Source organism: Camelus bactrianus, chromosome X (genome assembly GCF_048773025.1).
Source record: "Camelus bactrianus isolate YW-2024 breed Bactrian camel chromosome X, ASM4877302v1, whole genome shotgun sequence".
NCBI classification, from domain to species: Eukaryota; Metazoa; Chordata; class Mammalia; order Artiodactyla; family Camelidae; genus Camelus; species Camelus bactrianus.
This window is the reverse complement of record NC_133575.1, coordinates 28,723,119-28,795,207: the sequence shown is the minus strand read 5'-3', so window position 1 is coordinate 28,795,207 and position 72,089 is coordinate 28,723,119. Positions and strand designations below refer to the sequence as shown.

The window sequence follows — 72,089 nt, the reverse complement described above, 5'->3', positions numbered from 1 at the left end:
CCACATCAGTCCCACCTGTGCACCGAGAGGCCAGTGATCACCCTCTTTCCCCGTTCACACTTCCAGTCCAGCTGCCCCACTGCACCAAGTGTGTGGGGCTCTTTTTGTTTGCCATGGTCACACTCCTGCCCAGGTAATCATGGTACTCACGAGTGGTACCTCATCCTCTTTGTCCTGTTCACATCCTCTGTCCACTGATGCTATTACAATTATGGAGCAGGGTTACTATTCTTTGCACAGATTTCATCTCCTGGTCCAGTGATACCAGCACATGGATGGAGCAGGGCTCCTTCACTTTGCCCCCACTGAATATTCAGTTCGTTGTCATCACTACACTGATGCTGCTGGAATGCATCACATCCTCTGTCCAGTTACCCCTCTTCACTGATGGTTGGGTCTTCTGCCCCGTTAACATCCCTGGCCAAGACACACCACTGGTTACTGCTCAGGGCACTTCCCCTATGCCCTGCTCGCACCCCTGGTCCCACCCTCCTCTACTGAGAGATCGTGCTGGGTGCTCCTCTTTGCCTGGTTCACATCATCTGCACACTTGTACCACTATCCTGACAGTGCAGGGTGTATTCAATTTGCCCCCATCCCGTACCCTGTCCAGTTACACCCCTGCACTGATGCAGTGATGTAGGGCTCTTCCTCGCAGCCCTGCCAGCATGCCCTGCACTGAATTTTGTACTGATGGGAGAGGGAGGTTCATTCTCCTTCTGTCCTTCACATCCCTTGTCAGCCACACCACCACGCTGATGCTGCAGGGCAACTTTCCTTTGCCAGGATTACATTTCCTATTCAGAGTCACCACTAGAGTGACAGGGTGAGCCTGGGTCTCACTTCCTGTATACATCTTCCATCCAGGAATTGATGGTGCAGGTTTCCCCCTTGCCATACTTATAACATGTGGGGTTTCTCATCGCCTCCCTGCTCAGAAAGCTTCTCATGCTACACCACTGCTCTAACCGGCTGGGGATCCTCCTCTATGCCTAACCACTATCGCTGTCCAGCTACTCCACCGCCCTGATAGAGGAGGGCTCTTCCTCATTGCCTGTCTACACCCCCTGGCCAGCCACTCCACTGCACTGATGGAGTAGGGGTCCTACTGACTGGCCTGCTCACTTCTCCTCCTGCCCAGCTGCACTAGTTCTCTACAGGTGCAGGGAAGCACCTCTTTGCATTTTCACATCACCTGTCCAGTTACCCCACTGCATCTGGTGTAGGACTTTTTCTCTGCCCCAACCACATACACGCTGCCCTGTCCAGAGACCCAGTGCATCCATGGGACAGAACTCTTACTATTTGCCACATTCATATCTTCTGTCCAGTTGCTCTCATGAACTGATCGTGGGAGGCCCTCTTCCTCTGCCCTTTTTACATCCCCTGGCCAAGTACATCACTGCAATACCGCAGTGCCTGGCCTTCACTGCCTTGTTCATTTCCCCTGTTTAATTTCTCTTCGCCTTGTTCACTTCTGTCATCAATGCACTGATGGTGCAGGGGTCCTCCTCATTAACCTGGTCACGTATCCTTCTTAGTTACACCACCGGACTGAACGGATGGGCCTTCATTTTCCCCATCCACATCCTTTGTCCAGGTCTGGCACTCCACTCCCGGGACAGGCCTCCTCCTCTTTGCCTTGTTCACATGCCCTCTCCCTTACAACACTACGTGCACTGGGCAGAGCCCCTCTCTGCTCCATTCACACACTCTGTCCAATTACATGAGTTCACTGACTATGCAAGCTCCAGTATTTTCCTAGTCACATCTATCAAGATAGCCCAGGGCACTGATAGCACATGACTTCTCCTCTTTGCCCTGTTCATATGTATTCCCTTCTTTGTTACTCCGCTGCACCCATGGGACAGATATCCTCATTCATATTCACTGGCCGGATAAACCAATGCACTGATGGATGGCCATTCATCCTCCTGGCCCTGTTTTCACCGTGTCCAGTTACTCCACTGCACTGAGGGGGCAGGGTTCTTCTTTGCCCCCTTCACACTGCTCATCCAGTTCCTCCACTCCAATGATAAACCAGCCTTCCTCTCTGCCGTGCAGAGAAATCACCACGTGCAGTGTGCATGTCATTAATAACCTCAGTAACGTTAGGAAATGGTGCCTTGATGGACAGGACAACTGCACTGAGATGGAGATCATCTGCAGCTAGCTGTAATTTACACCCTTGTTTGTCTGCCTTTAGCTCTGGCCAGACAGGGCTATTAAAAGGACAGATGGTAGGAACCACAACATCAGCTTTAAAAAGACCTAAAGATCTGAAATAATGGGCCTGTATCCAGCTGCGCCTTGCTGGAACTTGTATGGAGACATACTGACAATCTTAATGGGAGGTAGAAGGTCCATGGGCTCTCATTAAGCAAGCCCTCTAGGAAATGCTACCAATTTCGGCTTGTTTCAATTTAAGAGATTTCCCCAAATGGTGTCCATGCCTATGATTAGTTAGACCAGAGACAGAGGGGCTATCAGCACTGGGAATTTAGTTAATTTGATAAATCTGATCATAACATCAAGCGGGACCTATATGCCCTGAGTGTGGCAACCTGATATGCCCTGAAATTGAACTGAGTTACTGTATTTCTTGAAAAGGGAAGTTACTCAGAATAACTGTGACTTGTGCCCCAGTATCTAAAAAGGGATGCCCATGTGTCAAAGTTGCCAACAGACAGGTTTGTCTAGGTTGGTGGGTTAGAGCCCCAAGGGGCTGACTGTGGATTAGGAAAAGGTTCCAAGTTAAAAAAATGCCTCCTTTCTTGAGTTTGAGTTCTTCAAGTGGCATCCCAGCTGTGAGGTCCTGGTGAACTCCCACTACCCACAGTTCCCCAAAGAGGGATTTATATGGGGGGCCCTGAGGGAGAGGCTCACGAAGTAGAGGAGGTTGCCCAGGGGGAGAACCCCAGGGGGTGGAGCCAGTGTTGGCTCTGATCAGCTAAAACCGGTTTATTGTTTGGTGAGTTGCTCTCACGTCAACTGGGATCTCTCTTCCATCTAGGGCTTCCCTGATCTTGTGGGCTGAGCCATAAGACAAAGAAAGGAAGGTTTGTAACTTGGTGAGGGGCCCATTTAGGTAAAGTTCCTTGGATTCTGGATCAAGGCGGGTATACTCTAGGTCTGAAATAGTTTCAATATCTGCAGGGTCAGGGTTTTCCACAAAATAGTAAACCCACCTAACCATGCCAGTTTTATGTAATAATGTTTTAACCTCCTCTACTGTTTGCCATTCATCACTGGCCTCAGCAGTGAGCGTGGCTGTGCTAGGGTGAGCCCATTCCCAGGCCATAAGGACAACCCAGTATAATCACAGAAGGGGCTCACTCCGCAGAGCAACTGTCTAGGGGTCCTCCCATCTGGCTGATCAGTGTCACCTTCACCTGTTTGACAAGTGTGCTGAGTATAGGTGCAAGTCTAGCCAGAGCGGACAGGGAGGAGTCCAACTGTATGTAAAACCTCACCTCAGAGAACCTGAGGGTCCGTGGGTACCGTGTGTACTTAGGGTCTCAGGCTAGTCCCACTACTGGCCTAATTTCTTAGGCGGTGAGCCAGAACGTGGAACCAGTGGCAAAGACCCTTTCAAACTGGTATGTGCCCTTTTCCTGAACTCTCTGTTCAAAGTCCTTTCAGATGATTTGTATCTCTAGCCTTAGGAAATTCCGAGACTCTGTCTCAATTTCCTGTTCACTCCCGACAGCTTTTACCAGTTGGGTGTTGACCAGAAATACCTGCAGCGCTGGTTTGGCATCAGTCTTCCTTTTCTAAGGCACCGCAGCTGACCTCCGTGGGGATGGGGTCCACCTCTGAGGGGGCAATTGTGATTGCCTGATTTGTCCTTATGCTTTGTTTGTAAGATCAAAGCTCCTGGAAGGCTGATACGCTGTGGGGCTGAGGAGCACTCGAGTGTTACTGTGGCATTTCACAAGTATTAATTAAATTGAATACATCAGCAGGAGTTTTCCGAGTTGCAAGGACCAGATGTCCCTTACTCTTTCATTTTTTTCATTAAATATTCTGCCAAAGGCCTCTAAGGATACAAACTCTTATAAGCCACAGGGTCCAGGGACAAAGTCAAAGAGCAGCAAGGCAGACAACAGCAAAGGAGTCTGTGACCGACACAGCCACGTTTGCAGGGAGCCACGGTCTCCGTGGAAAGAATGGACCACATCACTGGTCAACAGGTCCCTTCAGGGTAAGGGTATCTAGTTAGGCAGTTACCTGCTACCCAAAGAGAGGCCAGCGTGCCTCGCATGCATGAGGAAGGCAGGTGCTTTTAGTTGAGTAGCATCTACAGACATCAACCCTAGCAGAGGTTCGGGGGATCAGACTCCACTGTATCAGGAGAGAGGTAACTGCTTCCTGCTCCTTTGGGACGACCTTCACACAGCACAACAGCCAATTACACTGGCTTTCCGGGGAACCTCACCCAGATGAGCTGCATTATAAATACTTAAGGAGCCACTGGAGACCACAGCACCCTAAGCTGGACAGCTGCTCAGGAAGGACTCAGCGTTTTGAGCTCTGCTACAATACAGATCAGAGAGCCAAAGCAACACTGTACAAACACAACACTATGCAATGGCCGCTGAAGCATAAGCCAGCCAATGGCCAGCAGTGCCTTCCCACACAGTATCTGCTGTCTGATGGATTCAGTTAGGACACCAAGAGGTGTGGCATCCCCGTCTGCTACCAAACTTCCCTGCTCGCCGTACCAACAGTTTTAAAATATACCCAAGAGTTGTTCTAATCACATTTGCTAAGGTAACACACACGGAGACAATTGCCTTTCAAAGAAAAGTGTATTATTCACAGTTCCCCAGAGGATGGGAGGTACCACATGCCACAGAGGCCCACATGAGGTCACGTGCAGGGAGAAGCAGAGAGAGAGAGAGGACCTGGGGCTTTTATTACTACAGAAGTGAGAAGTAGCGAGGTGAGGACATCCCTAAGAGCAGGAAGCAAAACAGCCTGAAGCTTGTGGTTGAAGGGTTTGTAGTAAGACTCCCTTGTGCTCACAGAAACACTGGAGTGGTGGAGAAGTAAATGACCTTGGGCTACTGGCACAGCCCACTGATTCCAAAATGTCAAATCGTCAATTACAGAACATCAGAACCAAGTATTAAGCTATTTCAGCCTGCTACCCATGAACCTCCTGCCAAGTATTCCCTGGGTCAGATGCTCCCACCAGCCATGTTTCCCAGCAGATGTCCCTCTAGCCAGTTTGCACACTTCACCTTCACACCTCCTGCTGAATACTGTCTGAATCCCCCACTTACAGTCTTACGTGACCCTGCCCTACAGTAGCTCTTCATTTTACCCAAGCACCTCCTGTCCCATCCTCCCACAGACTGAATGCCACCTCCTTCCATGCACCTCCTTTGGTGTCTTCCCCGGCTCAGTGCTTCACCCACCGATTAGGTCTGACCACAACTTCCCTGTGTGAATACTCTTTCATCTCTAGCACTTCCTGTCAGGCCTTACCCTAGGGTATCAACGCTCTCCACTCAAGAACTTCCTGCAGGCTCATGTCCGAGGTTGGCTACACCCTCTACTACTACACTTGTTGGACACTTCACTAGCCTGGTTTTCCTCCATGCACGCATGGCCAACAAGTCCTCCTGTGGCCTAGATGCCCCCTCCACTCACGCACAGCCTTCTAGGTCTTACCAGAGAATGGGTATTTCCTACACTCATCTAACTCCTGCGAAATCTTCCTCTAGGCTGGCTTCTCCCTTTTCCCTGCCACCTTCTCATCTATCAACCCCTGGAATGGCTACACCTTCCACACAGGCACCATCCGCCGATACCTCCCCTAGAGGGGCTACATCCTCCACCCGTGAACTTCCTGACGAGTCCTCACCTTGGCTGCTTGCTTCTGGAACCCACACACTTTCTGCTAGATCCCAACTATGTTTACTGCATCTCCACCATGGTTCCCTCTGCCAATACTTATATTCAGGTAAGAAGTTCTTGATTTCTAAATGTTAGCAGATAAGTAATTTTCTTTAAAAACGTCAGTATAGGACTAGGAAACCCATCTGCTGTCCAGCTTAGGTCTAGGAGCTGTCATTCTGTAATTTATGCTTCAGGAAATGATTTACTGATGTTCATGGAAGGACCCTTCTTTCTTGAATTCTATTTTGTGGCTCCAAAGTCCCTTTTCAAAGAATCAGGTGATCTCCCTCTGGTTACATCCTGAAGGATATGTCAGATATAGGGACCAGGAGAGCCTGGGCCATCAAAATGCCTCAGTGGGGGCAAGTCTAGCCTCCAGGCCTTGTGTTCATACCAACAGCAAACCAACATTACTCTCCAAGATCTTCCCAGGCTCGACACTTGGGCTCATGTCATCTCACACAGGACGTTTTCACCTGTGTTGACCTGTGTCTGGCATCTGACCCTGGGCTGCCCTGACACTGCTTCTGATCACAGACCTGGTTTGGCAGCCACAGCCTCCCCAGCCTGTCCCTGCTCACTCCCAACAGGGCACGGTCATCAGTGGTGTCCTCCACTTAGGGCCGAGGTTAGAACAAATCCTCCTCAGCTGCCCCCTCCCACCTTTCTGAAATGCACAAAATGCCTAAACTGGTGCGGCTCGTGCTTTCCCAAGGGCAGGGATTCTCCCCCTCTGCCGCCTTCCTCTCCTGAGTGGAGGTTCCTGGGCACATGGAGGAGGGGGGTTGGCAGGGTGTCACATTTACAGTGATGACATGCTGGCCGTGGCCCCGTGTCTCCCATGAAATCCACAGGCACGGCTGAAGTCTGATCCGTAAAGGGATGGCGGTATAGCTCTGCCTGGTTCTCCCACGTCCCTGTGACTCCGCCATCACAAGGTCAGGAAGCTCAACCTCCAAACCCGGACGTCAGACAGAGTCTGGAAGAGGTGTCACAGGGACCAGGAGTGCTGACTACGGCATGGACGGTAAGGTGACCACCCGAGCACACAGACCTGCTCACCAGACACGGTCCATCCACCTACTATGACTTCCCTGGCCTTTAATGAATTCCTCTGGTGTGACTTCTGGTGAGGTATCCAGGAGGCGATGTTTTGTGCTAAAACAAGCCACAGCCATCAGCCAAAACAAACAGCTTTCAGTAATCAGACAGCTGTTGAACCCACACGTCAGGGTCTGAGTGTCACAACTAATTCCCTGGCACCGCCCCCTGGGGGCACGCCCTGGGGCTGAAGGACACTGGAAGACAGGAAACCACGGCCTGGGCACACAGATGCTTCACTTCGGGGATGGGGTGGCACTGCTGGTGCCACCATGTGACCAGGTCCAGGCGACTCTCCACCTGCAGTTGCCGGGGACAGGCCTGCCTGCTACTCAGATGCACAGAAGAGGAAGAGCGGAATGTGGCTGAGGCCCGGAGGGCTTCGCGGCTCTTAGAACCAACACAAACGTGTGGGGTGGACATCCTGACAACGAGGTTTCTACAGACATTTGGTGGAATGGGCACTAGGTGTCAAGCAAGGTTTCTTGGATTTATCCAAGCACCTACTCCAACGAGCTCTAAGCACAACCCTGACACTGTTACTCTCAGGACACTCCTGTGAAGCCACCAAAGGCTAAGCCAGCTCCCAGCTTCCATCCGTGGTGGGAGGAGGCAGAGAGAGGCTGTCACCAGGCAGAGGGGAGCAGAGAGGAAACCAGAGTGAGGACTGAACGGTTTGCAGATGTAACCCTGGCTTCTTCCTCTGCATGGCACCCTCTGTCTCCCCAACAAGGTTCAGCAGGCCATGGTTTTCACAGCCAGGGGCCCAGGCACCCAGCAGTCACGTGAGAAGCAGGCCCGGTGGCACTTTGGGTAAGCGCGCCTAAGCATGTGGTACCCGGGCAGGGAGACGTGTGCAGTGTCTGTGAAGGGGGCCCTGTGCCAGGCTCCGTGTTCACAGGCACACGCTGATGGAGTCTCAGGGCAAACCCCAAAGGGGAGAAACTTTTATTATCCTTGTTTTACACGTGAGGAAACCACTGCTCACAGAAATAGATGAACATTCAACTTCTGACCAGTACATGGTCAGAAAGTGGTGAACTGGGATGGCAAACCCAGGACCAGTGATCTCACTGCTGCAGCCGGCTGGGCAGCCTCTGATCAGTCCTTTATGACAGGCCAGGGGGCAGCAGAGAGGGCCCTTGAGTATATGATGAACAGGAGAAAATGTGACATGGTGACACTAACAGGAGGGGACTTAGTTTTTTTTACAACACTTGATGTGACAACTTTTTTTTAACCTTAACACAGCATATCAGAGTGTTTATAAGAGTTGTGTGTGCTTTTGAGTCTATCACTTGGGAAAGAATTTATATAGAATATACTTATATATCTTTTTTTTTTTTTACATCTTAAAACATGTATTCAGCCACTGAAAACCTGTGACTCTATGATATAAATGATCATAGACAGGTTAGGTGTTTCTTCTGAGAATGAGATTTATAATTGTGTTTATAATGGGATACATTCATAAATAAGTTCAGGAACAGTAATCATTGAGAACTACTTGAATTGCATGCCTTAGACCAGAGAGTAGCTTGAGATATTGCTATTTAATTTACCAGTGTGCACAGGAGAGGACAGAAGGATGTATTCCACAGAGAGTACCACAGCACTAGCCAATAATCCCTGCCTCAAGTCCCTTTTTGGGATGAGGCAGGGAATAAATACGAAAACAACAGGGCCATAATCCCCTCTATGTGTATTTCTTTATGGTTTCCCCGTCACTCCTCCATCTTCATGTACAAGCCCTGTCCCACCAGGTCCATGCCAACTGCTCCATCACCCTCTGCACCCACCCCCCGCTGTCATCACCTCCCACTTCTAGACGGTCCCCATCATGAATAAAGCCTTCAGCACCTCGGCGGGTCACAGTTTTCAGCCCCTCCCCCGTTACCACCATCACTCTGGGAAATTCAACGTGCCTGGGAGCCCCCGCCCACCTCCCGGCCCCATAAGCCTGCACTCCCTAAGAGCCAGTGAGGACGTCCTCTCCCCCAACAACCTCGGCCAGTTCCTCCCACCAGGACCACTCCCTGCACCGTCACCATTGGAAACCGCTTCCTGAAATCACGGATTCCAGCATCCCACCCCGACCACACCTTCCATCCCCAACCCCCACGACGCAGCCCCTCCTGGATGTCCCAGACGCCTCAACTGAGAACGATAAGCGGAAAGGAGACAGAAACAGAGCCAATGGTTTAAACGCTTTAATAGCTGTGCTGACAGCAGAAGTCCAGGCCTCCCTCATCTGTGGGTAGTTTGGAGGTGAGTTGAGGCTGCTACTGAGGCCTGGCTGGGCCCTGGGACGTGGGCATCACAACCTGTCCTCGGGCACAGGCATCGCGGAGACACGAGGGAAGGCACCCGGCTGGAAGAGGCGGCTGAGGTACTCGTGGTTGTCCAGCGCCCTCTGCACGTGCTCGGGGGTGATGCGCACATCGTGGCTGCTGCGGGCCTCCACGCCCGCCAGGTCCAGGATGTGGGCCGTCAGGTACTCGAGGATGCCGGCCAGGAAGATTGGGGTGGAAGAGCTCAGGCGCTGGGCATTGGGACCCAGTCTCAGGAGGCGGTCCAGGCGGCTCACGGGGAACTGCAGCTCGGCTCTGGTGGAGCGGGAGAGGGAGTGCCGCCTACGACGGTGGGAGGACCAGGACCAGCGGTTTCTTCCCCGAGACATGATTGTGCTGGGTTCTAACCCGACCCGCCTAGCCCAACTGTCCCACTGGCCTGGCCTCTGGAGATGGCAGTGTACTTCTGCCTGCCACCTCCCTGTGCGCCAGCCTCTTATTGGTCAGGGACCTGCCTTTGTGATGTCATGGGTGCTCACTGGGCCCTGATCAGGACTGGCCTACAAATGTCTGTGATAGGAACCCAGTCTCTCTGTTGAAAGGACCCTTTTGCAGGGAATGTTTAACTTTCTACTAGACTTTAGCGTTCTAGCTAAAATCGTGTTTGGAATGGAAGACCGTTCTTGTCTATAGGACCCAACCCCAGCTTATCTGATTCTAGCCTTTCAGTATCTTTGAGCCCTATTTTACATCCTTTTGTAAGCTGTAGGTCACTGACAGATAAGCACAACCTCCAGTGGAGGCTAAACTGTCCCCCTCACACAGTAACCAAACCAATTTTGCCTCCATTTACATATTCACCTTACTATTTCTGATCAGTATTCCTGTTTCTGTTCTTTGGATTCTCTTGTGAACTAGTTACAATATCTTAAATTTCCTTATGTGATAAATAAAATGTTTTAATATGTGTTCATACCTACACAAGCATCATGATTTTATACTTCCTCAATAACTATCTGTAACTGTTTTGGAAGACACACCCATACATCCAATTGTTTTACCTATCAGAGCTAGGTAACTTCAATGACAGAAGTGTACCACGTGAACATTTAAGGCCCAGGCACGTCTTTTTCTGGCCTTCCAATGTGAATCCAATTCACCAATAACACATTATTGACTCTTTTTATAATTTTTGTTTTCTCTCTACTGATTTAGTGTTTCTGTTTTGTTTCTGGCTCATTTACAGCCAATAAGGTAGCTATCCCCTGCTATTAATAGCCGTGGTGGGGAATTTGGTTTTTGGTTTTGTTTTTCTTTATTAAGGTAAAGGCCACAAAACATAAAATTCACCATTTCAGCCATTTTAAGTGCCTAATTCAGTTGTTTTTTTTTTTTAAATACATCCACAGTGTATCAGTTCAAAGTCCAGAATAGTTTCATCAGCCCCAAAAGAAACTTCATATCCATGAAGCAGTAACACCTTGTTCCTATCTCTCCACCAGCCCCTGGCAAACAATCTACTGTCTGTCTCTATGGGTTTACCTATTCCAGACATTTTACATAAATGGACTAATACAATATGAGGCATTTTGTATATAGTTTCTTTCACTTAGCATGTTTTCAAGGTTCATCCACATTATTGCATGCATCAGTACTTCATTTTTATGGCTGAAAAATAGTCTATTTTATGTATATATCACATTATGTTTATCCATTCATCGGTTGATAGACATCTGGGTCGTTTCTACTTTTGGGCTATTAAAAAGAATGCCGCTATAAACATTTTTGTACAAGTTTTTGTGTTAACATATGGCTTAAATTCTCTTGTATATATACCAAAAAGTGCAACTGCTTGGTCATGTGGTGAGAGTTTGTCTTTATGGTCTGACCATTTGAAGATCTCCCTAGATGGATGGTTTGTAAGGATCTAGTTCCTATTAGGTGAGAAACAATACCGAATCTGGTTCCTAAGTCTCTTTGTCTACTTTTAAGCTCAAATCAGTGAAAAATTTCATGCCCTCTGGAAGGACAGCTATTTGATATCTGTACCAGGGAAGTTCACTGTTTCTATATTTATACTTGACCCCGGGCTGAAATTGTAGAATTGAGGCTATAAGCTGTATTTTTCTGTGCCTATATATCTATGTGCCTGTAATTCAGATTTGACTGCATCTTTTACACATGTAGTACCTGCAGGACCTTCGTGTGGAATGCCTGCTTCCTACGCACATGCAATTCCTACTAGTCGTACCTTGCGCTGAATACCACCCCTTCCCATGAACCTTTTGCTCCCTCCACTGATTCACAGGCTGTCGGATCTTTAAAGAGACTGCAATATTCCCTCACGCCTTCTACTCCCTTCCATGTTTAAACTGCATCCTCCCTCCAGGCACCTCCTGACTAGTCTTCCCTAGGCTTCTTGAACGCTCCATACGTGCACCGGCTGCTGATTGCCCCACATGCCCTCACGCACTTCCTGCTGGGTCTCACAGGCTCACTGCGTGTTTCACACACGTACTTCCTGCAGGTCTTCCCACTAAGCTGGCTTCACCTTCTTAAGAAATGTTGCCATTTCTTCCATTTGGCTAGATTCTCAATCAATGAACAGCCCACTTGATCCTACTAGAGGCTGGATGTTTTCTCAACTCATGTGTTTTTTGCAAAACTCCTTTCCCCTTGGTGTTACCTCTTCCCATGCACTTCCGTAACTGTTGGCCCTTTGGATGGCTGCACTCTTCACCTGTGGATCATCTTCCAATACTTCCCCTAGGATGGTTACAGTGTACACATTTGTGTGCACTGAGATGTCCTATCCCAGCCTGGCTACATCCTCCACTCAAGAACTTCTGGGCCTCCCTCTGGCTACATGCTTCCTCTGCCCATCATCTGCCCACTTGGTCCCAGCATAGGCTGTATGTTCCATCCTGCCTGGCACCTTCTGCCAAGACTTCACTTAGTCTGGATGCTTCCTCTTCTCATGCACATCCTGGTAGATTTTTACCCAGGCTGGTTGCAGTCTCCAACCACACACATCCCACCTGAATCTACAGTGGCCTGGCTACACCTTCTACCAGACACTTTCTGCCATAAGTTTCCCTGTGCTGGTGGAAACCTCACCCCGGCATCTCTAGCTGGTACCCTTTGAGCTGGCTGCATTCTATACCTATTATTTCCATGTGGTGGATGATCTACCCACCATTCACTTCTTGCTGATTCTCCTGGCTGTACCTTGCACAACGGTGACCTGCAACGTGCTGCCCTATGCTGGCTGTACTATACAATAACACGCCTCCTCCTGATTCTTATTCCACGCTTGATGCCCTCTTCACCTGTGCACATCTTACCATGTCTGTCTTTAAGCTGTTTGTAACCTTCAATGAACCTACTCCCAAATCCTGTCCTAGACTGGATGCTCTCTACCTGTGCACTTATTGCCAGAATCTCCTTTGGATGGCTTTCTCTCACTCCCACGAGGCACGAATGCTATCCTAAGTCCTTGCCTACACATAAAGTTCTTTACATCCATGTACTTTCTACCTAGTCATTCCCTAGACTACCTTTACACATCACCTCCTTCCAGATCCTTCACACATCACCCACCCAAAACTCAGGCACCACTGTACAGGCCCTACCTATTCTGTTGCATCCTTGGATGCACCTTCATCAGAATACTCACCTAACCTGGATCCTTCCTCCATCCCACCGCCATCCATCTTCTCCCCTAGATTAGCTACATGATTCACTCATTCACTTCCTGTGGCCTTCCCTAAGCAAGATATAACCTCCATTACTGTACCTGATGTCAGGTTCTCCACCAGGCTAGTTGTTGCCCCCTCCCATGAGCTACATTCCAGTCTACCACTTGGCTGGAGGCTCACGCCACCCATAAACCACTTGCTTGTCCTGCTGTAGGATGAACATTCCCTCCTCCCTGGTACTTACTGCCAAGATCTCACCTAGGCTGAATATTCACTTGTTCCTGCTCCTGCTGGTTTCTGACACAGGCTGTCTGCAACCTCTAATGATGCATAGCTTATCCAGTCTTATGACAGCCTGGTTACACCTTCAACCCATGCATCTCCTAGCCTAATTTCCCCTATACTGTCTGAAACTTCATGCATGCAGCTCCTGCTGGAGGCATTCTCCACCCATGCTCTGCCTGCGATATTCTTCCATATGTCTGATGATCCATCACCTGTTCACTTTTTCCTGCTACCCTTCTAGGTTGGCTGCATCCCCCACAAACGCATCTCCTCTCAAATCTTCCCATAAATCTGATGCCTTCATCCACACACATTCTTCTATGACTCTAACTTGATGGCTCCCTCCACTAAGGTACCTCATCTATAATTTCTCCCTAGCCTAGATTCTCCTTTCATCCAATGACTTTCTGCCAGATTCACCCATTGAATGGCTGCCCCCACTATTCATCAATGGTCTCCCTGTGCTCCCTTGGCATGAAGCTCCCTATAACTCTGTAATTCCTGCCTGGTGTTCCACGAGGCTAGTGTAACCTTGCACCCAACATCTTGCCAAGTCCTCCAGAAGGCTGGCTGCATTCTGCACCAATGCACGATTTACCACGTCCTTCTCTTTCCAGCTCATACTCTCTGATCTGAACCTCCTACAGAGTACTTTTGTAGCCTGGATATTCCTTTCATCCATGTAGCTCCTGCCATGTCCTCTAGGTTGCCTGCACCTCTGTACATACAGCTTCTGTGAGGCCTCATCTAGGATGGATGCACCATTCACCTATGTATTTCCTGTTGGAAACCCCTTAGGCTGACGGCACCATCAATTTATGCATTCCAGCTGAATCCTCCTTTAGGCTGAATACTTCTTCCATCCATTTCCTTCCTGCTGGAACATACACTAGGCTGCCTTGCATCAGGGACACAAACATTCAGACCATAACATCCTCTCCTAGTCTAGGCGTGTTCTACACCCAGGTCCTCCCTGCTGGGTCTTCTTTAAGGTAGGACACTTCCTCTTTGAATGTCTCTATTGTTGTATCTCCTACAGTCCTGAGTGCTCTCTCCATCCAAGTCCTCCTGTCTGGAAATATCCTAGGCAGGCTACATCAACCAAGCACCTTCTTCTGTAGCCTATAAATAGGTTGCGTGTGCTATTCTCTCCTGTACCTCCTGCTGGGTCTTACCTTAATCTGGCTGCACATGCCACTGATTCACCTCCTGCCAAGGCCTTCCCAAGGCTGCATGATCTCTATACCCATAGGCTTCCTGTCATGTCTTTTCCTAGGCTGCTGACACCCTACACCCACGCTCCTTCTGCCAGCTGTTCTCCTGGACGGGCTGCACCCTGCACCAATACACCTCCACCATATGCTTCCCTATGACGGCTGCCCCCTCCATTCACATACCATGTCTTCCCCTGTGCTGGATGCTCCCTCCACTCATACACTTCCCGTTGGAGGCTGCATAAGGCCAGCTGGACCTTCCACATAGGCAACTACTGCAAAGTGATCCTCTAGGCCATATACTTCCTCCAAGCCCTCATCTCCTTTCAAGTCCTATCCAGGCTGGTTGAATCCTACATCCCTGAAACGTCTCAGGTCCCTCCCCTAGGCTGGCTGCATTCTGCACCCATGCACCCTCTGTCATGCCTTCCACAGGCTGGATGGAGCCTACTTCTCCTCAGCCAACTCCTACCATTCCCTCCCCTAGGCTGCCTGAAACTGCTTCCATGCACCTATGGCAGTCATCTCCTAAGCTGGACACTCCCTACACCAATTTACTTCCTGCTGGATTCTGCTTGAAAACGCGTGCAACCTCCATTTATGCACATCCTTCTAGTTTTCCCCTAAGCTGGAAGCTCCCTGAATATGCACTTCCTGCCAGGCTGTCCCCAAAGTTGGCTTCACCTTGCAAAGAAGCACCTTCCTCAAGGTCCTTCTGGACAAGGCTGATCAAACACTGTGCTTGATATAAGTCTAGGCTGGGCTAAGACAGCGAGGCCTTAAACTTTATGCCAATTTTCCAAAATCTGCCTGGTCCAGCTCAGGCCCAGACCTCTGCTTCACATGCCTAAAAATAAACCTTTCCTGTTTCCACAGTGTTTGTCAAGTTTATTAAGGCTCCAGAACCACTCAAGCAGTCGTTAGCATGCCTTTCTTCTTTCCACAGCCACCTATCCCATGGTCTCTGCATACAGCAACTTATTCGCACCTTCTGTGAGATGTTTCTGCCTTAGATTTTGAGCATCTCTTTATCACAATAGTCCTTAATAAAGTCTTTCCTTACTGATTTCTGGACTTACTTTTCTTTCACCTTGACAACATGGTGACGTGACTCTGGTGGAGTGCTGACTGCATCCTGAGACCCCACTGTTATCACCCAATTAGTAATGCTGGCCTTAGGGCCCTCTGTGTCCTCTCCTGCCTAGAGTAATCAGGACCCATGGCGGTGAGTCACAACTCCTTATCCCTTGCTCCAGACAATCATGTTTTAGCCCAGTAAGGACTTGATTTTATTTCTCCCTTACATTCGTACTCTCCTGTTTTTCTGTCTTCCATGTGTGTGTTTCTGAGTGGGGTTAATGACTCCGACTCTTTCATGGGAAATCACATCTTTGATTAAAGTTCTAACAGCTTTTTAAAAAAATTGGATAAATCTGACATGTAACTTTGTATAAATTTAAGGTGTTTATCACATTACTTTGATGCATTTATATATTATAATATAGCTGTGACTGTAATGGTATTTATCGCAGTGCATATTTATAGTACAATATTACTGTCTCTGTTCAATAAACTGTACATTAAATCTCTGTGGCTACTTTAGCACTCATTACAAAATCTGTACCTTTAAACACCATCAATCACATTCCTTGACCCCCAACCCTCTAGTTAACTACTGTTTAATCCTCTTTTTTTAGAAACATGTTTGATGTTTTTAGATTCCGCTTAAAAGTGACGTCTTAGTACTTGTCTTTCTCTGTCTGGCTTAACTCGCTTAGCATAACATGCTCAAGGTCCACCCACACCAATGCCTTTCTGAGGTGGATTAATGTCTGTGAGTCTCTCTTTGGAAACCACACCTTGGGTTTAAGACCAAGGCCTTTAGTACTAATAGGTGTTCATTTCATTATCATGGGAAACCCTCAAACTCACTGATATACCCCAGACTCCTCTCGTACAGAGTACATGTCCCATATTTCCGCTTTTAATTTCATCTAATTTCTCTAAAAATAACACATTTTTGCTAAAGACAACAGAACTTGAATGGCCTCTTTGGGGATCATGGGGATCTCTCCAAACAGGTTCACTTGCTAGGCGCTCCATATCAAGATCTGCTTATTCTGTCTGGTATGAAGAGGCAGAAAAACTCATCTTCTACGAAATCTCTTCAGAAGCCATTACTTCCTCCAAAGACCATCTTCCTTACACAAAGCCTTCTAAGACCACTCTCTTTCCATCAGACGCCTCTTTTCTCCTCTCAGCCTTTCTTAACTGCTTTTGACCTAACGTTAGCACCTCTGAAACCTTTATTCTGTCTTCCTTCAACACTCCAACCACCTCCATCCCTGACAGACCTTTCCCTTCCCACTCTATCCCCAACTCCCTACAGTCACCTGAGTTTGAGGCTCCCCTCCCCGCATGGGGGAGCTCTTTAGAAGCTCAAGGACCCCAAGATTAACCGAGACTGCCATTTTCAAACCCTGCTCTTGTTCCAACATTCACGCCATTGTTAAACATTTTCTGGATCCCTGGACAAACCAAGAGGAATATTTCACCCAGTTGAGACTATTCCTTACAGCCTGCTCACCAAGGCCTCCTGACCTTTACCAACTGGTCAATCTCCATGTAGATCCAAGAGACGGCACCCTTTGGTTTGGGTAGATGGTCATCACAAATGAGGACATTCTGATGAATCAACACAGCATAATTTCCTTCCACAAAGCCAAGGAATTGGTGACAACAACCTTGTTTCTATTCCTTGGCTTTCACTTCCAAATTTGAATGGTCACAAAAACAAGAATGCAGGCAACAATGAGGCAAATCTGTTTCCAATTTTAAACATAGGTTAACAATTTTAGAAGAATTTTTTCAGTCTCTCCCCAAATGACCATACAGTTCTAGCTTTAGTCATCAGTTCTGTTAATGGACTCATGTCCCTAATAGAGAAATCATACCAGCATAACATAAACTGGCACACAGACCTTCTCTCTGGATTGCTCTGGCTCAACATCATGAGAATGCCATGCTTGAAAAATCTGAATCAACAGAACATAAGCTCATGATTCATCAACTCAGACAATTACAAAGAAAGGGATCTAATATATATGGCCTAATTCCTTTCGGAAACCTGGTGGCAAAGATATTTGAAAATATTTTAAAGAAAATAATCAATAATCACTAGACCAGGAACTGTCCAGCCTTAAAAGAGAATGAGGGAACAAGAGACAAGATCTTTTTCCCAATGATATCCCTCTGAGGGACCAAGCCCTCCATGTCCATGAACGCCCTAAACACAGAGAGAGAAATCATAATCTTTATTAATAGATATTCGATCACCTTCCTAGGGGACACAGGGGCTGCTTGCTCCATCATAAATGTCTCAGATTTTCCAACCATCCTCCCTCAGAATAGACAAAAAAAGTTTCTAAGATGGAGTTAGACCACTTGTACAACTTGCCACTATGCCAACCACTAACTGTCTCATTTGGGTGTCTATACTCACCACCCAGCATTCTCCTTAGCTCAACAACACTAGTGAACTTCTTGGAGAGAGACCTTTTCTCCATCTGGAACAGTCACATGATCTCTTCCCCCAAAATAACTCACTTTAGAAATCCCCTATTCCTAACATACTTTGTTTTTTTTAAAAGGCCTGTATCTGTTAGCTGGGCTTTGCCATTTGTGTACTACTCAACATGAGGCCAGAAAACAAACTACTCTCAGGCTCAGCTTCTCCACAGAAAACGAGGGAACTTCTCTCTCTAAATTTTGGTTTGCAGTGAGGACCACGATTCAGTTGGAATTTTAGCATTATTACTATGAGCTGAGCTGAGAGCGAATTACTCATTTTCTGTGAGGATCCATTTCCTCATCTGTATAAATGATGATAATAAATACAGAGCTGTTGTGAGTAGACTGGTGTTGTAGGCTCTCAATCTAAGGTTAAAATAATCATTCCTACCTATCACTAGATGGTTCTTCTCCCCCTCGTCCCCCTCCCCACCACATCACTAACTCACATACGCTCCTCTGGGATCTAACACAACACATGACTCTTTCCTTCCATATATTAAGTGAATTGAAAGAAAAAAAAAGCCAATTTTTTTTTCTGAAACACTAACAGTGAATTCTCAATATCGTATATCTTTGTGATTCTGTCTCTTAAACATAACTCAGTGCGTGCAACAGTGACAGATATATATCTGGCATTTAAAAAACATTTGCTGAATAAATAAATGGTTTAACAAAGATAGTAGTCAAACGGGAGTGAAGTTATTATAGGTAAGTGAATCAAACAAAAATATGATGTCAGTTTTCCTGCCCCCAAAGTTTGTTTGTGTCTGAGGAGTAGACACAGGCCAGAGACCCATGTATTTCCCATGGGTCCCTCTACTGCGTCACCTTCCATGGCCAGTTGATCAACACATCTGTTTCATTCTGCTTTATAGTTCTCTCTCTCTCTCTCTCTCCTTACAGTATAATTGACATATTAGTTTTAGGTGTATAATGTAGTGATTTGATATCTGTATATAATTCCTATAACGGAATATAATCTTCCACAAATTCTGAATTATTATGCTGTATACCTGAAGCTAACACAATATTGTACATCAACTATACTTCAATAACAAAATAAAAATATACACCATACACAAAAATAAACTCAAAATGGATTAAAGACTTAAACATAAGACAAAACACAATAAACCTCCTAGAAGAAAACATAGGTAAAATATTATCTCACGTACATCTCAGCAATGTTCTCCTAGGAGTCTACCCAAGAAAGAAATAAAAGCAAAAATAAACAAATGGGACCTAATTAAACTTATAAGCTTTTGCATAGCAAAGGAAACTATAAGCAAAACAAAACAACTTACAGAATAGGAGAAAATATTTGCCAAAGATGAAACTGACAAAGGCTTGATCTCCAGAATATATAAACAGCTCATATGACTTAATAAGAAAAAAAAAAACCCAATCCAAAAATGGGCAGAAGACCTAAACAAGCAATTCTTCAATGAAGACATGAATGACCAAAGGCACATGAAAAAATGCTCAACAGCACTAATTATCAGAGAAATGCAAATCAAAGCTACAATTAGGTATCACCTAACACCAGTCAGAATGGCCATCATTCAAAAGTCCACAAATGACAAATGCTGGTGAGGCTGTGGAGAAAAGGGAACCCTGCTACACTCCTGGTGGGTATGCAGTTTGGTGCAGCCATTATGGAAGATATTACAGAGATTCCTCAAAAGACTGAAAACAGACTTACCATATGATCCAGCAAACCCACTCCTGGGCATATATCCAGAAGGAACCCTAATTCAAAAAGACGCCTGCAGCCCAATGTTCATAGCAGCACTATTTACAGTAGCTAAGATATGGAAACAACCTAAATGTCCATCAACAGACGACTGGATAAAGAAGTGGTGTTATATTTATAAAATGGAATACTATTCAGCTATAAAAATGACAACATAATGCCATTTGCAGCAACATGAATGTCCCTGGAGAATGTCATTCTAAGTGAAGTTAGCCAGAAAGAGAAAGAAAAATACTATATGATATCACTTATATGTGGAATCTAAAAAAAAAAAAGACAAATGAACTTAAGTATAAAATAGAAACAGACTCACAGACACAGAGTACAAACTTGTGGTTGCCGGGGGGGAGGGAGCTGGGTAGGGACAGACTATGAGTTCAAGATTTATAGACACTGACAGGTATACATAGAATAGATAAACAAGTTTATACTATATAGCATGGGGAAATATATTCAACATCTTGTAGTAGCTCACAGTGAAAAAGAATATGAAAATGAATATATGTATATTCACATCTAACTGAAAAATTGTGCTGTACACCAGAAATTGATACAACATTGTAAAGTGACTATAACTCAATTTTTTAAAAAAATTTAAAAAAATACATTTCTGGGCAAAAATAAAATAAAAGAAAAGAAAATAAAAATAAAAAGACATCCCATGATTATGGATTAGAAGACTTAACATTATTAAAATGTCCATACTACCCAAAGCAATCTACCAATTCAATGCAATCTCTACCAAAATGTCTATGGCATTTTTTGTAGAAATAGAAAACACCATCTTAAAATTCATATGCAATCTCCAAGGTGCCCAAATACCCAAAATAATGTTGAGAAATAAAAACAAAGCTGGAGGCCTCAAAACTTAGTGATTTCAAAATGTATTACAAAGCTACAGTAATCAAACAGTATGGTACTGGCATATAGACAGACATAGAGACAAATGAAACAGAACAGAGAATCCAGAATTAAACCATTGCATATACAGCCAAATTATTTCAACAAGGGTGCCAAGACCATGTAATAGAAAAAAGACCAATTTCTTCAGCAAATGATGCTAGGAAAACTTGATATCTACATGCAAAAGAATAAAGCTAGACCCATACCTTATCCCACATATAAAAATTATTCAAAATGAATTAAAGACTTAAACATAAGACCTAGAAGAAACCTAGGAGAAAACACAGGAGAAAAGTTTCAGAACACTGAATTTGGCAATGATTTCTCGGATATGATATCAAAAGCATAGGCAACAAAAGTAAAAAAAAGACAAATGAGACTACCTCAAAACTGAAAAATTCTGTGCATTAAAGGAACAATCAACAGAGTGAAAAGGCAACCTACAGAATGGGAGAAAAGATAAAGGGTTAATATCCAGGATTTATAAGAAGCTTCTAAAATTCAATAATCTAATTAAATATTGCCCAGAGGACTTGAATATTGACAATTCTCCAAAGATGACAAACGGCCAACAAGTACATGACAAGATGCTCAACATAACTAATCACCAGGCAAATGCAAATCTGAACTACAATGCCCTATCGCCTCACACCCATCAGGGTGGCCACTATCAACAGAACATAAAATAAATGCTGGCAAGGACATGGAGAAACTGGAACCTTTGTACCCTCTTGGTGGGAATGCAAAATTGTGTGGTCACTACAGAAAACAATATGGAAATTTCTCAAAAACATAAACAAAGAATTACCATATTATCCAGCAATCCTACTTCTGGGTATATATACAGAAGAATTCAAAGCAGGATCTCAAAGAGATATTATTTGCACAACCCTATTTTTCACAGCATTATTTACAATAACCAAGAGTTGGAAGCAAATTGCATGTCCACTGATAGATGAATAGATGAAAAAAGTATGGTATATTTATACAGTGAAATTTTATGCAGTCTTAAAAAAGAAGGAAATCCTGCCACATGTTACAATATAGATGAACCTCAAGGCCATTATGCTAAGTGAAATAAGCCAATCACAAAAGGAACAATACTGTATGATTCCACTCATACAAAGTCTAGAAAATACTGCAAACCACAGACACAGAATGTAGAAAGATCATCAACCAAGGATGGGAGGAAGGAGAAAGGGAAGAATAAATGTTTAGCTGGTATGGAGTTTCAGTTTTGAAAGATGAAGATGTGCTAGAGGTCTGTTGCACAACAATGTAAATATATTTAATACTACCAAACTGTACACTTAAAAATGGTAAAGATGGTAAATTTAATGTTACTTGCTTTTTACCACAATAAAAAAAATGGAGAAATTAAGACATTGCCAGATAAAAGCTGAGCAAGTTTCTCACTAGTAGATCTGCCCTAAAAGAAATACTAAATGGACTCCTTCAGGCTGAAATGAAAGGACACTATACAGTAACTTGAAGGTTTATTAAGAAATAAAGAATACTAATAAAGGAAATAGTATAGGTAAATAAAAATGTCAGTATTTTTATGCTTTTAGTGTGTAACTCCTAATTTGTTTCCAATCTGATTTAAAAGACAAATTAATAAAACAATAATTATAACTATGTTAGTGGGCACACAATGCATAAATATGGATTTTTTGGTAGTAACAACATAGAGGCAGAAGCAGATTTTTGTATACCATTGAAACTAAGTTGGTATTAATTCAAACTAATTTTCTTATAAATTTAAGATGTCAATTATAAACCCCAGGATAACCTTTAAGAAATTAAATATATGTATATACAGAAAAGAAAATGAGGATGTAAATATATTATTTAAAAAATCATATAAACAGAAAAGAAGAAAGGAATGGAGGAATTAAGAAACAGAACAAAACAAAAAAGGATGACAGATAAGACAATTAGTAACATGGCAGAAGTGTTTCCTTCTCAGTAATGACTTTAACTGTGAATGGATTAAACTCTACACTTAAAAGGCAGATATCAGTAGAATGCATAATAAAAAAGCATAATCAAACTATACATTGTAAGAAACTCACTTTAGATCCAAAGACAGAAATAGATTGAACATGGAAGGATGGAAAAAATATTCCATGCAAATTTTAACAGAGGTAGTTATCATAGTATCATCAGAAAAATTTTATTTTAATACAAAAAATGCTATAAAAATAAATAAGGATACTACATGTTAATAAAAGGGTAAATTCATCAAGATGATATAACAATTATAAATACATATGGACCCAAAAAGACTTCAAAAATATATGAAGCAAAAATGGGCAGAATTAAAGGGAGAAATAGACAGTTTTATATTAATATTTGGAGACTTCAGCACTCTACTCTAAATAACAGGTAGAATAACTAGCCAGAAGGTCTATTAGGAAACAGGAAACCTGAACAACACTATGAACCAACTAGAATTAACAGAATTATGTACAACACTCCACTCAACAGCAGAATATGCATTCTTCTCAAGTGGGAAACTCTTCAGAATAGATCATATAATACACTTCCAAACAAAAAAATTTAAAATGAATCATACACACTATCTTTAATAACAATGAAATAGAAATCAGTAACAGATAAAAAACACCGGAAAACTTGACAAATACGTGGGAATTAATCAACATACTCTCAGATAACCAATCGGTCAAAGAAGATATCACAGATTAGAAAGGTATTAGAAAACAAAACAAACATGACCATCTTATTGATGCAAGAAACTGGACAAAATCTAACACCTTTTCATCATTAGAAACACTCAATAAACTAGGAATAGAAAAGAACTTCCTCAACATGGTAGATAGCATTTATGAAAACCCTCAGCCTACATCATACTCAATGGGAAAAGAAAGCTTTTCACATTAGATCAAGATCAAGACTACCATGTCCCCTTTGGCTATTTCTATTCAATATTGTACTATAAGTTTTTGCCAGTGTAATGAGGCAAGAAAACAAAATAAAAGACATCTGAACTGGAAAGAGAGCAATAAAATTATTTCTATTTCCAGATGACATGATCTTACATAGAGGAAATTCTAAAGAATCTACCCTCCTAAAAAGAAAAAAACTACAAATAAATATTCTATATTCTAATAAATGAACTCAATAAAGGTACAGGACATACAGTCAACACATAAGAATCTTTTGTATGTCATAGTCCATCACTGAACAATAGTAAAGGAAATTAAGAAAATAATTTTGTTTACAATAGCATCAAAAAGAATAAAATACTTAGGAATAAATTCATTCAAAGATGTAAAAGACTTGTACACTGAAAAATACAAAAACACTGCTTGAAATAATTAAAGAAATCTCAAATAATGGAAAGATAAAGCATGGTTATAGGTTAGAAGATTTTAACATTATTAGGATGGAAATACTCCCAAAGCAACCTACAGGTTCAATGTAATCCTTATCAAAATCCCAATGACCATGTTTAAGAAATGGAAAAGCTGGTCCTAAAATTCACATGGAATTGTGAGAGACTCCATATAGCCAAAAATACCTTGAAAAAAAAGAATAAAGTTGGAGTACTCATACTTCTCAATTTCAAAACTTACTACAAAGCAGCAATGATAAAACAATGTGACACTGTCATAAGGACAGATATATAGATGAGAAGAGTAAAACAGAATAGAACTGAACTGAATCAAATTGAATTTAGAGTCCAGAAATAAACACATTTATCTGCAGTTAAGTGATTTTTGACTAGGGTACCAAAACCATTCAATGGAAAAAGAATACTCTCTTGAACAAATGGCAATGGGACAACTGAACAGACACATAAAAAAGAATGAAGTTAAATCTTTAACTCACATCACATTAAAAAATTAACTCTAAATGGATCAAATATCAAAACTAAAACTAGAAAATCCTTAGACTGAAACTGGATTCTTACACCACACACAAATATGAATTCAAAATGGATTAAAGACTTAAAAGTAAGAAGGTATGAAATGGTAAACTTCTAGAAGAAAACACAGGGGAAAAGCTTCATGACATTGGTCTTGACAGTGACTCTATGGATATGTCAACAAAAGCAAAAACAAGTAAGTGAGGTTACATCAAACTAAAAAGCTTCTGCACAATAAAGGAAATAATCAGTAAAGCGAAAAAGCAGGCTACAGAATGGGAGGAAATATTTGCAAACCATTTATCTGCTAAGTGGTTAATTTCCAAAATGTTTAAGAAATTCTCACAACTCAGTAACAAAAAAGCTAATAACCTGATTTTAAAATGGACTTGAATAGACATTTCTCCAAAGAAGAGATACAGATGGCCAACATGTACATGAGAAGATGCTCAATATCACTAACTGCCAGAAAAATGCAAATCAAAATCACAGTGAAGTATTATTTTACACCTATGAGGGTGGCTATTATTTTAAAAAATAGTAGGTGTTGCCAAAGATGTGGAGCAATTGGAACCCCTGTAAACTGTTGGTGGGAATGCAAAGTGGCGCACCCTCTATGGGAAACTGCATGGAGTTTCCTCTAAAGGATAAAAATAGAACTACCATAGGATCTAGCAATCCTAATTTTTTATATTTATCCAAAAGAACTGAAATTAGGAACCAGAAGAAATATTAGCACTCCCATGTTCATTACAGCACTATTCAGAATCACTAAGATTTAGAAATAACTTAAATGTCCATTGATGGATGAACCGACAAAAATTGTATTGAATACATACCATGGAATACTATCTAGCATTGAAAGAGGAAACTCTACAATATGCAACACCATGGATGAACTTGGAGGACATTATACTAAATGAAAACACTCAGTCACAGAAGGGCATATACTGCATGCTTCCACTTAAATGAGGAAACTTTTAGATTATAGTCAAACTCACAGAAGCAAAGAATAGAATGATAGTTGCCAAGGGCTGTGGGGGACAGGGAAATAAGTAGTTTTTTATCAACAGGTATAAAATTGTAGTTGTGCAAGGTGAATAAGTTCTAGAGATCTGCTGTACAATATTATGTTTATACAATGTTATATTTATCAGTAACAGTACTATATTATACACTTAAAATGTGTTAAATGTACAATCTTAAGTGTTCTTAACACAATAAAATTGTTTTTTATACCATGGAAGAAAATATAACAGTAAATCTTCATGACCTTGGATTTGGCAATGGTTTCTTAGTTATGACACCCAAAGCACAAGCAACAAAAGAAAAAGTAATCCAATTTGACTTCATCAAAATTAAACACTTTTTTACATCAAGGGCATTATTAATAAACTGAAAAGACAACCCACAAAAGGGGATAAATTATTTGCAAATCATATATCTAATAACATTTTTCTATCCAGACTGTATAATGAATGCTTATAATTCAACAACAAAATGATAAAAACCCAATTAAAAAATTGGCAAAGGACTTAAATAGGCATTTCTCCAAACAAGATATTCAAATAGCCAATGAGCATATGAAAAATACCCAAAGCCCTTAGTCACTAGGGAAATGCAAATCAAAACCCAGTTAAGACACCACTTCATACCCACTGGGATGGCTATAAGATAAAAAAAGAAAAAGAAGAAAGTTTAACATGGACGTAGAGAAAATAGAAATCTAAGAACATTTCTTGGGAAAATGGTGCAGTTGCTAAGGAAATAGTTTGGTGGTTTCTCAAGAAGTTAAACATAGAATTGCCATATGACCCAGCTTTTCTAATTCTGGATATATACCCCCCAAAGAACTGAAAACAGGTGTTCAAACAAAAACTTGCAGATGTCTGTTCATAGCAGCTCTATTTGCAATAGCCAAAAGGTCCAAATGTCTAGAAGGTCCAAATGTCCAAACAACCCCAATGTCTGTCCACTGATGAACAAACAAAATGTGGTAGACACTCAATAGAATGTTTTTTAGCCATAAAAAAAAAAAAGAGTTAAGTACTAATTCATGCAACAACTTGGATGAACCTGAAAACAATGCTAAGTGAAAGGAGCTAGACACAAAAGGTCACGTACTATAGGAATCCATTTATATGAAATGTCCAGAATTAGCAAATCCATAGAGACAGAAAGCAGATTAGTGGTTGCCAGGACCTGGAAGAGGGAGGAATGAGGATTGACTGACTAATTGGTATGGGTTTCAGAGCAGTGATGAAAATGCTCTGATATTAAATAGAGCTGATGATTTCACAACATTGTGAATGTACTAACATTCCCCCCATGCCCCAAAATTCAAGTGGATGAGGACAAACCATCAAGACACACATTACCTGCATGGTATCCGTGTCTGTATGTGAGGGGCAAAAAAAGAGGCAATGGCAAAGCATCTGACTAACTTTATAACAGAGAAGAGCAAACTAGTCACTAGATAATCACTGGAAAGAGCAGCTGAAATTGGGAGGGTTTTGGCTTTTCCATAGCAGGCAACTGCAAGGAGCATACCTTAGGAAGACTCAAGAAGGACCAAAGGTACTGGAGCAGAAGAGCCCCTGTCAACTTTCAAAATGATACTTTACAGTTCCCTTCTAGAACAGAACTCCATGATTTGGAGAAACTCTGAGGCTGGAAACAGTTAAGAGGAAACTGACAAGAGAGATGAAGGAAAGGAGAAGGTCCACCATCGTGTTTGTCCACACATGTGGCCACTGAGCACCTGAAATGGGGCTAGTCAGAACTGAGATATGATGTAAGAGTAAAACACACACCAGATTTCAATGATTGAGTAGGAAAGAATGGAAAATAGCTCACTAATAATTTTTCTATTAATTTCATAGGGAAAATATAGTATTTCAGATAGATGGAATTAAAAATAGATTACTAAAGTTAATTTCATGTTTCTTTTTACTTTTTAAATTTTGACTACTAGAAAACTGATAATTACATTGTGTGGTTAGTATATTTCCAATGGACAGCACTCCACATTACTGAACTCTGAGGTGCCTATTAGACATCTCAAGCGCAAAAACCAATTAGGCAGCTGAATACACATGAATGGAAGGCAAAGAAATGAGTAGGAGTGAACACACATATTTAGAATTTGTCACCTTAGAATGACATTTAAAAACACGAGACTAGATAGAATCCCCTAGGAAGTGAATGTGTTTAGGGAAAAAGTTACCAAAAAACTAAAAGCCTTGGAAATTCCAACACATAAAGGTATACAAGACAAGGAAGGTCCATGAGAACACAAGTTGAACATAAAGAGAGAACTTCTAAAGACCAAGAGAGAACATGTATCAAGGAAAAGGCATGATTAATTGTATTAAATGCTGCCCAAAGGTCCAGTAAGATGATGTCTAACATGTTACCACTGGATTCCAGTGTGGAGGTCTGCTATATAATGATATTTGGTACCTTCTTAAGGAGGAAATAAGGGAAGGACTTAAAGGAAGAAAAGCTCGTGGCCAGCTGGGGCTACCCAGACCCTGGTGTGGCAGGCCTGAGTTAAGGACACTGGATTAGGGTCTACACTCAGGCAGATCATATGACCAGGAGACCTATTAAAACACTAGGATGGAGCAGAGCGGTGGGATCTCTGACTCTGCCTGCAATGCTGGCTCACAGAAGGAAGGAACCAGATCTAAGGTCTTAAGTATTGCTTTCCTCAGCCTCTGGGGTAGGAGGGGTTGTTCTGTTGCCAGAGCTACCTCCAGGAATAAAGCTCAGCTTCCTAGATATACACCCCTGGGTGTCTCTAACTCTCTGGGGCTGGGCTACAGAGCTAACGACACATAGACGCCCACCACTAACTTCTGCAGTGCCTGTAGCAAAAGCACAAATGGAAGCCCCCAGCCCATGTCCTGGATCCCTTCTTCCCATGGCTGTCATGTCCTATGCCAGGCAGGGCTCCACACCTCACTCTAAGAGCACCGTGACCCACACCTCCAAGCTCTGTCTACCCCCTGCGCCCACAAACAGTGACCACTAGCGCCCTTTTGTGCCCAGTATGGAGCATATCATAGGCCCAGCTCTTCCCTCCTTAGGAAAGACTGAGAATAGGGCCTTGCTGGCCCTGGAGGTATCCTTAGGGAACTAGGGTATCTGATATATTTTCTACCAAAGTAACAGGGTGTCAGGAGCCTCATCCCCTTTGTCCCTGTGGACTCAGCTCTGGCATGAAATGCAGATGAGGAGGGTCTGAGCAGAGGCCTCCAAAACAGCGCTCAGCAGTATAGTCCTTCCTGACCAGGCCAAATGCCAGTCCTGGCCATGTATCAGAAAAGGAAAAGAAAAGAGAAGAAATATGGGAAAGGAGGGAGAGGGAGCCCATTTTAGAGGGTTTTTTTTTTCACTCCATTCACATCAATGTGGTCTCCTACCATGTTTTCACAACTTTTTGAAAAATAGCTAAGTTTAGTCTAATCACAGAAGTGATGCTATGGTCAAGGTGAGAAAACAACTGAATATAAATTCTGTTCACAGCAATAGCATATGCCCATCCAATTCTATACAACTGTCTACGAACATATACACACTCATCTTCACGTATCTGCTCACAAACTCAGAACTGCTTTTTAAATGTTACCGATTAATATATTTTTTCAGTAAATAGTTGACCATTTTCCCATGTCAATCAATCATGAATAGTTGCAAGACCCCCTTCCTCCCCATCTAGTGTCTAGAAACCTATTAAATGCTGCTTCCCAACACATACACATTTTCCTCCTCTAAAAACCAAGACCTTCCCCCCTCAAGCTTCTGACCTCTGCTGTTTCCTCCTTGATTCTGTCTTCCTCCCAGTGTCCCAATCTCCACCTGAGTATTCCTCCTGCCCTACACATTTGATCATGCACTGCCTCTTCCTGATCCTGGGTACCTCCATCACCCTTTCCTTTCTCTAGACATCTTGGGTTAAACTCTATTCCTATTGTCCAAGATGTAAATCACCTATGCTAAGAGGGTATGAAGTGTCTAAATGGGAATTTTACGGTCATAACTCCATTTCAAATAAAGGCAATACATGATTACTCGTCGCTTCTGAAGAGTCAACTAGGCTGCTGCTTTCTTTTAACCCTCCAAGCATGACATAAAATTAACAATTTCGGAGACCACAATATAAAGAAGTTTACATTAAAAAAATGAAACCAACACTTCAAATTTTATTCATTAAATCTCTTCATTCTATGAAGAGATAATTGCTTAGAACTTTTCAAAACTGACTGAAGATACCAAGCTACAAGATTAAGAACCCCTACAGACCTCAAGTAAGACAGATACAAAGAAAACCACGCCTAGAAACATCAGAGTAAAACTACTGAGAAAAGTATAAAAATGTCAATGAAACACACACACGCAAAATCTCTAGATAAATGGTAAGATACACTATTTTCAAGGACAAGAAAATTCACTATTACAATAATATAGACCTCACAAAATAACTTAGATTCAAAAAATTTTCAAACAAAACCCCAATGGAATACATCATGTGATTTGACAAGCTGGTTCTAAGATGTATATGAAAAATGAAAGGGTCATGAAACATGAGAAGTGTGAAAACACTCTTGAAAAAGAATGAAGTGAGATACTTGCCCTACAACATATTGAGGCTTTATATAACAGTATGGTATAAGCGCAGACATAGACAAATGACCCAGCTGTACAGAGAAGAGTCTAAACTTAGATCCACGCATAAATTAAAACCTATTCCATTTCAGTGCTATCATGGCAGATCATGAGAAAAGGAGGAAATTTTTAAGTGCTACTGGACAACAAATTATACACATGGAAAAGGGGAATAAAATGGGAATCTCTACATTAAATAGTATTTGGAAACAAATTTCAAGTAGATTATATTCTGTGAAAAGTAGGACTTTAAGTATATAGAAAAAAAGACTATCTTATATACACTGGGATTAGGAAAAGATTTTAGTTAAAATATAAAAAGCACAAATTGTAAAAGGCAAATTCAGCTGCATAATAATTTTAAAACTTTCAGTTATTAAAAGAGAGGATTTGAAAGATTCAAGAACAAGACAAAAAACTGGAAGAAGTATTTGCCCCACATTAACCAGAAAAAGGGTTATTCATAACACATATCTTTAAAACAATGAGTATAAACAGGCATTTTACAGAAACATAAATGCCCAAAGACAACAACCAAAAAAGTGTTTACTCATATGTGTAACTATGGAAAAGCCAGGATGAGACACTATTTAAAATTTTTTCCTTCTGTGAAAGGCAACTTGGAAAAGGAGAAATTTCAGCAGCTCAGAAGTAAAGGCAGGCCCTTTTCAGGGCGCAGGGGGCCTAGAATCAAGGGTTACCAGGATGAAGTGCTGAGTCACAGGAAGGAGAGGTTTTAAAATTGCTCAGAATGTTGGTTAGTGGCTAGCAGGACTCTTGGAAACCTCACAGGTAATGACAAGCAGGCAGCCCATTCACTGCAGCGGATGGATGTCTATTCCAACCTTGCCTCTTGGAGGCTGCTTGCAAAGAAAGGGTCACAGCACTGTAGGTATAGGGGAGGGGGTGTGCTTTCATTTTTGGCCCGCTCTCTCGGAGAGGCAGGGCTCCAGGCTCAGGCAGCAAGACTGGCCTAATTCTAGGAGGGCTAGTCTTGGAGTTGGAGCTCAGGCAAAACAAATCATCAACATCATCGCGGTAGGAGGGAAAAGCTCAGGACAGAAAACCCAGTCAGGGAGCAGAGGGGCTCAGGCCAAGAGACCTGAAGGAGGAGATGCTCTCAACACACTGTCCAGCAAAATGAAAGGAGAATGTGCCAAGAGACGAGGATGAGGAGGCGCTAATGCAGATGGCATTACCACCAGGCTGGGAGGCAGGGCACAGGGGAAGACAAGGCTTCCTGAGGTCAATTTGGGGAGGACTCAGGCCAGTAGACCTGGGATAGAAAAAGGTAGCAGCAAAGTGCCCTTCTTACCTATGTGGCGTTTCGGGAAAATCTGGCGTGGTGTGGGGTCGTGGCTGTGAAGAGTAGGGCCTGGCCGGGATGCTGGACTCCCGAAGGAAGTCAGAGAACGGTGTCTGCTGCTGGGCTGAGGCTCTTGAGAAAATGGCAGCAAAAACTCAGACCTGTGAAACCTTGAAGCGCTAGGAAATGGCCCGTTGGATGATTCCGTGTCTGGATAGGCTCCTGCTGGTGGGGCTGCTTTTCGGCATGTTCTTCCCCTGAACCACGGTCTGACCTGGTCCACAGGCCGGGCCAGTGTCCCTGGTAGATTGTCCCGTGCCGGCCTCGCGCCCGGGTGCACGGTTTTGATTCCCGCCCTCCTGGGCCACGTACACCTGAGATGGGAGCGGGAACTCGGGCTGCCTCTTTGGTCAGAGCCTCTTCACCTGCGCGCAGTTTGTAGGGGGCGGGGCAGGGCCCCGGATGATGAAGGAAATGGAGGCTGCAGCGGAGGAAGCTTTCATGCTGCCGGGGAGCTGGATGGTGCCGGCTCACTGGAGACAGGGGTATCTGGGCAACAGGACCTGGTTGCAGTCCTGCCGGTATCGAAAGCATCACAGTCCGCCACACCCATCAGGAATTCACACTGCCGCTTCTTCTCGCCTGTTCCCGGTCTTTAAGGGTGGGAACGCCAGGTCCTCAGGAACACAGGAACTCCGCTGCAAACGCGTCTCCTGCTCAGCTAGGGTGAGCGGCGCTAGGAAGGTGGGCGGGCCCTGGTTGAATCTTCGCTTCTGATTGGTGAGCTGGATATCACATGACTTCCCGCTTCCCAGAGCCATCCAACCAAGATCCTTTCAGCAGCAAACACGAGCTTGCAGCAAACACGGGCTTGCACCACCGCTTTGGGATCTGCCCTGGACTGGTTGATAATATGAGTTTCCTCAGTCTTTAAACATACACCCTAAATGTGTGTATGTGTAGGAGGGTGGGGCCTCTCTATCTTAACAATTTGAGTGACTCCAAATCAACGTGTCAGCATCATCCTGGTGGCTCAAACTCAAGCAGTCATTTGAAGGAAATATCACACAGGTCAGAAAGAGATAATCCCCTAACTAGGTGATCTTCTTGGAAACTAGTCAGAACAATGGGTCCCATGACCCCAGAGGAGACAGTCCTGGGACGATTCCTAGTACCTGGATCACCCCACGCCTAATTGGAGTGGATTTAAGAGCTAGAGGGTGGCTTGCTGAAAGGGGAAAAATGGCATTGGGCCCACAGTGTTCTTGAAATGTTAAGCATTGCTGCCTCTGGTAGTTCCCAGGCACCAGAGGGAGGTTTAGACAATTTCCCAGCTTCGGCCCGCCTGGCTACCCCGAGGCACAAGCAAGGATTGTCTGTATTAAGAGTGGTATTGCCCTGAAACGTACATCAACATTTGTATAGGCTATATAGTAATCTAGTGATAAGTGTATGCTAATTTGTTTGATCTAGTCTTCATTCTTGGCCACAGATGTCTAGTTTCTGTTAATATAAATATGTTGTGATGCACAGACTTCAAGTTTAATACTTGGACATTTTAGTAATTATTACAAAAGGGTTGTGAAAAAAATGTGACAATGAATATATATATGTTCATGTATAACTGAAAAATTGTGCTCTACACTGGAATTTGACACAACATTGTAAAATGATTATAAATCAATAAAAAATGTTTAAAAAAGGGGGGGGGGTTGCATGTTTAGTACCCAAAACAGAAAAGCAAATGTAGGAAAACTTGCACCTAAATTTTCACACACCCATACGTAACTATTGGAAATGTTTAACTATATGTTGGCAGAGTGGCCATTCACATGTTTCATAGTTTTTGTCTTGTTTTATAAAGGTAGAATTATTTATTCATACAAATTATTTTGTAAACTGTGTTCTGGACCCAGAAAACACACTTTCCATGTCAATAAATAAATTTACACAAGGCCATTTTGTAACTAGAAAATATTCTATTTATAGAAGCCCTACATTTTCAAACATTCTTGTATCACCAACATTTGTGTTGTTTTCAACTTTTTGCTAACACATTACTGTGAGACTCATCCTTCTTGCTAAAATTTGTTCACATCCTAAGTTTGTCATTGTTATGGATAAATTCCCAGAACTGGAAATTGTTGGTATATGGCCAGGTACAAATGTAATTCTTTCTTAAAAATATTGGCAAACTGATCTCCTGAAAGTCATTGTTATAACAATTTTGGCAAAATGGAATGGAATGTTAAATGTAATGGATGAGCAACTGAAAACACAGCACAAAACAGAATGGAGTGGTATTTCGTGTGTTAAAAAATATGGAATGGGAAATGGATTTGAAATATAATCCAGAATGGGATGAAATGGAGACTGGTTGCAGAGGAAACTGGAATGGAATGAGGACTAGAATATAGACCTGAACAGGGTATGGGATGGAAAACTGAATAGGATGGAAATTGAATGGAATATAATGGGAAAATGGAATGGAAAGGAGAATGGAAATAAATATCTAATGGCATACAGAATAAAAGATATAATGTCATATGAGAAAAGGAATGGAATGGGAATATAGAATGAAATAAAATTTTAAAGAAAAAGGAAATTGAAATTAAATATGAAGAAATATAGAATGGAAATGAAAATGCAGTGGCATGAAATAAATGGACTGAAATATACACTATAGATTTTTAAATAGATGGAATAGAAAAAATGGAATGGAATTTGGAATGAACTATAGAAACAAGGTTTTGAAGGATGGAATAGAAATGGAATGAAAGTTGGAAAATGAGATACTGGTGAATCAGAGAATGGACTAAAATGAAGAATAAATTAAAAGAATGTGTTTAAATCAGTTATTGCTCCATAACTTGGTGTTGTGAAACGGTAACAATTTTATTATGCTCATAGATTCTGTACATCTGGAATTCAGACAGGGCTTGTCTCCTTTCCACTGTATCTGGACCCTCAGCTGATAAAAATCTGGGTGGCTATAAAGTCATGAGGGAAGAACAGCAATCAGTGATGACTCCTAATTTGGCCAAGGAATCTGGGTGGATGATGGTACCACTTAGTGAAATAGGGAAAACTTGCTCAGTAGAGGAGCCGACTGAGGAGAGAGTGGAAACTGGTGATTCTGTTCTGACCATGTTGACCACTACAACCTGCGTAGTTGTACTAGTCATTTAGAGGAATAAACCTCAACATACCTCATAACATTTCATTCACCTTACAGGTCATCATTTGCCAGTTTCATGGATCCAGTATTCCTCTGAGGTAGGTATCATTTCAATTTACTCTCCAGGATCTAGCCTTTACTCCTTTCTGTAATCTTTCTGGGTCTTAGTTATGATCCTTGACTTACTAACAACTAAAATGCCCCCATTTGTCCTTGCCCTCATTTAAATATATATATATTTCTATATATGAATATATATAAGGAGAAATAGAATGTATATATTTTCCATATTTCTATATACAAATGTATATTTATGTAAAATAAAATTTTCTTCACATATAAAGACAATTTTATTTTAAAAATATATACATTTCTATGTTTTTATTTGTAAATATAGAAATTATATCTATTTCTCCTTTATGAATATATAATTACAATAAATACATACTTGTATATATAATATATAAATATAACTTCCCCATATATATATTTCTCTAAATGAAGGCAAGATACATTTTTTTTTTCTTTCACTTACTGATTTGGCTAACCTCTAAGATCTCAAACTTTCTTCTAAGTAAGATTTTTCTCTTTAAATCTGTTGGTGTACCTTTAATGCCCTCTTTCTCTTTCCCACTGTTCCTGTTTAAATAGTATATATGTATTATGTGCTCAAAGAAGAAGAAAATTCTGGAAGGATGACTTTTTTTCTCTTCATACTTTGTTTTCTGAATGTTTTCAATGAATATACATTACCCTTACATTCAGAAAAAATATAGCTATTTGCATTTTGAAAAAAATTAATTTTTAAATGTTTAATGAGGTTTTAAGCTGTTATAAGAAACCAAACTCTCTCATGTATTACTAAATGGAGTTTCAAATTCTTAACATTGACAGATGGAAATATGACAATATATATTTAAAGTCATAAATATGTAATCCATTTGACACTAGAATTCCTCCTCTAGACATTAATTCTAAAGGAATACTGATATATATACCCTTTGTATGTTCAAAGTTGATTATTATAGTGTCAGTTATTTTTAAAAGTCTGAAATGACCTCATTTCCCAAGAGGACACCAGATGTCCATAGAATAAACTTATGCAGTTTCTACGTGTTTCTGAAGAACTTTTAATACCATGGGGAAAAAACCTATGTTATGTAAGTGAAAAAAAACATGATTACTGTATATACTGATCAATATTTATTTCTATTTATCTATGTATCTATCTACCCGCTTACCCATCTATCCATCCAGCTATCTATCTTTATTTCCTTTGGCTGCTGTAATAAATTACCAGAAGATTGGTGACTTAATACAACAAAAATGTATTTTCTCAAAACCCTGGATGCCAGACATACATATTCAGTATCACTAGGCCAAAATCAAGGTATGGGCAGGCCTGCAATCCCTCTGGAGGCTCTAGGGGAGTATCTGTTCCTTGCTTCTTCTGACTTCTGGTGGCTGCCAACCTTCCTTGGCTCATTGCCATTATCACCCCAATATCCACCTCTGTCTTTACAGAGCCTCCCCTGTATATTTGTATCAAATGTCTCTGCCTCTCTCTTACAAGAACATGTGATTGCATTTAGGGCTCACCTAGATGGTATAGGATAATCTCCCCACCTCAAGATCTGTAAATCACATCTGTAAAGTCCTTTTTTTTTTCCCATATAAGATAACATTAATAGGTCCATTGAATAGGATGTGAATATCTTTTGGTGGATCATTATTTGACCAACCACACTATCAATATCAAGCTATCTATTTTTATACCTACCTAGCTTTTTATATAGGACCTCATTCCCTAAGGAACAGTGGTTCTCAACCAGGTGCATTTTGCCCTCGAGGAGACACCTGGCAATCCCTGGAAATATTTTTGGTTGTCCCAGCTAGTGAGGGTGGAGGTGCTGTGGACATCTAGCGTCTAGAGGACAGAGATGTTGCTAAACCTCCTCAATGCAGAGGACAAAAGCCTACAACATGGAACAGTATATCTGATCTATAACATCAATAGTGTTAAGGTTGACAAACCCTGCTGGAGAGAATTTAGACAATTCAAAAAAGTTGACAACAAAATTTAAATCACAAGCAATCCTGCCAGTGACTGACAACTATTGTTAAACATGTGATATGTCCTCAGAGTGAAGTCACAGAAGACGGCAGAGGAGAGAAATCCAAAAATCCATCCCTCCATACGTGATGATTAAGCTGGCAAAACCTATCGGAATCAACTTGGTTTTGAACTCTGGAATTTATTTTTAAAACTTACCACAATTGGAGAGTGCTTAATGAATAAAACACTCCTAATTTTGGTTGGAGAGCTCTGTAGCACTTTTTCATACCTCCCTACCATCCCCACGGCCCAGCTAGGCGGTGCTGTGTGGATGGCACCCTGTATTCCTGGTTTAGCTTGCTGCTGCCAGAGGGGGAAATAATAGGCCTTGTTCTCAGAGTTATGGTTGTGCATTTTGACCTGCTTTGTGGTTCCCTGAGGAATCAGCTCAGAGACTTGCCTTTGCTTCACCTACCCCAGAAGTGTCAGGGCTGGAGCAGTGTTCCAAGTAGCACTGGTTAAAACCATTTAAAAGCAAATGCTAGTGCTCACACAACTCAATATCTAAGAAATAAACAACCCAGTTAAAAAATGGGCAGAAGATCTGAATAGACATTTTTTCCAAAGAAGACATACAGATGATCAACATGAAAGGATGTTCAACCTCACTAACCATCAGGGGAATATAAATCAAAACCAGAATGAGATATCATCTCACACTTGTCAGAATGGCTATCATCAAAAAGACAACAAATAACAAATATTGACAAGGATGTGGAGAAGAGGGAAAACTAGTCCACTGTTGGTGAAAATATAAATTGCTACAGCCATTGCAGAAAGGATAAATAATATGTGGTATACACAGACACAATGGAATACTACTCGGCCATAAAAAAGAATGAAATAATGCCATTTGCAGCAACATGGATGGACCTAAAGAGCATTATGCTTAGTGAAGTAAGTCAGAGAAAACCAAATACTGTATGCTTTCACTTATATGTGGAATCTAAAAAGATAAACCAATTAATATAACAAAATAGAAACAGACTTACAGATACAGAGGATAAACCAGTGGTTTCCAGTGGGGTAAGGGGTGTGGGGAGGGGCAAGATAGGGAAGGGAAATTAAGAGGTGCAAACTACTAGGTATAAAATAGGTAAGACACAGTATGTACTGTATAGCACAGGAAATATAACCAATATTTTATAATAACTTTAAATGGAGTATAATAAAAAATATCAAATCATTATGTTGTACACCTGAAACAAATATAATATTGTAAATCAACTATCCTTCAATTTAAAAAAAAGAGAAAATACTACCCAGAAGCACGTGAGGCAGAGGATGGTGGAAGAAGCATAGGGCACGCTGTGGACAGGTGACTCGCCCATCCCTGAGGCGGGACAGTCTCACTCCCAAGGAGACTGAGACTTCCCAGACTGGGCTGCTTGTTGTGACTAGGTCTGTTTTGCTGACGCCCGCCACCCTGGTGTCTGTGTAAGAAGACTCTCGTGCAGATAAAGAGGTTTCTGGAACCAAGTTGCTTGCCCTGAATGGGTCCCCTTTATCCTGTTCCCCCCCTTGCCCTCATCCCACAGGCCCCTGTGTCTCTGGGCAGGGAAGGGAGTCTCTGGCCCACAGGAACAAAGACTTCCTGGATCAGGCTGCATTTGTGACTTGGTCCCCTTCCCTGATTCTGCCCAGCTGCCCAAGTGTTTCTGAGTGTGAAGGAGAGTTTCAAGTGCCCACAGACAAAAATACTTCCCATATGCTGCTGCTTGCTGTGATGAGGCCCCTTTTCCCTCTGCAGTCAGCCAAACTTAGTGTATCTAGGTAGACAAGAGAGTTTCAGACCCTGCAGGATAATGAAGCTTCCAGGACCAGGTTTCCTATTGCAACTGGTCTACCCACTTCTGTTTTTCTCCTTGGGAAGGAGGAGTCCTAGTCCTAGAGGGAAGAGAGAGTGCTTCCCCTGGCTGCTTATTTCTGATGAGGCTCCCAATTTGTCCCCCTTGCAGTGTTGTCAGACTCACTTGATGTTGTTTGAGAAACTCTGATTCGATCTGGGGAGGATGGAATTGATCTTCTGTTGCTAAGTCAGGGGTCCCAAAACATGAATTCTTGTAAGCCTTCCTCTTTTAGGTGGGAGTACAGAAGACACTGCTGTCATGCGGTTCCTCTGGTTCTGGGGTCCCAGACCAGCTTCTTTCTCACTGCCTCTCAGAATTCCCATTTGGTTATCTCTTGCAACATTTCCCGGATTTGCAGATGTTTTAACAAAGAGAAACAGTGAGAAATAGGTCTATACCATCTGGTCCAGACTGGAAGCCTTAATTTACTTTTTTAAAACAATAGGTTTCAGTTTTAGAGGAGTTTAAGGTTCATAGAAAATTGAGGAGAAAGTGTAGAGTTCCCATATAGCCCCTGTCCCCACATATACAAAGCCTTCCCTACTATCAACTTCCCCCACCAGAGTGGTACATTTGTTATAAATATTGAACCGACATTGACACATCATCATCACTTAAAGTCCATAGTTTACATTGGGGTTCACTCTTGGTTTTGTACATTTTATGGGTTTTGACCAATGTATAATGATATTAATCTACCATTATAGTATCATATAGAATGGTTTCACTGCTCTAAAAATCCTTTTTGCTCCACCTATTTACCCCTTCCTCCTCTTAACCCCTGAAAAACACTGACATTTGTATTGCCTCCATAGTTTAGCCTTTTTTCAGAATGTCATGTAATTGGAATCATACTATATGTAGCCTTTTCAGATTGGCTTCCTTCATTTAGTAATATGCATTTAAGTTTCCTCCATGTCTTTCCAAGGCTTGATAGCTCCTTTCTTTTTAGCACTGAATAATATAATATTCCATTGTCTGGATGTACCACAGTTTATTTATCTATTCACCTATTAAAGGACACCTTGGGTTTTTTCCCCAAGTTTTAGCAGTTATGAATAAACCTACTATAAACATCTGTATGCAAGTTTTATGGTGGACAAGCAGTTCTCCAGTGGACAAACAAATGGCCAACAAGCACATGAAAAAATGCTCAGTATCACTAATTATCAGAGAAATGTAAATCAAAACTACAATGAGGTATCATCTCACACCAGTCAGAATGGCCATCATTCAAAAGTCCACAAACAATAAATGCTGGAGAGGGTGTGGAGAAAAGGGAACCCTCCTACACTGTTGGTGGGAATGTAGTTTGGTGCAGCCATTATGGAAAACAGTATGGAGATCCCTCAAAAGACTAAACATAGACTTACCATATGATCCAGCAATCCCACTCCTGGACATATATCCAGAAGGAATCTTAATTTAAAAAGATACATGCACCCCCATGTTCATAACAGCACTATTTACAATAGCTAACACATGGAAACAACCTAAATGTCCGTCGACAGATGAATAGATAAATAAGTGGTGGTATATTTATACAATGGAATATTACTCAGCCATAAAAAAGAATAAAATAATGCCATTTGCAGCAACATGGATGTCCCTGGAGAATGTCATTCTAAGTGAAGTAAGCCAGAAAGAGGAAGAAAAATACTATATGATATCACTCATACATGGAATGTAAAAAAAAAAAAAAAAAGACAAATGAACTTATTTGTTAAACAGAAACAGATTCACAGACATAGAAAACAAACTTATGGTTACCAGAGGGGAAGGGGGTGGGAAGGGATAAACTGGGAGTTTGAGATTTGTAGATACTTACTACTATATATAAAATAGATAAACAACAAGTTTATATTGTATAGCATAGGGAACTATATTCAATATCTTGTAGTAACCTATAATGAAAGAGAGTATGAAAACGATGAAAATGAATATATGTATGTATATGTATGATTGAACTATTATGCTGCCTACCAGAAATTGACACATTGTAAACTGACTGTACTTTAATTAAAAAAAGTGTTAGTTAAACATCAAATTCGTAAACTGAGTCAAACCAAAAAAACCAACCAAACAAACAAACAATAAGCAGTAAAGGTGGGAAAAGTAAATGCAAGTAGAATACCTAGGCAGAACACTATGGATCGCACATATTTGGTAAACCCCTGTATCTTTCTGAAAGTAAACATAAGCTTTTATTAAAGCCCTTTTCTTTACTATAAGAACCTCAATCCTCCAACAATTCATTCAGATTAAGTTAACTCTTCTTTTATGCCTAAAGCATCCAAGTAGGGCATTCCTGTGTTTTCACCATGTAAATCACTGTGATATTTCTCTGATCAGGAGTTGGATCTGTGGTGGTTAGGAGTGAAGAATATGTAAGTAGTGAATCTTGAGAACGTTATGGAGAATAACATATTCAGCTCACCTGCCTGAAGGAGACAGGTGATACTAATTTCGGGAAACCGGGCTTTCTCTCTGTATTTCATCTTTCCTGTCTCTAAAGTAGATTGGGCTCCACAAAGGGAACCTTAAGTACTGATGTAGAATTTCAAATCTTTTTTCTTCTTCTTTTAAAAACTTTTGGCTGATGGAGCAGTCTCTGACTTTAAGGTTACCTGAGTTTGAGTTCTAGTTTTACCTTTTGAAAATGCCACCCTTGGTGGGAGGTTAGAGCTCAGTGGTAGAGTGTGTGCTTAGCATGCACGAGGTTCTAGGTTCAACCCCCAGTACTTCTATTTTTTAAAAAAATCATTAAAAATAAATAAATAAACCTAATTACCTCCTTCCTCCCTACCAAGACCCCAGCCCCTAGAAAAACCCGAAACCAAAACCAAACCAAAAAATGCCACCCTGAATTCTGGAAAGATAGGTACAGCAACCAAGATCTGTTTTCAGAATCATGGATTTTCCCTCCAGGAAACCCTCTAAGGTCTCAGGGTAAAGAGCCAAGAAAGACCCCTCATGGCTTTGGCAGAGGGAGGGAAGAGTAACCATCAGTAAACACTCCCATAACCTTCTCCATAACAGAGGTCTACTTTCTAGGGTAAAATGCTTTGCCAGAAGGTAATTCTGAAATCTTATCCTGGCTGGGAAGGGGAATTCCTCCCCAATCCATCCCCATCCCTTATAGTCTTCTTGGCCTCAGCTAAATGGCCAGGGTGGAGGTCGGGGTGGAGAGCTGGGGAGAGATTTAAGGAAATGAATTGGGAATGCTGCAGTCTAAGAAAAGAGTAGCAGGAAAGGGGCAAAAATAATACATCACTGAAGGAGGGACAGAAACAGCTGTGAAGGCCACAGTGCTGAAACACAGGCCAGCTAAAGGACTGGCATTTAATCACTTGTCCTCCATACCCTACCACCAAATCAACAAGGCTCCAATATAGTGACAATGGAAAACAGCTGAAAATGCTGTAAGATACGGTATCTCTCTGAGGAGTAGTGCATACAGAAGCCCGAAAGCCAAAATGGGAAACCAAAATGACATTCGAGGAATTTAAAGCTTTTATTAGTACCCATAGCTACAATGAACATTTAATGCAGCCCACCTCTTAGCCAGATTAACACAAATCTTCACACTAAAAGACTATTTACCTCAATTTTATTATCCAATCCATCTCCCTTTCAACAAAAAAAATTACAAGGCATACCACGTGCGAGAAAAAACTCACGGTCTGAAGACACAAAACAAACATGAGAACCATACTGAGATATAATACAGGTGTTGTAATTATCAGACAATGAATTTAATATAACTATGAGTAATGTGTAAAGGTCTTTAGTGGAAAAAGTAAATACAAGTTACAAATGTGTAATGTAAGCAGAAACAGAAACTCTAAGAATCGAAAAGAAATTCCAGAATCAAAAACAGAAATGAAAAATGCCCTTGACTGGCTCATTACTAGATTCCACACATCGGAGGAAAAATTTGAAGGTTAATAGAAACTTCCCAAAGCGAAATGCAAAGAAAATACTAAAGAAACAAACAAAAACCAGAGCAGAATAACTGATAACTGTGGGAAAATATAAAAAAGTGTAAAATCTGTGTAATTACAATGCCAGAAGGAGAAGAAAGAAAATGGACCAGAAGAAATGTTTGAAGTAATAATTACTAAGAACTTTTCAAAATGAATGATAGATAATAACTCACAGATCCGGGAATCACAGAGAACACTAAACAAGATAAATACAGAAAAAAAAACTATACCTAGACATATCATATTTAATCTGCACATAAACAAAGCCAATGAAAAAATTTTGAAAGAAGTCAGGAAAATACCTTGTTTATAGTGGAAGAAGAATAAGAAGAATTACAGTGGACTTCTTGTCAGAAAACATGTAAGCAAAAAGAGAGGGGTGTGAAATAGTTAAAGTGATGAATTTATCCTCCAAAAGTGAAGGAGAAATAAAGACTTTCTCAGAGAGGAAAAAATGAGGGTAATCATTGCCAGTAGATCTGCCCTGCCCATAATGTTAAAAGAAGATCTTTAGGTGTAAGAAAAATTACTTACTTCTCTCTCTCTCTCTCTCTCTCTCTATATATATATATATATGCATAATTAAGTATATATATATACATATATAGAGAGAGAGAGAGGGAGAGGGACTTGATTTTCATTGAGAGAAAAAAGCATCTGAGAAGGAATAAATGAAGATAAAATATTTTCTTTTTCTTAACTGACCTAAACTGTAACTGCTTTAAAGCATTGAAAATAACAATGTATGGGATGATTATAGCATATAGATAGGTGAAACAAATGAATGCAAGGTCACAAGGGAAAGGAGGCGGGAACTGAGAATATTCTAAGGTACCTGTGCTACATGTGAAATAGTATAGTGTTACCTGAAGGTGAACTTGGACTAGTTGAAAGTATATCTATTTTAAACTCTAGAGCAAACAAGAAACTTAAAAAAGATAAGTATAAATAATATGCTGACAGAGGAGATAAAATAGAATCAAATAAAATGCTCAGTTAAAATCAGAGAAGGTAAAGAAAAATGATGAGGAAAAAAGGGACAAAAAATTTAACAGGTATCAGTTATACAGGTGGTATATGTTAATCCAACTATATAAATAACCACTTTACATGTGAATAGTCTATACATGCCAACTATAAGACAGACATTGTCAGAGTAGATAGAAAAACTAGACCAACTATATATTGTCTAAAAGAAATTAAATTTAAAAATAAAAGTCAAGGATGTTAAATATAAAGAGACAGAGAAAGACACCATGCCAACATGAATCAAAAGAAAACTGGAGTACTATATCAATGTCATATAAAGCAAACTTCAGAACAAGAAAAATTATCTGGTATAAAGTGGAGCATTATATATTGCTAAAGGAGTTAATTCATCAAGAAGACCTAGCAATCCTTTACACACACACACACACACACACACACACACACACACACACCTAACAACAAAGTATCAAAATTCATGAGGCAAAAAGTGATAGAAATGAAAGGAGAAATAGACAAATCCACTATTATTATTGGAGACCTCAACCTGCCTCTGTTAGTAATTTATAGATCATTCAGGCAGAATGTCATTAAGGCTACTGATAACCTGAACAACACAATTAATCAACTTGATCTAATTGTCAGTTATGGAACCTTCCATCCAACAACAGCAGAATATATTTTCTTCTCAAGTTCACATGGGATAGTGACCCAAGACAGGCCATTTTCCAGGTCATAAAACACACCTTAACAAATTTATAATACAAGTCATACAAAAATCTGGTTTTAGATCAAAATAAAATATTAAGAATAAGTAATAGAAAGATAGTTGGAAAAATTCCAAAATATTTGGAAATGAAACCATGAGTCAAAGAAGAAATCTCAAGAGAAATTTTAAAGTATTTAGGAATTAAATAAAAATGAAAATAAAACTTATCAAAATTTCTTGGCTGCAGCTAACACACTGCATAGGGAAATTATAACATAAAATGCATATATAAGAACAGAAGAAAGATTTAAAATCAATAACCTCAGCTTCCACCTTAGGAAACAAGAGAAAGAAAAGCAAATTAAACCTCTTTTTTTTCATTGACTATAGTTCCCTGTGCTATACAGGAGAGCAAATTAAACTTAAAGCAAAGAGAAGAACTGAAGTAATAAAAATTAGAGCAGAGCAGAAGTCAGCAACGTTAAAAAAAGGCAAACAATAGAGAAAATCTATGAAACCAAAAGCTGATTCCTTTTTTTAAAAAATCAATAAAATTGATAAGAAAAAATTAGATGAATCTCAATTGAGGGACATTATAAAAAATACTTGACAAATACTCCTCAAAACTGTCAGTCTTGTGAAAAAGAAGGAAAGTTTGAGAAACTATCACAGCCAATGAAGAGCCTAAGGAGACATGATGACTAAATCAAACATGCTATCCTAGATGGGACCCTGGAATACATAAAGAACTTTAGATAAAAACTAGGGAAATCTGGGAAAAGTATGGACTCTAGATAATAATGTATCAATATCAGTTCATTAATTGTGACAAATATGCCATAATAATGGAAGACATTAACAATATAGGAAACTGGATGTAGTACATGTATATGTGAAATCTCTATACTGTCATCACAACTTTTCTGTAGATCTAAAACTTTTATAAAATAAAATTTTATTAAAGAAATAAAAGACTAAAAGACCAGTTATTGGAAGTCCACTTGTTACATTTATAGAAAAATGTTTTTCTATGTTAACTTTTTGACTTAAGACATATCATGGCCATTGACAATAATGCTTACTACACTATTAAAATACCCCACATTAGTGTAGTTCAGAATTTTACCCATTTTAAAGTACTTTTGCTTTTTTAAAAAAAATTATTTTATTTTGGCAGGGGGAGGTACTTAGGTTTATTTATTTTTTAGAGGAGGTACTGGGGGTTGAACCCAGGACCTCACACATGCTAAGCCTGTGCTCTACCACTGAGCTACACCCTCCCCCTCAAGGTACTTTTGCTTTAAGATGAGATATGGTATAAATGCAAATACTACATGATATGAAGGAAAAAACATTACAATTCCAGATGGCATTAATTCTACATACCCAACAAGTAATCTCTCTCTAAAAAATCCCAAATATATAGGAAACAGAAGGACAAAACATTCTGTTACTAATATAGTACATGGGAGTTGACAAAAAGAATCAAATGAAGACATAGAAACTTGACTCTGCTTTACTCCCATAACCTAGTCTCAAAAAAAGGAATGCTAAAGTGCTCTAAGATGATTCCAAGACAAGATGGACTAGGTGATGAAGCTGCTTCACAATATAATCTCTCAAGGAGCAAATGGAAAATCCCTCACTGGACCTTGTGCATGAGACTTGAAGCCTTTGCTTGTGCCTCACAATATGCTACTTGGCATTTCATCCCTGCGATCAACAGGGCTCTGTGGGCTGACCTTATAGATCAAGAACTGGAAATGCAGAGGTAAGTCTATAAAAGGCAGAGAGGTATAGTACAGAAATATTCAACTTTGTAATTTTATTGTTTCTCACATTTCTCCTGACCCAGGAAAAAAATGGTCTACTAATTCTCATGAGCAATACTTAGAACACCAATTATATATTCTCAACACTCTTGCCACCTCAAGAAAATATTTTTAGACAAATATGCATTAGAATTTTAATTATAGGCTTAGTCAGTTATTTATTTAATAAAGAAAAATGCTAAATCTATAGAGTCCCTAAAAAGTCTAGAAATATAGACAAATATATAAAATGTTATTGACAACATGTTCAATTGGTAAAATATTAATAAAATAATGTTATCTGAGTTTCCAGACTTTAGGGCCACTCTCAAGATTGATATAGTAAGTACATGATTCAAGATGCATTACTAATTGTGGGAGGACTGAAAAACAATATGTACTTTATGATTACATTTGTGTACTAGTCATAAGCACATTCCCATCCATTCAGAATAAACTCATAATAGGGTTATATGGTGGTAGGGATGAGGGAAGGGATCAAAGATACGTCAAGAGAGAATTTTGTTATGACTGTATGTTTGAAATTTTTACAGTGACAAAATAGTCATAGAGCACCACTTCAGTATTTTTAAACTATCAGTAGCAAATCACTTGCAAAACACTCCACCCCTCACTCTGAAGCCCCAGTACAAGGAATGGAAAGAGCTGGTGTCAATGTGAATCCTTCTGGAACAAACTATGTGATCTTGGACAGATCACCACACCACCATCCCTGTGCTCCACACTCTGCATCCATAAAATGACAATTCCTAAGGTTCTTCCCTACTTTATTATTTCATTTATTTATCAACTGATTAGAAGTCATTTAAGAACATATATCCACCCAGTGGGCCTATGCCAACTCTTATAACTCTTCACTGCATTATTATAGAAAGTGATACATTTCCAAGGGATATGGACAAAACCACCTTTAAAAAAAAATGTGTCCTCAGGAGTCTCTATCCTGTAAATCTTTTGGAACAGAAGATTCCCAAGAGTTTAAGTATGGCTGGAGAAGAGACCTCTGATGGGAAGGGGTGTGTGTGTGTGTTCTTTGACAGTCCAACAGTTGTTTTGGACACACATATGTCCTGTGTTGCAGCTTCCCAGACTAAAGTCTAGCCTGAGACTCAAACTCAATCTCTATGAGAGTTGCAGTTTGACACGTGTACAGATTGAGTACTTCCTTAATCAGTAAGAAATCTCAATCAAGGAAGTAGTTAATCAAAAAGACTGTAGCCAATGGAAGGATCCTGAATGAGGGCTGAATGTGGCTACTCACCCCAGAAGAGAGGAAGCCCCACAGAACCATGCCCTAAGTGTCAGCCCTGGGAAACTCCAGGCAGGGGTGGCCAGATGTTGCAGCCTCTTTCTCCTAGGGGGTTTCAACCAGGTGAGTGCCTTGGTCTGAAGGGTGTGGCCTCAGGTAAGCAGAGAGAGGATTCCCAGTCCCTGTAAGTGTCTAGGTGAGGACCTTGAGTGAGAACAGACAGGTGAGGGTGGGGTCTCACATGGCCCCGCCTCTTCCATCAGCTCTGGGAGACCCCAGGTAGGAGGGGCCGGAAGTGAGGTTCCTAACTGCCTCCTGGGGAAGTGAGAACCGTGAGGATACAGGTCACACGGGAGAGAGAAGTCCTTGTCCTGTCAGGAGTCCAGGTAAAGATTCTGAATGGGGACGGAGGGTCCACCCACCCAGGAAGAAAGGGCCCCCACAAAGCCCTGCTCCTGCTGCCAGCCCTGCAAGGTCTGGAAATAACCATTAGAATGAGGCGTCGCCTCTTTTCATCCTGTTGGCAGGGGTGGTTGTGGAGGGTGGGGGGAGGGAGGTCTCAGGGAAATTAGGACTTTGCTCTGGGGAGGGGTCCTATTTAAGCAGAGGAAGGAGTCCTAGGCCTGCCAGGGGTCCAGATCAGGACTCTGAGTAAGGACTGAGGGTTTCACCCATCTCAGAAAAAGGCGACAGCCACACTCTCGGAAAGCCTTACAGAGCTGAACAGAAGGAGTGCCTCTGAGTTCCTCCTTGGGAGTCTCAGGCCTCGGGGTTGTAGAGGCCTGATCTGAGTGTCCTTAGGTCAGCAGAGGGAAGATTCCTAGTCCCTAGTCATGTCCAGGTGGGAATCTTAACTGAGGAATTATGGGACCACTCACCCCAAAACAAACCGGCTCCAGAGAGACCCGTCGCTGCTATCATCCCTAGGAATCCCCAGACTACCTTTTAGACTAGGGCGCCTTTTGAATTTCACTCTGCGTGATACAGGAAGGTGGGGCCTGGCCTTAGGTTAAGGGAGGGAAAGTGACCTAGGGCCTTCTAGGGATCAAGGTGAGGGCCCTGAGTGAGGACTGAGGGAACTACCCACCCCAGAATAGAGGGCATCCCACCCCCCCACCCCTGCCGGGAGACCTGGGCAGCTCTGGTAAATCTGTTACACTCAGGCACCCCCTGACTTCCTACTCAGGGGTCTCAAGGGAGTGAATGCCCTAGTCTGGGAAAGTGGGGGGGTGGCCCTAGTTCAGGAGCGAGAAATGTTCCAGTCAATTCCCAGAGTCCAGGTGAAGTCCCTTAGTGAGGGCTGAGGAGATAACACACCTTAGAACAGAGGAGACCCCACCGACCTCAACCCGGCCCCGTGGTGAGCCCGAGATGACTGGCTGCACCCTGAGAAGCCTTTTCACTTCCTCCTTCAGGTTATGGAACAGGTGGTGGGGGACAGAAGGCCTGTGAGGCCCTAGAGTGCTGCCCTCAGGGGAAGACCCGCGAGGCAGCCTCCATCAGGGCTGTTACGGTGATGTTCACCAGCTGAGACCAGTCACATGTTCCCTCTCTCCCTTAGACTGTGGGCCCTCTTAACCCTCCTGCTGACACTCCTGTCAGCGGCCACCCACACAAGACCTCATGCCTGGTAATAAGGAGAGTCCCTCCTCCCCACATGGGCAACGCTTTCAGGCCCACACTGAGACCCCGGGCCTGGCGGGCACCTGGGTTCCACAGGCTGTGCCAGAGGCTTCCTCTTCCTCCTCTACTTCTTTGACCCCTCTCCAGTGTGGATGAGGTTTCTATTCCTGGGATACTCAGTACTCCCCAGGGTACTCATAGTGATGAGCACTCCAGCAGCCAAGAAGAGATGGAAAATTCAAGCACTTCACGATCCCTGCCAGACAGTGAGAATGTGCTCGACCCTCTAGATGAGAATGTAGAATTGTTAGTCAGTTTCCTGCTGCTGAAGTATAAAATGAATGAGTCCATCAGAAAGGTGCTGATGTGAAGGAAGTGGACCCTACCACCCACAGCTATGCCCTTGTGAACAAACTGGACCTCACCTATGATGGCAGGATGAATGAAGAACAGGGCATGCCCAAGACTGGCCTCCTGATAATTATCCTGGGAGTGATCTTCATGAAAGGCAACCGTGCCACTGAGGAGGAACTCTGGGAAGTGCTGAATCCGATGGATGTATATTCTGGGAGGAAGCATTTCATCTTTGGGGAGCCCAGGAGGCTCATCACCAGTGATTTTGTGAAGGAACAGTACCTGGAGTACCACCAGCAGGTGCCCGACAGTGATCCTCCCCGCCGTGAATTCCTGTGGGGCCCAAGAGCTCGTGCTGAAGTCAGCAAGATGAAATTGCTGGAGTTTTTGGCTAAGATCCATGGGATCAACTCCAGGAACTTCCCATCTCAGTATGAGGAGGCTCTGAGAGAGAAGGAAGAGCAAGCCCGAGCCAGAACTGAAGTTAGGGGTGGCCCAGCTGCAACATCCGGTCCAAGTTCTGGTTTCTCCCACCCTTAGTTAAGACTGAGGCAGATTCTTCACTTTGTTCTTAAAAAAGGATGTCAACATTTGAAATTGTGGGAAGGCTGGAGTGGGTTAGAGGGAGAACAGTCTGTAACATCTGTGTATTCCTATTATATATATGGGTGACTTGGAGATTTCTTTCTTTTCTGGCATTTTTCAAATGTTATCTCTTAATAGGAGGTTTAATTAGCTTAACAATCTAAGCTCATGAATGACACTATTTACACATCTATTACTATCCCTTAGATTTAAGAGTAAGAGATCTGTTATTTTGTAATACAAATTAGAAACCATTCATCCTTTTTAGTCATTTAGAGCAAGATAACATGGAACTGAAAGAGGGATTTCCTTGGAAATTTATAAGAACTTGGCAGTAAAAGAGTTGGAGTCAATAGAGATGAAAAAGTAAAAGATGGTCGATTCTTGGCTTCTTTTGTCCCTGTTCGCCTGTTCTGTAAAATTTTTAAAGATATTTATTTGTATTTGCTGAGCTCATTCAAGAATGTAGAAGGAACATTAACTGGACAATCATTCTCCAAACATTAATTGGGCAGTTGCTCTTGGGAAGGCACCACGCTAGTTCTAGGGACATTAGGAGAATTAAGACCCAACTCCTAGCCACAGTATTTCAGCCCCTACAAGGAGCAGTTATAAAAAGATGATGGCAGGTATCCTCTGAGACCCAAAGGGCAGGTAAAAATGAGTGAGAAGCTAAGAGATCCGTATGACAGCAGTCAGATGTAAATGCCCTGAGACAAGGCATAGTGGGGCTTTGGGAAACTACAGGTCCTTCAGTGGGAGGTAATTTCAAGTGAAGCTGGGTGGCAGGGGATTGGGGAAGGGCGGAGAAGATGATCTTAGGAGAGGTGAGCAGGGGCCAGAGCCTCCGGTATATCTCAGAGTTGGAAGTCAATAACCTGGAATGCAAAGATGCCCTCAGCATTATTTTGGGATCACGGTAAACCAGAGAAATCTGCATGTGGAGCAGGAAGGGAAGTTACCCTGTGCTCTTGTCATGGTGCAAACGAACGTAGTGCACAGACCAGTTGTCTTATGCACATTGTCCTTAAGGAGTTTCTGAGAAATAGGACAATATCTTCATGGCTCTCTGACAGCAACAGCCCCTTCCAGGTAAAGTTCACATTGGACAGTGAATTTTAGACACATGGTCATCCTCCATCAGCATCTTCATCACACTCAAAGCGTTTTCCAAATAGGCTGGTTAGTAGAATATAATTTGGCACAGAACCTACTGGTTTGGGGGATACAACTCTGAAGTTAGAAAGGGGTTTTCAAAATCACCCCAATATTTGTATTAGGATTTTAGTAGAGTGTCTTACTTGAAGTTGAACGTATGTACTTATAAGTGAGAACACCTACATAGTCAAGATCAAAGCCTCTTCCATAAATAGTAGGTAAGGAAACACCACGGGAATCACTGTGTAAGGAAACGACCAGAGAAGCTACATTCCTAAAAATTCTGTCAGGTGGTGTGTAGCAGGGACTCCCAAGTTAAGATATTGATGATACACCAAAAGGAAAGAGAACGTTCTCAGCCGACTGTGATTATAGAGGTTCTTGCAAAAGGCAGGTAGAAAGGTGCTATTGAGTAAAAAAGGCTGAAACTTTCCTACAGATATTTTCTTGAAAATGAGGTGTAATCCTCTATTGAAAAGCACCTATCACTTCTTAGGCTCTTGAAAAAGCTGGTTAATTGCAAGATGAATTCGCACTTCTCAGAAACTTCTCCAAGAAATAAAGAAGGTTGTTGCCATAAAAAATTATATAATAGCTGCTCTTTCTTGAGAACATATTATTTAACAGTTTCTGGGAGAGACTGCAAACGTTCATCCATATCTTGCTTCCTAGATTCCTGGAAATACTGCATTGCCAAGTGCACAGCTAGAAGGGATCATGTGACTAGCCCTTGCCACTGAAATAGAAGTCAAGTAATATTTTCCAGTTGCAGGCTTAGACGGTTCAGACCCAGTTTGATACCTGCATGCTTTTTCGTCTATTTGGCAGCAAACATGGAGAGCCTATCTTGAGACAGTAGAACTACAAAAGATGGAAGCAGCCTGGAACTCTGCTTCACCTGACAGCAGGGAGCGCCTGCCAACCCCAACCATTTAATGTGCAGAATGAATAACTGTTCGTTGTATTAAGCCATTCAAATTTCAGATGAGGAGAAACTTTATCTTAGTGACACACAGCTACTATTTTCTGTTGCTAGACTTATTTAAATATTTCAATTACAAAGGTAACAGTGCAAAGAGTCTCGATGCAAAAAAAAAAAAGTCTAACAATTCAGATAAATCACAGTTCCACTTTTAAGAACATTCCTCCAAAATTCAGCCCTTTATCAGAGTTAACCACAAACCTGGTGTGTTAAAGCTGATTCTTGGCTTTATCATACATAAATGTGTTTAATAAACATATATTGTGATTTTTTTAAAAATACATACATGGATAGTGATGTACATATTCTTCTCCCACTTGCCTTTGTCAATTAGTAAATTAAATGATTAAATAATAAGGTGAATATAGGATCTTTCCAGAGCAAGACATATGTATCTACTTCACTTCTGTGACTACTGCCTAGAATTGCACTGTGCATCCGCCATAATTGAACCATCCTTCCAGTGTCACTGATAGACACACAGTGGTTTCCCACTTCATGCTATGATCAATAGAGCTGACATAAGCATTTTGAGCATGAATTCTTCAGAAAATGTGTATGTTTCCCTAAAGACATAGCAGTGTGGAAACTGTGTTAAGGTAGAAAATGTTATAATTAATCTAAACTTTTATAAATATTACTAAAATTGCATCCTAAAAATGTCATACCAATTCATATTCCCACCAGTTATTATATGTGAATACCTTACATCCTCACAGACATTTTATTTGGTCATTTAAAAAATTTTTGGTTAAATTTAAGGGTAAAAATATCTTTACAGAGTTATTTTAATTTCTATATCCCTGTTTTCTAAATAGGTTGAACAGTAAATTAACTTGGCTAGGCTACAGTATTTATTCAAACAGTAATGTAGTTGTTGCTGTGAAGGTAATAATGATGCTTAATTTTATGGTTTTAATTTTGTGTATCAACTTGGCTGGGCCATGGTGCCCAGATACATGGTCAAACATTATTCTGAATGTTTCTGTGATGGTATTTTTGGGTGAGAGTAACATTTAAATAGATGGACTCTGAACAAAGCACATTGCCCTTCATGATGTGTGCGGGCCTCATCCAATCAGTTGAAGGCCTCAATAGTCACAAAAATTTCTGAGCAAGAGGGAATTCTGCCAGGAGATGGTCTCTGGCCTAGAGCTTAAAACAGCTCTTCCCTTGATATCTGGTCTGGTGGCCCATCATGAATATTTTAAACTTGCCAACTTCCATCATCGCAAGAGCCATTCCTTAAATTCTCTTCCTCTCCTCTCCCTCCCCCTCCCCCTCTTCTTTTCTCTTTCTAGTCTGTCTTTTTGTCTTTCTTTGTTTCTTCCTCTCTTTCTTTCCTTCTTTCCTTCCTTCTCTCTCTCTCTCTCTCTCTCTCTCTCTATATATATATATATATAAAATCTCCTAGTGGTTCTGCTTCTCTGGAGAACCCTTACCTATATAGAACTTTACAGATGCAATTAAACCCTAATTAGCTGACTTTAAGTAAGAGAATTTATCCTGGATAATCTGGGTGGCCCTAATTCAGTCAGCTGAAAGACCATAAAGTCAGGGTTGCACGGATTCATGACTGATTAAACATTTGACATCCATCAGTATAATCCACCATATTAACAGGCTAAAGAAAAATCACACGATCATATGTTTTAGGCAGCTGGTAGCTCTCCAGTAACTCAAGTTCATCACCACATACAAAGCAGAGTGTTGAAGGCAACCTTGAGCACAGGTCTCTGAAGGCTGGGACTCCATGATACATGCTGTATCTAAGTGCCAGATGGTGGTCGTGAAAATTTTTGACATGAGACTGCTCACTCCAGCTGAAGCTTTCCCCAGAAATCCAATCCATGAACATAAGGAAGGCCCAGCAGTCTGGGTAAAGTGGGGACTGCACAAGTCCACAGCCCCTTCTTCCCCCTGGGGACAGGGCCCTGACACCCACAGAACACCCAGGTGCCCCCTGAACACTGCTGGGGAAGCTAGGTGCTAGGAGACTGTCTCAGACATGGGCTCATCTAGGGCTGCCAGCCGTCCTGAACACAGGATGTGGCTCTATGTGATTTTGTCCTGCATTCTATATGGATTCTATCAGGACACCCTCAATGTCCCGCACTGAGCTTTCTTTTAGTCAAGTACAAAAATTCAGTAGTTACAGCTGTATTTCAACCACTGTAATTGGTGATTAAATCATTTAAAGCAACACTAGCTGGAAAGCATACCTCCACAAAAACAATCTGGTCTCTCCTACAGGTTTGGCTGAGGGAAGGTCAAAAGGAGGGATTTAGAATTAAAGAAAGGAAATACTCACGAAAAAAAAAAGCCTAGTTTTTTTGACCATAGTCCCAAGCTGAGAGCAGGTAACCACCATTAACTAGAATCAGTCCGTCAATGACTGCCTCTCTCTAGCAATAAGCCTCTAAAAGACAGCAAGTCAATGACAGAGCCCAGGCTTCTGAAAATCAGCCAACCACACTCCTAGTCCGCGGGTCCAGAGCAGCCTTACTCTACTGACCACAGGATCACCCCTTAAAGTCTGTCAGTCCTTAAACCCTCCCACTTCTGAAAGTCTGCCAATCCTTGAATCTCTAACCAAACCAAACCTTATCTAGGATCCATATTGGCTTTGTTCTGGAAGATCAAGCCTTGGAAGGACACTGCTCCCTTCAAGCAAACGGGAAGTTCACCTTTTTGCATCAAATACCGAGTTCAGTTTATTCATAGGTCCTAAATTCACAGCCCTTTCAACCATTGAACCCGTTCACTTGTGAGTGACAGACACGCTGACTGACATGGTTGTGAGATTTTCAGTCTCTTCAATTCTTGTAATGGTTGCTTTTATCCATTTTTATTCATGTATCTTTGAACCTTGAAATGCCCAGACACAAGTGTAAATGTTGTAATGAATTTTAGGAACAGTGCACATTTGTTAAATGAGGAACAACTCCTTTCAAAGATTTTTGTGCACTATGTAACCATTTCAATATAGAAAGTGGCGGAAAGTCACTTATAAACCAGCAAATACTACAGCTCCGCATGTAGTATGATTTCCTCACCCAGTGTCAAAGATAGTGGAAAAAAAAAAACCTCTTTTTGTGATTAAGACAAATTCATATGAAGAAGATAATATAGCCACAGTGGAAGTTGTAATGGTATTCTACACTATATATGCAAGAAAGATAGCCATCTTTCAGTGCAAATGACCGAACGTACTACTACTAAAAGTATTTTCTGATCCCCAAATTGCAAGTAAATTTTGAAATGCCAGGGTGAAATCATAAAAAATGTAATGGCTCTATTTACTATTAAAAGATGATCAAAGATCAAAATGGTAAATCTAAATCATCCATGCTAAAGTATCTAAACCTTTTTATGGCATGGCCACAGAAGCATGTGATGATAATACAGGAAACATTTTTTGTTGGCTTGTGCAGTAGTTTTCTTACGAAAAAAGCTTGCTATTGGGAGTAAAATCCCTTCCAGATGAAATTTCAGAAATAGAAGATTTTTAGAGACTCTTTTTGAGTTTGGAGTAAATGAGAAAAGTGTACTTTTTCTTTGTAGAGATAATACTGAGACAGGCAGGAAGGGGGCAGGGCACAACCGTTAAACAAATGACACAGCTGTTGAGGGTACGATGAAAACTAGTTACAACCAACTAGGCCCAAGATAGTGGAAGATTCGACTTCCATTAGACCTTGAGCCTCATTATAGGCTCACTGTAATACATCAGCATGCGAAATGGAACTCCCACGGGCACCATGCCCATTCCTAGCTGATCATAAAAGGCCCAAAAATGGGCAGTGGCCCAATTCCTGGAAATCCCTGACCCTTCCCCAAAATAGTTGGAATAATCCTCCCATTTGTTAGCCTATGAAATGTTAGCCCATGTAAATAAGCCCATACCCTGAGGCGTCTTACCTTCTGAGACAGCTCACATTCTGTCTATGGAGTGTGCATCTCGCTGAGTAAATCCACTTTCAATCTACTTCAGCTCGCTCTTGAATTCTTTCCTGCATGAAGCGCCTTCACTTGGCTACCCATCCCAGGAATTCACCTGAGACCTGGGATGTGACCGTTCTCTCGCATCCTCTTCTCCTGCAACAATAAAAGTACAAATTTTGGTGAATACTTGTATATAGGTGTAAACAAAATTTTTCAAAGTTGAAAATGTGAATGAGTCTATGGAACATGTTGGCTAAACTTCTCTCATATTCTGCATAATTCTACCAAAATATTATCTGATGTGCTTTCTATTGACATTGAAATAGTGTCATAAAACTGTTGTCTTATTTCAGCATTTATACAATTTGAACTTAAAGATTAAATTACTTTAGTGATTTCATTAGCATCCAATATTCTTCAATTCTTTCTCATTCAAAAACCCGTTGGCTCTCTTTAACAAGTACAGTGGAAGGCTTTTCAGGTTTTTTTTTTAACAGAATATTCATACCTAAATTATGAAGAAAAGACTCCCAAAATTCTTTTTGACTTTTTAAATTATCCACCGAGTGAAGCCTACTTATTTCATGCTCATAGTTTTCACTACCTCATTTGCAACAGGATTTTACAAAGTGAAAGAAGAACAGAGTTATTGAAGTACTCTATTGCTGAAAGGAACTTGTTGAATATGTTAAATAATTGATGAAAAAGTCCATCCCTTTAAGTGTCAAGCCTTTTCATAAAAGGGACAGCATTACCTATGGAGGGGAAAGAAATTCTGACTTAAAGTGGATAATAATTATGGCACTTTTGAAATGGATTTCAATGCTTGAAGAATTTGATTCTTTCACATGGCTATTACTATATATTCTTCCAGCAGGGGAACAAGTGAAATCATCATATGTAGTGTTAAAGAAAAAGGGGATTAAAAAATGATGAAAATGTTCTGTTCTGTCAGTGGACAGCAACAAAAAAATTGGTTCATCAATAGGTACAACACAATCTGAAAGAACAGAAAAGCAAGTTATATCTTTGTAACTGAACAGGACCCTATGGGACCTTCCTGGGACAGACCCCTCCCCCATATCCTCTGCTGTAGCTCCTCTCTGAAGTGCCTGGATAACAGTATCTGATGCACATTTCCTGGGTTGTTTTACAGATGCTAAAGTCTCCACCAAACGGAAGACATTTAACCATGAGCACACAACCCTCAGGCCTACTGGAGCCTAAGGACTGCTAATGTTAACCCCTGTGACACCCGCGCTGTTACCTCACCATCAACCAATCAGAAGTATGCACCAGCTGATCACATATCACATGCCCTGTGGCTCCCCTCCCTCACCTGGGCTTTATAAATGCTTTACTGAAATCCACAGGAGAGCTCAGGTGTTTTCAGCACTAGCTATCCTGGATTCCTTGTATGAATTCTACAATAAACGCTGCACTTTCCTTCACCACAACCTCGTGTCAGTAGATTGGCTTTCCTGAACAAGGGTGAGTGGACACAAGTTTGGTTCAGTAACGTTATGCTTACATCAAATTTGCGGAAAAATTCTCAAAGTTGTTAACTTTGTGCCAGGACATGTTCAGTATACTGGCTGATAATGCTAACACTGAATTTATGTTCTCATTAATGATTCTTCAGTGAACAAAAGAATGAAATAAGTTGGCAGTGACCAGTGTAGAAGCTATGCTACCATGTAAACAGATTGTAACTGTAAGGAATTTTATAAGAAATTTTGCAAAGCAAGGAATTATGATAGACAGGCAAATAATCAGGAAAATATAATTAAAGAGATATATAATTTACATATTATTTATTTCAGATAAACAACAATTTTTATAAATATCTTCCCTGTAATATTTTTCTTTTATCTCAATGTACATATATAGACATAGACAATTAAAAATTATTCAATTCAAAAGATACATGCACTCCAGTGTTCTTAGGAGCACTGTTTACAATAGCCAAGACATGGAAGCAAACTAAGTGTCCATCGACAGATGACTAGATAAAAAAGATGTGGTGATTTATATATATATATATGTATAAAATAGAATACTACTCAACCATTAAAAAGTATGAAATAATGTCATTTTCAGCAACATGGATGGATCTAGAGATTATTATACTGAGTCAAGTAAGACAGAGAAAGACAAATATCATATGATATCACTTTATGTAGTATTTAAAAAAATGAGACAATTGAAATTATTTACAAAACATAAACAGACTCACAGACATAGAAAACAAACCTATGGTTACCAGAGGGGAAAGGAGTGGGGAGGGATAAATTAGGAATTTTGGATTATCAGATACAAGCTACCATATATAAAAAAGATAAACAACAAGGTTCTATTGTATAGCACAGGGAACTATACTCAGCATTTTGTAATAACCTATAATGAAAAAGAATATGTATACATATGTATGACTGAATCACTATGCTGTACAGCAGAAACTAACACAACATTGTAAATCAACTATACCTCGGTTAAAAAAATTATTCAATTCAATTTTGAAAGAAAAAAAGTAAGACATAAAAGGACACATCCAGTTCTATTCTGTGTATATAAAGTTCAGGCTAAATTAAACAGTATATTCTTTATGGTTTCATACATATGTGGTAAAACCAAAAGGATAAGCAAGGAGAAAACTCAAGAGTCAGATGGTAACTCTAGTGGAAAGAGAAGGGGATATGGTAAGCAATGAACTCAAATTGGCCACCTGATGTGTTGGTGGTAGTCTCTTCTTGTATATATGAGGTTCACACTATTTTCTACTTTATAATTATTCTTTAAACTGTACATATGCACCTTACAGTATGAATAGTATATATTTCAATAAATATTTTAAATACTTAATTATAAAGTCATCTCATAAATTCTAGGAAGTCTAAAAATGAGATTTTTGAGCATTAGTCAACTTACTATTGACAATACAATGCAAAACTTTGAAGACACAATTTCAAAACTTGAATTATTATCATTCAGAAACTGACTGATACGAAGCCACAAGATTAATAATTAAACATTGCTTTTGACAGTGAAATGTTGAATTTTAAAATAAAATCCTCAAGAGATAGCAAACATTCCTAGACACATCAAAATGTGCCCAGCTCTACCTCTATGTGGTCCTGGTTTTTAGAAAATTATAATAAACTATAACTCATCATTGCAGTGTGTTAATCTAGTCAAGTATCCACACTGCTGCCACCTTTCCATTAGTTCCACCGTCACATCTTTACTCCACAGAGATGCATTTTATTTCAATGCCTATCTCCAATTGATGACTGGAAGTGATATGTCACTCTGAAATGAGGAAAGTTGACCACAAGCACTTGCTCAAGTAGCTAAAAATACATATTCACAGCTGATGTGTTACTGGCAGAATTAACTCTGCCAGGAACACAAAATAAGAATGCATTTTGAGAGACAGCTGATCTCCATTTCTGCCGTATTTACCCTTGTTGCACTGGGACCTCTGGCTACTGCTACTGTGAGGTCCTCAGTCTATCTCTGTACTGAGGGGCAGAGGACTGGAGGAGCCTTAGGGCTTTCAAGATACATCGGTCTTCTGACATACCACGCAAAGCAAGAACAGGGATTTTCCGGGAGGGGAAAACCTGCTACTTTGTTTATGAACGAGCTAGATGCTGTCAATACATGCCTTCGGAAAGAAGGAGGCCTAAAATAGTAACCAGTTTGTCACTTAGGAAGTATCCTACGAGCATCCTCAAAGCAGCATCCTCTGTTTAAATGCAGCTACCTCCTCCAGTTTGCCCTGAATGTCCGCTAGGTCAGGGCATGCTCGTGCCTGGAGGAGCCGGTCAGGGAGGAGGAATGTGGGAGGAAGACTCAGGAAATGGCAACAGGACCTGAAGAAATGCCGAGTAAGACGTGGAGCCATGCCTGACAGTTACCATGGCTCTTTCTTCTTAGTCCTGAATCATCTTTTTTGTCTATTTTCATTGAGTGAATAATGGCATCCTTGCAGAAATTCCCTTCACCCGTTGCTCTGTGATCACAGAAGAGCAGATATATGGTAACTGGATGTTCATTGCCCTGCGAGGTGGATCGAGCACCCCGTCACTTTCACAGAGTAAACGAAGAGAATGTACTGACCTCAGAGTCAGTCTCACAAATGAGCACCGCCGTCCGGAGCAGTGCCTGAGCGCAGGCTGAGCAGGAGTGGCCTCCGGGGAAGTGTGTAAATAATTCATTAGGCAGGAAATGAGAATCGGCCGTTTTACTATTAGGAACATAGTGAGATTCTTTTTTCTTTATAAGAAAGCTTTTGAAGACAGATGAAAATCAATCATCTGATCAAATGCCTTTTCCCCCTTTTGAAACAGCACAGTGCTAATGCATTTTCTCTTCTTCCTCTTTATGAATGTGAGTTCTTATTGCACACATTTTATTGTTGGTAAACAGAAACTATCAGTCTGGCTTCACAGTGAGCAGGACACTCTCCAGAGTTTCAGCAGAAGTATAGCAGCATCCTGTCCCTTCTCTCACCTGATCTGCATCAATTTAGTCCCCTCTTCCAATATTCAGAGCCCAACCTCTCCTAGGGGAAGATTTTATTTCACTACAATAGAGGATAGACTTTTCAAAGGACCTGACCTATATAGTCTGTCCTTGAGCAGCACCAGTCCCCTCAATTCTTCTCACAGTTTTTCCAACCAATAAACAATAGTTTCTCTAAAATTCTCTGAAATGAATTCACACACACACACACACACACACACACACACACACACACACACGGAGATAGTATGTCACATTAACATATTTCAAATTTAACTTAATGCTCGAAAGAGAAGATTTAGTTGCTTAATAATAACAATAGGTTCTTATTCCTTTAGCATGAAGGTAGGAAAAGGCAAGAAACAGAGAGGGGGTTGGGTGAGAAAAAGGGAGGGTGAGAGCGAAAGAGAGTGAGAGAGCCAGAGCAAGAGCGCGCACGCGCGAGAGAGATATCAAGATTGGGGAGGAACTAACTACTATATATAAAATAGATAAACAAGTTCATACTGTATAGCACAGGGAACTATATTCATTATCTTGTAGTAACCTATAATGAAAAAGAATATGAAAAGGAATATATGTATGTATGTGTATGACTGAAACATGATGCTGTAGACCAGAAATTGACACATTGTAAACTGACTATACTTTGAGAAAACGAACAAACAGACAAAAAAGAAGTAGGGAACTAGGAAAAGTAGAATCAGGAAAACGTGATTTGAAAAAAAGAAGTCTGAGAAAGGGGCAGCATGAAAGAATTTTCCTTTTGGCCTGAAGAATTGAACATAGTTGCTGACAGACTTAGATGAGAGATTTCTGCGGAGATGGGGCTGGAAAAGTCCTGAGAGGGTAGCAAGGCCTCCATCTAGTCATCACCACACTTAGCTCACATGCGTCTGGTTCATAGGTGCCTCCAAGACGTAGATTACAACAAAAATGCCATGGTGTCTGTCTTCAGATTTTTGTGATTTTTAGCATTTTCTTTGTGCTGTTCTATACATCCCACAATGTGGAAGCTATTCAAATATTAAATACTTTTAAAAGGATCATTCAGACTCTTAGGTTTTATCATACATCCAATTCTGGATCTAACAGGCCTCCTCATTTAATGAGTTACTCCTCAGAATTGTTAGTACCTTAAAAAATAACACATTGACTTTTTTGTGATTATATAGACAATATTATTATGGAATTTAGATAAGCTACAAGCATAAAAACAGAAGTAAAAGATGTACTTATAACCTCATCAGTTAATCAATATTAATATTTTATGTATTTTAATCTTTTAATTATACAAATACTACTACTAATGATGATGATGATGGTGATTATGATGATGATGATGATAATAATAATAATGGCTAAGTGTTTTCTGTGTGTCAGATCAGTTTTAAGTTTTAAATGTGTTAACTTATTTACCCTTCGCTAAACTCTATGTGTAGATATATCATTATCTCCATTTTGCAAATGGGGAAACAGAAGCCTGGAATAATTAGGTGATATGGCTAAGGTCTCACAGTTACAGATACGACCAGAATTTAACCACTGTAAGCTTCCTTACACGTGCATGTGAGTGTGTGTGCATGTGTGTTGGACATATGACTTATACATGTGATCAAAACACAACTTGAGGCTCGTAGCTCACAGGTGTTTCAAAACCCAGTTGAGAGGGTGAGTGGGGGTAATCTTTCTTTGCTCCTGGATGAACATTTTGCTTATTCCTATATCCATGGATGGACCCTTGGGTTGCTCCATCTCTTGGCTATGGTAAATAGTGATGCTATTAACATGGCTTTGTAAATATCTCTTCGAGATCCTGCTTTCAGTTTTTTTGGATGTAAACCCAGCAATGGAATTGCTGGATGATATGGGAATTTTATTTCTAACTTTTTGAGGAACTTCCATAGTGCTTTCCATAGCTGTTGTACCATTACATTCCACCCACAGTGCTCAAGGGTTCCCATTTATTCACAGCCTCACCAAAACCTTTTATTTGTTATTTACATATGTGTTTATTTTGATAGTAGCCATCCTAAGGGGTATGAGATGTCTCATGGCAGTCAGTTTAGTCTTTGAGGAAGGCTTTCTCTCCTTCTGGGAGCCTATTTGACACTCCCATTAATCCAAAAGTGTTTATAAGCAAATAGACAATATAAACTATGTAAACTGAGCTATCATTAGTAGAGTGCAGATTTTAAGATAATCACTAATAACTGCCACAAAGAGAGAACACATTAAATGCATTTGGAGGGAAATCTTTCGAACAAAATGAACATATTCAGAATCTCCTATCTATATACTCCCAACAGTCCTCAAGGAATCACCTACAACCAAATATCCTAAATTCTGAAACCCAGAGACCATCTTTACATTTAATTTCTTTCCACCCACAAGAAAAGCCAATTGCCCTATCTAGTCATCCTTCTTTGTGGCAATTCTAGATTTTATGCCAAGCCACTCATCTAAGTCTTAACTCTGACTTTCTCTAAACCCTGAACTTTAAATCATTTTCCATTTTTCATTTCAGATATAGTGTGCTGCTGCTCACAGCAATTCAGGAGCACCCCAGGGTTGGATATAAATTTCTGACCAATCTTCAACATTTTCACCCAAAATTCAGCGTTAATAATATATCTCTCCTCAATCCTGAATAATCACCCAAATTTATGGGTACAATTCCCAATTTATCCCCAGAAAACATCTTCATCCATTTCTTTTAAGAATATAATTCTGTACTTAGAATTATACAATCTAGCAGGGAACCATACTCAGTAGCTTGTAATAACCTATAATGAAAAAGAATATATATATATATCACTGAATCACTATGCTGTACACCAGAAACTAACACAACACTGTAAATCAACTATACTTCAATAAAAAAGAAAATAAAAAAAGAATTATACAATGTAGAATCCTCTGGAAGGACTAATGTTAGTTTAGTCCAACTATTAACTTTTAACACTTTTTCTATCCAGCTTGCCCCAATTAAGCTTCAATTTTTCCAACCAGTAGAATTGTCTCTGCCCACAGTTTGCTAACCAGAGCTTCCTGTGAAGGACACTCCCTCTGACGGCAGGAATGAGAGGAGGAAGCAGGCCTTGCTGTACGCTAAACGGTGTGTCACTACTAGTAGTTCTGATTCCTTAAGTGCTGCTCCAGCAGAAAGAAATGAGCCAAAACTGAGTAATCAGGAGGCTAGAGTAGATGTTTGGAGAGACAAAAAAAATCAAGAATATTAAGTAGAAGTAGGAAAAGGGAGAAGGGAAAGACTCAGCAATGAAGAAAACCATGTATAGTGTAGAAAGCCTTTCATCCCTATATACCGCCCTGTGTGCTTCACAGACTGACTGTGGGGCTGGAAAGGGGCTGTGCTTTTGTTGGGTCTTTGGTGAGGTGCTTCTGCATCAGTGTTTCTTCAGATCTGCCCATCAGAAGGCTGCTGGAGAGTGTCTACAGGCTGTCACACCTTGTGACATCTCACATAAACTCTGGCATCCAGAATGGCCTGAGCATCTCTTGTGTCTCAGCATCCCTTCACTAATGACTGAGGCAGGCAGGTTGTGAAGAGGAGCACGGCAGAACAGCTGTCTGGGAGGGACTAGAAACAAGGTCCATCAGGGCTTAACTGAAGAAAGGTAAACTACCATCAAAATAGGAAACCAGAGCAGAAGCTAACTTTTGTCTAGACAACTCAAAATTAGGGAGCTTGAAGCTTGGCAAACCTTTGGCACATCAGGCGCAAGGCTTAGAGAAGCATGATGTTTGCTGGATCTGAGTATGAGGCTAGTATGTTACCAGCCATGGTCAAGATTTAATTAAGATCAGAAGCTAGAAGTGGCTGAGTCTAAAACTTGAGCACTCACAATGCGTGCAGCTGAGTGAAACTCTGGTAAGATAGGGATGGACATTCACTATTAAATTGAGGAGCACACAGTGACTAGAATGATTATTGGTCAACATTCATTGGTCACCCAAATTAATACTAGCAATTTAATCACAATGCAAACTCTCAATTTTTTGGTGACTTTAGAAATACACCCTTAAGGGAATTTTTTATTCTTTTTTTTCCCACTCTCATTTCACATTTTGTCTTTTGGCACGTCAAGCTTGAGGATACCAAGTGTTTGGCTTTGGAAAAACTTTGGGTGGCTTTAGCCAGACAGGAAATTGGACCATCTGGTGTTATCTCTGCATGCAATATAAATCTAAATACCATAAGAGGGACTGGCCAACTGCCCAGATAGCACCATCAATTCTCTAGATTTACTGCATTTTCCCAAGAGCTTCACTTCATCATGGGAATCTATTTTCAAGCAGAATCCTGTTCAATTTGCTTAGAAGGAAAAAAAAACAAAAACTAAAGGATGAAAGAATAAGACTTAAAAACACAATATTTTATTCTTATCATATGTCTCAAACTAGCCTTTCAGCTTCCTCAAATTATTAATAATTAGCAACAGTGGGGCCTCATGAGGACAACCTTCTAGAAAGATGTGAACATGACCTTGAATACATGTAGTATCCCTTTTTCTTATTTAATGTATTTTTTTCCCAAACAAGGAGATTCCTTTTGCAAGGTCATCTCAGGGTTGCATCAGGGAATTCCCCTCGGATGCTGCAGTGTAGTAAGGAAAAATTGTCTCCTCTACTTTCTCACCTGGTGAGTTCTCTAAGGGTATATAAAATCAACAGCAACAACCACAACAAAAAAGAAGTGTAATGACTCCAGAAGGGAGATCACCAATGGGACGACTTTCGCCAATTTACCTTTAGAGAAATTCTTGCACCTTTTCTTTTGAAATAAACAGGTTTTGTGACTCTAATGCACTGATCAGGTTGGATTTTAAGAGAAGCTCTAAGCAGGAGCCCAAGTAAATGACTTACTAAAGCATTTGTGGACAGAGACCATTACTTTCTTGTTCTATAGCATTGCTAAATACTTAATACAGAGCGTGACACAGAGCAGTGTTCAAACAGTAAATGAAGAAACTATTTAATTATCTGTTCCTACCTTACTCCTAACTCTGTATTTTTTTTCACTTTTTTGCCTAACCAACATTATTTTTCATTATATCATCATTTATTTTTATTTCTGTTTCTCCTGCTATATATACACTCCCAAATATCCTGGATGTCACATCAACTTTCCTCCATGTTTACTTTCATCTTTCTGTTCATGTTTGACACATTCACAACACCCCTAGGTAATAGCACCCTGGCCAGGTCCCAAACATACTCCTTTCTGCATATGTTCCCTACAGGTTACCCTCCTGCAACATCTAAAAATTAACGTATCGGGAACCACCTTATCCAGCTTTGTGAATCCCAAAGAAGATTTAATTCTTATGATTTCAGTTAGTAAAGAAGATAGAGTAAAATGTATTTTCATAAAATTCACTTTTTGTAATTATATAACTCTTCAACTAAAGCTAAGAATATATACGAGGCCAACTTTGAGATCTAGGCGCCATCGATTGGAAATGATTTATAGGACAAAACATGAAATGAGAAATTAGCAAGTGTTAATGGCCAGAAATCTATGTCAGGGCATCCTTAATAATTTGTTGTTATATTTCAGCCTACATTCTGTACATGTGTAAGTGTGAGAGTCATGGTTTATGCTAATATGAGTTGCAGGAGTCACAAACCAGGTCAATTCCCCACTGACAACTTCCTTAATCTCAATGGAGGTAAATTCAGACACCTTTTCAGAAACGGTTGTATCTGGCTATGTGTTGCAAATAATTGATAAAAGGCAGGGATCATAGCAACAGACATTTGACACAGAACTACCTGTTCTCTGAGTTATTCTGTGACGTGGCATTTCAGTCAAACCTATCTTTTCTTTAACATTGAATCATAAATTCAGGCTTCTTGGTCAGTACCATGTAAATATATGTTACCTGGTGTGTGCTTCACACTTTTCTAGTTTTTCCTAGAGCTAATCAGTAACTTATCAAGAATATTCTTACATCCATTTCTTTTTCCATACTGGGGGTAACAGTATATACTACATGTAATACGGCTAAGAAAATGACTACTGCTTTCTTTCAAAACTCAGTGGATTTTCTCCATAAAGACTGTATTTATGGAAAGACTATTTATGTGAATGGTTTTTAACAGTTTGATTTCATATTGTGTTTTCTTTACTTTTTACCTGCTATACACATATATGATTGCAAGCAATTTATTAGTGATTTAATTAAATGAAGATGGGTCAGGATGCCCTCAAATGTTAATGTGCTCCATGGCTGACTCCACTCATTGATGTAGTGGTTTTAGTTTTGGGGCAAGTGAAAGCACAGAAAGGCAACTGCTGAATGAGAAGACTGGGGAGAGGAGTTGGAACGAGCCCGTTAGGAGCATCAGGAAGGATCATGTATGCGGTCAAGGAGGCCTTCGAGTACCCTGGGAAGAGATGTCCCCCCAGTCCCCGTCTTCACCCATGGCTCGCAGTGACCCGGGCAGTGTGGCGGGGGTCCGTGCGCAGTGCAGCAGTGTGGCTAGACGGCCGCGTTCCTTCCCCACTCCCACCCCACCCCAGTCTATCTGGTTTAGGAACTATCACCTGATTCAGTTGTGACCCTCTTATGGCTTCATTTGGGTCAGCACGTATTTTGGTTCTGGGGAAAGCCAGCCAGTCGGTACTGGAGATGGACAGGAGGGGTCCTCTGCCCTTCCAGACCATCATCCTCTGCGGTCTGCTGAGCACCCAGATGGGGAATTCCAGGAGGGAGACCAAGCACTTCCTGCTATCCCAACCCATTTCTTTTAAATAACAAGCATACTCCCTGTTCAACCTGACCAGCAATTTCAGTTTTATACCAACGGATAGTCTAGAGAGACAACCATTTGTTGCCAGCATTTTATGAAATAGCCTGTGCTCATTTCAGGTTTCCAGAAAAACATCAGCAAGTTAAGTGTGAACAAAGCAAAATACTCTAAGTGACTAGCTCCTTTCCAAATTCTGGTAGTGTATACCCCGCCCCCAAACACACACACACACACACACACACACACAATCACTACTAGAAGCTGGGGGTAAGGACATGAAACGTGTGAATGGGAATGGGAGGAAGCCAGGGCATCAACACATATAATCACAATCAGTGAGTAACTGAATGGAAGAAAGCTGTCTCTAAACTTGAACTACAGCACATGCTCTTTATGTTAGAGGCGTTCAACCTAGACCGCCCATTAGAATCACTCAGAAAGCAGCTAAAAATCTGGACGCTAAGGCCACAACCCACACCATTAAATCAGAATCCCTGGATGTTGGGTCCAATAGCCAGGAGTTCCCTTCATAACCATCTATTGCAGTAGTTTGTGTTTCTATAATGGATATAGATGTAACATGATGCAGACCTCCAAAAATGCAAACTCGCTTTGATAAGATATAAATTTGTGGCAGATGTGATACCTTCCTAAGTCAGATGTTTTCACATGGGCTGTGGATCTAAGAGCAAATGTTCTTTATCCACAGATGGCTCTCACAGGGCTAGGGGTTGTGATATGATGCCTTCCTCCCGTGGTGCATACTAGCATATACAATAAAAGTCCACAGAGGCAGCCTTCATTAGCAGGATGCCAGTGGAGTCAGGAGGAAAAATCAATGCGGCCCACTTACTGCCAGCATTGGGAAGCGTCTGATATTTAATATTCGCAGGAGTACATGCTGAAATGCCATTTTCTATTGATTTGCACTCCGTGGTAAGGTGATGGGGAGGCACCGCTGTCCTTTAAGAGCTCTCATAAACCCATCAATGTGGTCTTCATGCAATTATAGTATTCAGTGTTGTAACTAGTCTTATTCTTATATTCCTAAATTCTGATGGGGTGAAATATGCCACTTATTGCTGGAATATTAAATAAGAGTTCAGTTCTACTCTTCAAAAAATCTTTATTTCCCAAATTTTTATACTTCTGACATCTGCGTAACTCGAGATGAAGCACTGAATCATCCCAGGTGCTTACTTTACCAAAGCAATTTCCCACTACTTTTTGCTCTCTATCCCTTACTTTTCATTTCTTTAACTCAGCATTAGAAAGTAAAGACAGGAAAGCAGGGAGCTGGAATAGCATAATACTTCTCACTGACAACTCTCTTGCACAGTTACCATATAAAACTTGGTTTAGCACATAAAACACTGATAGGGTTAGAATTTAAGCAGTGCCCCATACCTCAAGAATTTATAAAAAAAAAATCCAAAACTCTTACATTGCTTAGTTTTAAGGAGTATAGGCTTTATTTTAGACCTACTTCTCATGGTATGACTCAGATTCTAAATATATTATGTATCAATTCCGTTTAGGGAAACATTTTTAACCAAATGAGTTGGGACTCATTTTTTTTCCCCCAAAACCAAATCTATTCTCAACATTAAAATGAAAATGAGGACAAAGGTATAAAAGAAACTCTTTGTGGAAATGTTTACTCCTTCAATTGTAAAAGAATAAAGATGTTACAATTGGATGAGATCTCCAAAGTGTAAAGATCTTCATCAATACAGAAGAAATTTAGATTAAAACACATAATGGATTTCCCAAATGTTAAGTATTGTTAAAATGTCCATTCTACCTAAAGCCATCTATTAAATTCAGTGTAATCCATATAAACATTCCAAAGGCATTCTTCATAGATATAGAAAAAAACCCTAAAATTCTCATGGAAGCACAAATGACCCTGAATAGCCATTTGCCCTGAGAAAGAACAAAGATATAGGCATCACATTGCCTGATTTCAAACTATACTGTAATGGCTGGTAATCAAAACAGTATGGTACTGGCATAAAAGCAGACATATTGACCAACGGAACAGAATAAAGAGCCTGGAAATAAATTCATACATCTATGTTCAACTGATCTTCGACAGCAGTCAAGAACACACGATGTGGAAAGGATAGTCCAATAAATGGTGTGGGGAAGACAACATCTACACGCAAAAGAATGAAATTGGGCCCTTTTCTCACACCACATACAATAATCAACTCAAAATGGAATAAAGACTTAAATGCAGACCTGAATCAGTAAAACTATTCAAAGAAAAATTAGGGAAAAAGTTTCTTGACATTGGTTTGACCTATGATATTTTTGGATATGATATCAAAAGCACAGATCACAAAAGCAAAAAGAGACAAATGAGACTGCAGTAAACTAAAAAGCCTCTGAACAGCAAAGGAAAAAGTCCACAGAATGGAAAGGCAACCTACAGAATGGGAGAAAATGTTTGTAAATCCTACATCAGATAAGAGATTAATATCCAAAATATGTAAGAAATTCATGAAACTCAACACCAAGAAAATAAATAACATGATTTTAAAAAGTGCAAAGGACCTGAATAGACATTTCTGTATCAATGACATACTAATGGCCAGCAGGTATATGAAAAGGTAATCAGTCAACAGGGAAATACAAACCCAAACCAGAAAGATATATAACCTCACCTCTCTTAGAATGTCTATTATCAAAAAGACAAAATATAACAAGCATTGATGAAGATGTGGAGAAAAGGGATCCCTTGTTAATGAGAATGTAAATTGGTATAGCCATTATGGAAAACAGTATGGGAGCTCCTCAGATCACTAAAGGAAAACTACCATATGATCCAGCGATTCTACTTCTGGAGATAGATCCAGAGGAATTGAAATTAGTATCTCGATAGCGCCTGTGTCAGACTCCTGCCCTCCAGAACTGTAAGATACTAACTTTGTCTTGTTTCAAGCCACTAGATTGATAGTAATTTGTTACAGCATCAATAGGAAACTAATACATGTGTCATCCCTGGATACCAAATTCAACCCTTACGTGAGATCAAGGCATCTCTACCCAATACCTGCTCAGAGTCAGAGTTTATTCACAAAGAAGAGATAAAGAGAGATCTCTCTTAGATAGGCAGCCACAGTGTTTGCTACTGAAGCCGTACCATAGCACTTATTATATATTGTAAATTCGTCTTTTCACATAGCTGCCTCTTCCCTCAAACTATAAACATGTCAAAAACATGAACCAAGACATATTCATTTCGATGTTTATATTGGTTATCATGGGACCTGACCTACTATAGGTTTCAATAGTTTTAAAATTAATGGATAATAGAATGAATACATAAATATCAAGTCACCATTTTGAAAAACACTGGGCTAGAAAAGTGGGTAAATACAGCAATCTAAGTGAAAAATAAGTTTCTGTCAGTTACAAATTTTTCACTACCACACAGATATTATTAGAGAGCTTTTTTGTGTGGGTCTGTCACGCCCAGGCTCAAAGCTTTCTGTAGTCAACTGTATTTTTTTGTGATGGTTTTAAAAAGTAAACTTCCAGAATGACCTTTTATTTTACAAAGTTTATCTGTCTTTAAGAGGAATAATGATTCAGTTTTAGACAATAAAAATGTCATTCTTCATAGTATCATCAAAATTTCATGAATATTTTATAAAATTGAGTCATGGGCACCGCAATTTTCTCCTGAGATGCTGTGAGATTGAGATACTGAAAGTTGTAATAGAATATTAAAAGTTTCAGTTTCATGTTTGAAGATTACCTAAAAGTATACACCTTCCCCAAACTCTCAAGCTATTAATTATTTATCAAAATTTAAAAAAAGGGTTTTTTGGCAAGGAAAAAAGTTTATGAGTGCAAAAAGTTTTCAAATAATATATTCTCTTCTTATTCTCAAAGGAACTAAACATATTTAGAATAAATTTTGGCTCTCTTCTTAGTTTTAGTTATAACCACTGTAATTATATAGTGTGGGTGTTATTCTGTGTACACAATACCATTATTTACATTTTAGATAACCCATTTGTCAGAGGAAAAAAATCTAAGATGTTTTGTGTTCTAGCAATTTTCAATAGCTGATGTGCTTAAAACAATTATTCAGTGAAATAAAGAATGAAATTAGAAAAGTTAGTGCATAGTATGCCTCTCCGTTTTGCCTTTACAGCTAGTGGATATATGGTCTTAGAACACTTGGAATAATTCATGATTATAAGACAAGGAAACAATTATTTAAATTCAACCCAATGATTTAACAAATCTCAAGAACTTAGTATCTGGAATTACAGCGCGACTATGGGACTTTTCCATTTTCTGATTAGATCTATCTAATGAGCCATGGGGCGAAATTTTGAAGTGAGAAATTATATCATCAACATAATTTAAGTTTTTATGTATTAGTGATACAGGATCTTGGTGAAAGAAATCACAGCAACCTTTTTACAGAATTTTGTCACCCAAGAGAGGTAAAAGACAATATGGGCCAATATCAAAGGCAAGGAATGCGAGTGTCAGAATCAAAATCTCTGTTAGAACTGAAGTCTGAACAGCACCAAGTTTTACTAGAATTCCATAGTCAGTGGGCATGGGGAAATTAGTAGATTATTATCATTAGGAAGGATCAAAGTGTTGAGATGC

At 40.6% G+C, this 72,089-nt stretch overlaps 2 protein-coding genes across 2 annotated transcripts; one reads left to right on the top strand and one right to left on the bottom strand.

Moving 5' to 3' along the window:
* Nucleotides 1-9,285: 9,285 nt before the first annotated feature.
* Nucleotides 9,286-9,688, bottom strand: LOC105081211 (histone H2A-Bbd type 1-like). The gene has a single exon (XM_010970350.3). It carries the CDS (start codon nt 9,686-9,688, stop codon nt 9,326-9,328), a length of 363 nt encoding a protein of 120 aa, XP_010968652.2. The 3' UTR covers nt 9,286-9,325.
* Nucleotides 9,689-32,058: 22,370 nt separating this feature from the next.
* LOC105081221 (melanoma-associated antigen B16-like) lies at nt 32,059-50,017 on the top strand. The gene is made up of 2 exons (XM_074358970.1): nt 32,059-32,319; nt 49,478-50,017. The coding sequence occupies exons 1-2, from the start codon at nt 32,059-32,061 to the stop codon at nt 50,015-50,017; spliced, it is 801 nt and encodes a 266-aa protein (XP_074215071.1).
* Nucleotides 50,018-72,089: the final 22,072 nt, after the last annotated feature.

What these genes read in the sequence shown, in the direction of transcription:
- LOC105081211 (XM_010970350.3), bottom strand. Translation starts at nt 9,688, where the DNA reads ATGTCTCGGGGAAGAAACCGCTGGTCCTGGTCCTCCCACCGTCGTAGG.
- LOC105081221 (XM_074358970.1), top strand. Translation starts at nt 32,059, where the DNA reads ATGAAGGAAATGGAGGCTGCAGCGGAGGAAGCTTTCATGCTGCCGGGG. An exon ending in GCGTCTCCTGCTCAGCTAGG is followed by an intron (nt 32,320 to 49,477) that starts GTGAGCGGCGCT and finishes TGAGTCCATCAG; the next exon opens with AAAGGTGCTGATGTGAAGGA.